Source organism: Elgaria multicarinata, chromosome 5 (genome assembly GCF_023053635.1).
Source record: "Elgaria multicarinata webbii isolate HBS135686 ecotype San Diego chromosome 5, rElgMul1.1.pri, whole genome shotgun sequence".
Classification (NCBI taxonomy): Eukaryota; Metazoa; Chordata; class Lepidosauria; order Squamata; family Anguidae; genus Elgaria; species Elgaria multicarinata.
In genome coordinates, this window is record NC_086175.1 from 121,908,092 (window position 1) to 121,980,180 (window position 72,089).

The window sequence follows — 72,089 nt, forward strand, 5'->3', positions numbered from 1 at the left end:
AAGCTCTCTGGGCTGTTTACAAAAGTTAAAAACAGTGAACAATAAAAAGTATACAAACTTTAAAACCATCAGAAATATAAAAACAACAGTATCTATTTAAAAACAACAGTTCTGGGGTCCGTTAAAAACATATGAACTTAGCGTTGTTAAATGCTGTTAAATGCCTGGGAGAAGAGAAAAGTCTTGACCTGGCGCTGAAAAGATAACAATGTTGGCGCCAGGCGAACCTCATCAGGGAGATCATTCCATCATTGGGGGGCCACCACTGAAAAGGCCCTCTGCCTTGTTGCCACCCCCTGAGCTTCCCTCAAAGTAGGCACACGGAGGAGGAGTGAGCACTTGCCATGATAGTTAATAGAACTTGTATATTTGGAGGCAGTATTTCTCTGGATAACAATTGCTGGGGAAGAGGGCAAAAAACAGAGGAGGACTATTTGCCCTCTTCATGTCTCATATCTTGCTGTGGCCTTTCCAGAAGCATCAGGACAGCCACTGTGTGAAACAGGATACTGGAATAGTCAGACAGCTGCCATTTTCAGCACCACCCGATGTCCACTGCTGCCCATGGATCTTAAAGTCTAGTTCAGCCCAAAGTTGTTGTATTGAATTCTGGATATTTTGTTGCGTGTTTATTTTTTATTGTATCGAGGGTTTTATATTGTAAACCACCTTGTTATAGAATCATAGAATAGTAGAGTTGGAAGGGGCCTATAGGGCCATCGAGTCCAACCCCCTGCTCAATGCAGGAATCCACCCTAAAGCATCCCCGACAGATGCTTGTCCAGCTGCCTCTTGAAGGCCTCTAGTGTGGGAGAGCCCACAACCTCCCTAGGTAACTGGTTCCATTGTCGTACTGCTCTAACAGACAGGAAGTTTTTCCTGATGTCCAGCCAGAATCTGGCTTCCTGTAACTTGAGCCCATTATTCCATGTCCTGCACTCTGGGATGATCGAGAAGAGATCCTGGCCCTCCTCTGTGTGACAGCCTTTCAAGTATTGATCATCAATTCAGAGTAGTAAGTCGCACTAAGCTAAATGGGAAGAGGGGGAAATTAGCCACTGATATCACCTGTGCATGATTTACTTAAGCCTGAAAAAGTCTAGGAGAAAAGTAAAGCTTATAAGCATGGGGTAGTCAAAGGCATGTTTCCTATCTCGCTCTACCATTATTTTTTAATAAAAACCGAAATGCTGCTTCAGGGCATTTAAAATATCAAGACAGACAGTAGCGTTATTGTTGTTTTCGGTTGAGTCAGAGGGCAGAACAGCCCATTGCCACGGTTATAAAACCAGAGCTTTGAACTGCCAATGAAAGTGTAACAGGTTGGGGAGAGAACGGCAGCCATAAATGATCTAGGCTAGGGAGTACCTGCAAAAGGGTAACAAAGGCACCTCCACCTGTTTGCAATTTTTCGATATCCATGTGCCTTCCACCCCCAAGACCAACAGTTCCACACTGAGCAGAATATCAACAAGAGGAGAGACTTTTATGAGTACAACCATTGAATTCTCTACGGCGCTTGGAACCCTGCCTAATTTTTCTTGTCCTCCAATGAAGCGCCTGGCTTCTTCTTGACTAATTGCCTAGCTTTTTATTGTCCTCCAATGAAGCACTTCAACGCTCATAATGCTGTGGGAATCAAACATATTTATGGGCCGCCTTTAAAGGTTTTAAAAAAACCCTTCTCAATGTGGCTTCTAGAATAAAAGGCAAATAATAAACGTCAAAAATTAATAAGAACCAGCAAGGACTGATTATAATGATAACAACAACAGAAGAATCCTAAAATCCAATAAATAATTACAGCTAAAACCACCAGTAAAATGTATCTTGTGAGAAAGCCACAGAAGAAAGGGAGTTTTTAAGGCTATTCTAAAAGCCTGTAATAATGAAGTTTGGCTTACCCCAGTTGGTAGTGTGTTCCACAGAGGTTGGGCCACTGCTAAAAAGTCCCTGTCTCTCATTCCGGCCAGCCTAGGTGCTCTCACAGGCAGGTATGTGAGAAAAGCCTCGCTGCTAATTTTAGAGTGTGGGCAGGTTGATAGGTGTGATGGTGGTCTCTCGAATAACTTTGCCCCAAATTGTTGAAGGCTTTTAAGGTGAAAGCCAGCACTTTAATTTATTTATTTACTACTCTGCTTATATCCTGCTTTTCTTACAGGAAGCCAGATTCCAGCTAGACATCAGAAAAAAACATCCTGACTGTTAGAGCAGTATGACAATGGAACTAGCGAGGTAGTAGGCTCTCCCAGAAGAGAGGCATTCAAGAAGCAGCTTGACAGCCATCTGTCAGGTATGCTTTGAGGTGTGTTCCTACATTGATCAGGAGGGTGGATTTGACGGCCTTATAGGCCCCTTCCAACTCTACTATTCTATGAGAGAGGCAGCTGGACAACCATCTGTCAGGTATGCTTTAGGGTGGATTCCTGCATCGGGCGGGCGTTGGACTCATGGCCTTGAAGGCCCCTTTCAACTGTACTATTCTGATTCTTCCCCCCCCCCCCGCCCATTTTATCCTCACAATGTCCTTGTGAGGTAGGTTAGAATGAGAGTGCATGATATGCCCCAGAGTCACCCAGTGTGCTGACTGGGACTTGAGTCTAGTCCTAGGCCAACACCCTAACCACTATGCCATCCTGGCTCAGAAAGTCATAGCAAACAGTGCAACTCATATAGTGCATGGGTCACATAATCTAAACCTTATTAAACACAGTCAGACTTACTTCTGAGTAAACTTGTTTAGGATTACATGAATGGACTGCAATTCTACACTGCCTTACCTTTGAGTAAGGCCTGTTGAACTTAATGGGGCTTACTTCCAAGTAGGCTTGTATAGGACTATTATTATTATACTGTAAAGAAACCATAAGACTAAACTGTAAGATTCATAACATAAAAGCAGCCATGTTGGATCAGACCAAGGGTCCATCTAGTCCAGCATTCTGTTCACACAGTGGTGAACCAGCTGTCGACAAGGAACCCACAAGCAGGACACAAGTGCAAGAGCACCTTCCCACCCATGTTCCCCAGCAGCTGGTGCACATAATCTTACTACCTCTGTCAGGTTTTTTTTAGTGTGCAGTTGGTCACAAAATGTGCAGTTGGGGGTAAATGTGCAGTTGGAAATCTGATAATGTGTAGTTGAAAAAGGTGAAAAAAATAAACGTGTTATGTGTATGTGTTTATTAAGAACTTAACAATAGACAAAGTCAGGGATGGCATGTAACACAAATTATATAAGGCTGCAGGTGAAAGAGCCCTTGATGGTGTCATTGATGTTGTTGGGTCCTGTGACAGTGTTGCCTGAATAGATGTGGGGGCAGAGTTGGCATTCGGGTCTATTGCATGGTCTGGTCCCTCTGTGTCTCCGTCCTGTGCACTACTGCTGGTTAGCATCTGCTTCAGGCTGGGAGGTTGTCTGTAGGCCAGGACTGGTCTGATTCCCAAGGCTTGTGAGTGCCAAGTGCCTGTGTTGATGATGGATTGGAGTTCACTGATGATCTGTTGCAGTGGTTTCAATTGGGGGCTGTAGGTGACAACCAGTGGTGTACTTCTCTTGGTCTGTTGGCCTTCCTGGGTATCCGTGTGGCCCTGTCAATCTGTCTTTAAGTTTAAGGTGCTTCTAGTGTTGGTGATAATCTGTCCAGTCATGAAAGAGAAATAATGTTTTTGGCTTGGGGGGGTGATGTCTGACAAGGCACTTGTGCAGTTTGAAATTTTGCTTTAAAAAACTCTGAGTCCTCTGTTACTGGAGATAGCACATAGCTATCAGTACTAGTAGCCATTGAAGGCCTTTATCCAATTTATATTTGGATAAATTTCCAGGAATTTATCCAAACTGGTGGCCCTCACTACATCTTGTGGTAGAGAATTCCATAGTTTAACTATGTGCTGTGTGAAGAAGTCCTTCCTTTTATCTGTCCACCCATCAGCTTCATGGGATGACCCTGGGGTCTAGTATTTTGGGAGAGGGAGAAAAATGCCTCCTGCCCACATTCTCCACACCATGCATCATTTTGTACACCGCTACCATGTCTCCCCTTAGCCTCCTTTTCTCCAGGCTAAACAATCATAGGGAAGATGCTCCAGTCCCTGGGTTACTTTAGTTGCCCCTTTCATTGAGTGCCAAGAGTCCTATTTCCAGACAAGTAGGTGGTGGGATGTTGCAAACCCCCCATCCCCACTGCCCCACCCACCCCCGCAGTCTGAGGTGGCACAGTCCCTCTCTAGCACTCCCACCTGCCCGGAACGTGCCAAGACTTGGCTCGTGGGCGGCGCCACCCACCGCGAGCCTGTTTACCTATGGAGATCTCTTGGGCGAACGCCAGCGAGATGAGCAGCAGCGGCAGCCCGACGGCGATGCAGGTGACCAGCTTGTCCACGGCCAGCTCCAGCCGCAGCCCCTTGTACTTGGTCTCCGACGGCTCCTTCAGCAGGAAGTCCGAGAAGACGTACTCGGTGGCGATGTGAGCGATAGCCATGGTGGCTGCAGAGGCGGCGGCGGCGGCTGAACAAAAGGCGCCCGGCGGCTCGCTCCCTCACACGTCCCGCCGCCTCGCCTCCATTCAGCCGTGTCGCCGCTGTGGCTCTTGGTGCAGCGAGCAAGAGGGCCGCCTCGGCGTCCCGAAAGAGGCTAGAGGGGGAGCGAAGCGAAAGAGGGAGAGAGAGAGCGAGCGAGCGGGGCCCCGGTGCAGGCGCGCACAGCCCGGCTTTGTTTGGCGCCTGCCCAGGGCCCCTCCGGAGGAGGCGGGGTGCGCGTTGGCGAGACGGAGCAGAGGAGGGAGCCGCTCGCGCCTCCTATCTATCTACCGCCCCTCCCTGCCTGCCTGCCTGCGCGCCTTTGTTCAGAAGCGGGAACTCGCTATGAAAGGAACCCAGGGCGAGGGAAGGGCGCTCGGCCTCCCCATTGGCTCGTGCGCCTTGCAGTTTAGATTGTAAGCTCTTCGAGGCAGCGGCCTTGCGTACTTCTAGGGAGGCCTGGTATCCTGAATTACAGACGAGAAGACGGCCCTCGGTTGGAAGAGCTGTCGGAGGGCAGAAGGACAAAAGAAGTGTCGCGCTGGATCAGACCAAGGGTCCATCCAGTCCAGAATTCTGTTCACACAGGGTAACACAAACAGGACAGGTGTGCAACAGCATCCTCCTGCCCATGTTCCCCAGCAACTGGAGTGCGTACTGCCCCTGATGCAGGAGGTAGCATATAGCCATCAGGACTAGTAGCCACTGATAGGGAATTGATCCAGGATTCAACTGATCCAGGAATTGCCTACCCCCTTTTAAAGCCATCCAAATTGGTGGCCATCACTATGTAGCTAATTCCATATTTAACTATGTGCTAGGAAGTCCTTCCTTTTATCTGTCCTGAACCTACCGCCAATTAGCCTCATGGGATAACCCTGGATTCTAGTATTATGGGAGAGGGAGAAAAATGTCTCCATACCATGCATCATTTTGTACACCTCTATTATGCCTTCTCTTGGAGTTTGTCCTCTCTTTGGTGGGCTGGCAAGTCAAAATCTGGTTTAAAATCAAAGAATGATCAGGGAGGGACCTTGGAGTTGCCCATCCACAGTTAGCAGCAGGGAATGTGTTTGGTTTTGCTTGGTACTGGTCACTCCTGGTATGGTTGGATATTACATCACAACAGTATTGTATTCCCCTCTGTTGTCTTTTAATGCATGCTTTAAGCCTGCATAGATAAAATAATATCAGACATTTCTGTGTTTGTTTATTTTTATCTTCACCAGTTTTTCAATCCCAACTGTTTTATCACCATCCAAAGTTAGCACCTGGATGTCAAACTGAGCAGCTACACTTGTCACTTGGTCACAGTCTACCCCGCCAGCCCTCAACGGTGAGATGTATTGTATTTAGTTATTATTTCTATGTTTGCATTTGTACATAGGCATTAGCATTTGCTTATATAGCTCCACTGCACAAATGACTGGAAGTACGATTTGCACACACAATTTGGCCAGTATCTTTGATCCTAACATCCCTCTTTCAAAAGGGGAAGCATGTGGATATCAGGTGAGAAGCACGGATGTTCGCATGCATGGACACCGTAGCAAATTGAACACAGTTGTTCATTCTCTTCCATGCTGCATGCGTAGGGCCTAAAAGTCTGGGCATAGTCCATGTGTGCAGTTGCAGTGATCACAGTGACTGCAGTAATTAAAAAAAACTCCAGACACTTCCACCACAAAAGCTAAAACTAGATTGTTCAGACTTTCTGTGGTTGGAACTTAGACCCAAAGTTCCTCTTCTTCTGTGAACTGCATATGCCCACCTCTGGCCTTTTGTGCAGTCCACATCCAAATTTGCTGGGGTTTTGCTGTCATCACGCCTCTAAATTTCAGAAGCAACTTGGGGGGGGGGCAGAGCATGGCCCTGGTGGAATCTGGGGTGCATGTGCAATGCAGCCCCCTAACCCTTGGAGGTTGTCCACCCCTGTGTAGAAGCGAAGAAGCCTTTGGATCCAACTTACTGACTCCCCCGCCTCCACATTCATTATTTTACTGAATTGTAAGAAAACACAAAGAAAAACCCAAGAAAATAAATAAAACCACATAGAGCGTGATTTCTTGTTGAATTTGATACTACTATAAATGTTATGCATTTATGATTCAGATCTTGAAACAAATCACACATGGAAGGCCAAGGAATACTTCTTATGAAACTTTATTGATGCTGTTTAGTGGTTACTAGCTGTATTTACAGCATACAGGCAATATATACACACACCAATAATTTCGTACAGACCTAGGGGCTCATTTATACCTGTAGCCCTTTGGGGAGTGGCGGGGGGACGATCATAGAGTTTTCCACTTCTGCGATTGTCCCTCAGAGGGCCACACGCCAGTGAGTTGTCCCGGAAGTAAAGAGGGACATTTCGGATTGACATTTTTAAAATTAATTTTTTAAAAGACATTTGCACAATTGCGCAAGTGCAATCCTGCGCAAAGGAACAACTTCGTTAAAAAAAAACCAAATAAACTCTGTGCTGGAAGACATGGAGCGCCATGACAAAGGTGGCAAAAATGCTCTCCCCCCACCCTGCACAGCTCTGTGCCCGTTTCCTGAGCCCTGCTGCTCGTAGGGAAATGGGAGAGCCACACTGCCCGCAGTCCTGAGACGGCAGAAAAAAACAGGACAAAAGCAGTCCTAGCTATCCCAGGAGAACTTAGTACTCATCCCCGGTTCACCCTGGGATCAGCTGTATGTCATTTGGACATGCAGGGACGACCTCGTGACCACCTCGGGGTAAATGGGAGGTGTAGACAAGCCCCTAGTGATTAACAAAAGGGAGAAAAACTGTTTGCAACTCCCACACTGCTTTGAATGTTGCCGGATTGTGAAACCAGTCTTATAAGTAATAATTGTGATTTAAAGTGTTTATGGTTACAATTGCTATTACTTTCACTTCAGGCCTGCAGCCATACCATACACATATTGGTGATTGTGGGTTGGATCCAGACTTTGTCATATTTAGAGTTGACCCACTAAAATTAATAGAATAGACCCATTGATTTCAAGTATGACTGAATTTGATTCCAACCCATTGTGTTTAATCAATTTGTTACTGAAAAAGTATGCAAGTTTCCCCCCCACCCTCCCATTATGGGTAATCAGGTGGAATGGAAATGTAAGCTAATGTTTAGGTATATGCAGAGCTTGGCTATGTATTTAAATAATTATAAACAATGTCCTAAATATCATGGCCATAATTCACTGGAAAGTCTGGCACCCTTGGCTGGAATTGTACATGCACTTACCGGGGAATAAGTCCTGTTGAATCAAGGTGGCTTACTTCTGAGTAGACATGTGTAGGATTGCACTCTTAAAGCTCCTTGTGTTCAGACAGTGGATTTTATGGTGCAATCCTATTTAGACAGAAAATTGGCCTACAACTCCCAGCATGCCCCAGCCAGCCATTTTTTTCTATCTAAATATGCACTTTTAAACAATTAATTCTGTCTTAGGTTTTGGCAATACATTTAGCTCTTTAAAATGGTCAGCATCCAAAGGGTCAAAATGATTCAAATTAGGTTTCCTATACAAATTAGGGGGCTGCCTTGACGTCGTCTTTGCCCCAGGGTAACTCCGAATCCACGCTGCATCAATTAGATGATGCAGCCGCAGATTCGAAGCCACCTTGGGACAAAAAGATGAAGATGTGCAGCTGAAAAGTCGGGGACTTAACCCAGACAGAGTGAGGGCAGCTCGGCTGTTCCGTTGGTCTGTCTTTGCTCGGAGCCACTCTCGGGGTGTTCCTGGGCAGAAGGTGACTTCCTATTGGTCACCGGAAGCCGCAGGATGGGGAGGAGGCAGTACGACGACCCTAACGGCCGCCGGAAAGCCCGCACTGCCTCCCTTTGTTAAGCCAAGTTGCTGCCGCCACGCACCAGCAAGAGCGTGGGGTTTTGGCTGCAGAGCGCCGCCAACCCGGCACTGTGAAGACAGCCTCCAGTTTCCCCCTTCCTATCTTTTCCCCTTCACATATCCTCCAAAATCTACTTCCGAAAGTTGGAAGTGGCATTTGATGTCATACGAAGGATTATGAGTAAAGTAATTAATCAGCAAGCATCTACAGACACATGAACATGGGAGTATTTGGATCTTTTTTTAAAACCAAAATAACGTTCTTCAGCCAGTAAGCCCTGGTGTTTTAATTTGTGATTCATGTGTCTAATGTGCCAAACGTTTTGTGATTAAGCAACTGCGTACCAAATAGAATGATGAAAAGTTAGTAGTGTAAGAAAGTAACCCTCCTCGGCTTATGCAGAGGAATTGGGTTCCTCTCCATGCTGTCTGATAAAGAATTCATTGTAAAGAGAAAACTTGCATACTCCCAAACCAACAAAAGTTGACTGATTTTTTGGGATCAATAAGTGAGGAAACTACAGATGCAGTCACAGCAAGTGAGGGCAAGTGATGCAAAGGAAGCATGGATTTCAACAGAGAAAGTTAAACACATACTTAAACCTTCCTCCGAAATCCACAAGACTTAAAGGTCTGGAGTATATCAGCAGATGTAACCAAAACCCTAGGAATAATGTATACATTTTGATATACAATGTTATGAAAATGTGTTGCACATTTCAGCAGCCCTATAGGTTAATACAATATCATGTAGAAATTAACAATAAACCATAATTCTATACAATGTATATATTTTTAACAGTGAAGCAGCTCTCTTGATTTACAACACACTGAAAGAAAATGTACAAATTTGGATAACATAGTTCATAGAGTAATATTCAAAAACAGTTTTCAGGTCTAAAGGACTGATCCTCTTGAAAAACGCTTTCCCAACAGGTTTCCAAGAGAACCAAGACAGAATTGAACAATTTTGCCGCCTCTTGTAATGCTAAAGCATGCAGAGTGTAGCAGCTGAAGTGATTCTTTCAGATTTTAAACCAGCTGAGAGACAATAATTTGTAAAACAGGCAAAAAAGCATGGCTGCCCTAGTATCATCTCTGGTCAAACAGGGTTTTGGAGCACTACCCCAAACCTTCAAAAATTGTTTACCACAGGTAATATAGGGCTGTGTGCATACACCAAAGACACTCTTATTATTCGAAGTACTAATGCCTGTCTCCGGTAGCCATAATAACACTGTTCATGATCTTCCTGTTACTCTTATACCTTCTTCTACAAAAGCCAAGGCAACATTGGCCAAATTCAGATGTAATATCCACAAAAGTTCCATAATGTGTTAATATTTTGGAGGCAACCCATTGCTTTAGCCAGGAGTGGGCAACTTGTGACCTTCCAGATATTTTGGCCTACAACTCCCAGTATAGCATTGGCTATACTGATGTCAGGATCAGGCCTGTTCTCCCTAGTGTGGGGAAAAGGGCTGCAGCAGGGGTGGGTGGGTGTCAATTAGACTCAGAATCCAAAGAAGAAGGGCCAGAAATTTACCAGCCAACACAGGAAGTGGGGAGGGAGATTCAGGACTCAAGGATGAATCTTCATAGCAGCTTACCTGAAGGAATGCAGATGGCCCAGGGACCATCCATCCCCCGGACTCCTGGGAACTGATCCTCTCTTTGAGGTGAGGGGACATTGGAGTTGACAGAACCCAGAGTCCGCCGCAGAGTCAAGAGGGCGGAGTTGAGAGGAGGTGGGAGGCGGTCTCTTCAGGTAGCAGCTCACAAGAAGCTCCTCAGGAAAAAAACGTCCCTGATGAAAAGGGTCTGTTGGAATCCTGGGAACAGCCCTGCTTGAGTTGAAGGCAACTGCCTAGCTTTGTAATTCAGATTAAACTTCGAGTATAGCTCCTAGCATTTACACATCCTTCAGGTGAGAAGAGATGTTTGCTTGTTGAATAAAGCTTTGTGGAGTACACAGCAGTCTTCTTTATTGTCTTGTAATGGTAGGGGGGCTCGGAATCACAACAGCTGACTAGGGGTGATGGGAGTTGTAGGCCAAAAAAAAATCTGGAGGGCCACAAGTTGCCCACTGCTGATATAGCAGACCAAATTAGAATAAAAGGGTTGATAAAGGCAAGAAGATATATTAAGAAGTAACAGTTGAGAAAATCAGTTTTTCCTTTGGTAAGCCACCACGCAATTCCTTCATTTGTCATTTTTATCCTGCCCTTCTGGACATCGGGGCATTATATATGAGGTTATTCCATTTTATTCCCACAACAGTGCTGTGATGGAAAAGTCTGGAAAAGTAACTTGCCTATGCCCACTCGGTGAGTTTTATGACAGAACAGGGACAGAACTACCACACACTAACATCTACCTTTCACATCATACAATAAATAAATGAGAGGAGGAACAGAAATGTCTATCAATCTATTCTTTTTTAGTTTGAAGTAAATATGGAGGTCAGTACATCCATATTTAATACCTGAGGAAAACTTGTAATGATTCTATTGAGGTGAGAGAAGTCTGGATCCTTCTCGTGATATTATAATTTCAAATGCTTCTACCCTTTCTCCAAGGAATTCATTTCTCATATGGCCTCTCATTGCTCCCAAAACAAAATTGGCTTCTGGATAGAGAATGGATCTTCACAGGGCCCAATTCAGATCCATCTTCACCCCTAGATTTTCCGAGGCCTGGTTTAAAACATGCATTGGGGGTGAATGCTTCCTAAGTTGGAATCAATTAAAAACCAATATCTCTGGTTTTATCCCAGTAATATTTCTCCTCAGAAGTACTTCATTGTAGCAGAAGTTGGAGCCTCTCTGTGAATATTGTTTGCTTTTGGTCTTACCTCAAGATATACCAACAGTCTTTTGTGCAGTCAGCTTAGAGGGGCTCCATTGGAAGATCGTACTTGTGACTGATGGAGCTATAATAGCCTCTTTTCTTCTGGCATACAATAACAAACATAAGGATCAAGATGGCCGCTAAAAGCACAAGTCCAGTGAGAAAAAGAGCTTTGAGGACTGAGCTTGCTTCTCCCAGGCCCAGAGTTTTCCCCAAGAATTCTACTCCCGCTCTACTATTACCTATTGAAAGAGAAATGCATTTGTGAGAAATGGATATCATCCCAAATTGTTTGGGATCTACGGCCTAATCTACACCAAGCAGTATATTGCACTATGAAAGTGGTATATAAAAGGCAGGAGCCACACCAGGCAGGATATAGCGGTATGAAAGTGGTATATGGTGTGTGTCAATGGGCTCCAACAGTTCTCAGTGCACTTCAATACCGCTATAAAGCAGTAGTGTGGCTCCTGCCTTTTACATACCACTTTCATAGTGCAATATCCTGCTTGGTGTAGATTAGGCCTACATCAGAAACACTGAGGGACAAGTCACACTTTTTTTAAAAAAAGTTGTCCACCTAATAAGTTTTAAATCTCAAATTAGATACAGAAAGTATGAACGAGAAGTGGGGACAAACTTGTGATTGCAAATGTGTGTCATACACATTCACTCATTAGGGAGTGCTGTTGAATGCAGTTTCAGTGGCAAACCTGGGTTTGCTCCATGTAATGTGTGAATGGCCCTGAAGTCATACCTTTTATATCTTTTCCAGTAGTCTTGACATTGCCAGTAACTGCATCATCTACTGTGGTTGTGGTTACATGTCCTACACCATCTGAGTAAAAAGAAAAGAAAAACTGGGTCTTATTAATTAGTACAATTTTAGCACTTTGCTATGCAAAGAATGTTGTTGCTTTCTAACAATTACGATTTTCCACAGAGCTTACTTCTGGTTTGTATACTTACTTGCCAGGGGCAGAAAGCTCCATTGAAAAGCATAAGACTTACTTCTGAGTAGACATGTACAAGATTGCAGTGTTGGTGTCTTTAGTAGAAATCCATATTCAGGGTACAATTGTATATGTTTAGACAGAAAAAAAAAGTCATACAACTCCCAGCATGCCGCAGCCAGTATGGCTTATGTCTAAACATGCATATGAATTACCCTCTCAATCAGTCTAGCTCTCTGAACAACATCCCTCTCAAGAGTAGCTTTAAACAAAGCCTTTTTCTACCTTGATTTAAAACAATTTAGCTTGTGGCTAAACGTGCTTTTCATCATTTCATGGAATGAACAAAAGCCACATTATACCAAAAATATAAATCCAAGCTTATGAAAAGGAGGACAAGGCTCCTGTATCTTTAACAGTTGTATAGAAAAAGGAATTTCAGTAGGTGTCATTTGTATGCATGCAGCACCTGGTGAAATTCCCTTTTCATCATAAGAGCGAAAGCTGCAGGAGCCTTGTTCTCTTTTGTATCTGGTCAAGAGGGCAGAGTGCCTGCAGCTTTAACTGTGGTGATGAAGATGGAATTTCAACAGGAGCTGCATGCATACAAATGACACCTGCTGAAATTCCCGTTTCTCTACAATTATTTAAGATAAAGGAGCCCTGTCCTCCTTTCCATATGGTCACCCTAGTGTTGATACAACCATGAAATTTACAGACTTGTACTTTAATTTAAAGATAGATTTGCATGAGGAAATGAGAATCTGAACTATCTGATTCTGGCTTCCAGGTCATGTTCTGTGACTTGCAGTATGATGGTTTAACTCTGTGGTCTTCAACTGGTATAGACCTGAGATCAACTTTGGACTCCAACCAGCAATATGGGTCCCACTTCATCATTGCCCAACAAGGCAGCAACAGCTTTGCCCCAACCCATTTGGGCTGATCCCGTGAACCAGTTTTGGGTTGCGACCCTCCAGTTGAAGACCACTGGTCTAAATTAAGATTTCTTAACCCTCTGGCAACATATACTGACTCATGGTTTTTCATCTGTGCGATCTTAATTATTCACTTAGGCTTCAATTCTTCTCTTTTCCTACTATGAAGTAGATTATGCCATAAAAAATCCTAGTGAATGGGCAAGGAACTCTTGAAACTAATTTATACTAGGAGTGTTAAGTCAAGTCCTGTTGTTGGACCCAAGGCATGATGGGGGAAATATGAGTCTGAAAGTTTTGAGTTTCTCCAGTGTAAACATGCTTATGGACTTTGGCTCACAATGTAGACCATGGCCTGGTTCAGACAACACGCTAAACCATGCTGCTTAACTACAAAATAGTAAATGGAATGCATTCCCTTAACCATTTTGTGGTTAAGCAGCATGGTTTAGTGTGTTGTCTCAACCAGGCCCATGATTGTATCTTTCAATCTGAAAAATTGAGAGCAATTAAACTCTTTTCATCTTTTGGCATGAGATGAAAGCTTGAACAGATTTATGAGATCTGAGGCCTTAGCTAGACCTAAGGTTTATCCCGGGATCATCCCGGGGTCATCCCTGTTCATGTAAATGACACACAGGATATCCCGGGAGCAGGCAGGGACGACCCCAGGATAAACCTTAGGTCTAGCTAAGGACTTACTCAGCCAGGAAGCCTAGCTAAGACCCTAACCCTAACCCTAACCCTAGACAAAGAAGAACCTGCATTAAAACTACCATGAGCTCATAACTTTTGCTGGTAATGGGCACCTGCTTCGTTGGCATTTCTTTGGAATGTGTTGGTGCGTTGTGCAATGGGGCCTATTTTCCCAATCTATTTATTTGCAGCATGAAACTATAAAGAAAGTTATAAAGTACCTTGGCTTGGTCATCAATCAAGTACAAAGAGCTGATAGGAATACTGGCTACATTAAAATTATATGAAGTGGAAAAATAATACTAGAAGAATAAATATATGCAATTTTGAACAAAGGCATTTTAACCAAAAGCATTTTAACACTGCTTATTTTAAGGCAGGGAGATAGAATTTTGGATCTATTCTTCTGCTGAGCGAAGAACAATGACTCATTTGGAAACACAGAGGATGGGGCTCTGAACTCATGTCCCCCTCCAGCAACCCCAGAGCAGCCAGGACAATTTCATTTCATTTATTACATCTCTAGCTGAAGCTCTTTGGGCAGTTTGCAAAGATAAAAACCTTTTTTTAAAAAAATACGTTATAAAAACCACTTACATACAGACATACAAACAGGCAGCACACACAGAAACACACGTATATCTAAAACAATTTTAAACAATCAATGATAAGAAAAATCCAGGACCTGATTAAAAACTCATGCTGCCAAAAGCCGGAGACAAGAGGAAGGTATTAACCTGGCACCAAAAAGATAATAATATTGGGGCTAGGCATGTCTCGTTGGGAGATTATTCCATAAATGGGGTCCTACCACCAAGAAGGTCTTCTCCGTTGTTGTCGCCTTCCAAGCCTCCCTTGGAGGAGGCATCTGGAGGAGGGCCTTAGCTGATAAACACAGCGTACAGGTAGGTTCATGCCAGGAGATGCACTCCATCAGTTATTGCAGTCCTGAGCTGGGTATCACTGCTTTAACTGTTGTTAGTAGTGGTAAGAAAGCAATCCCGAAGCAGTCCATCACTTCTGTATCTGTGTGTACGTCTGCATATGTTTCGTGCCTGCCTGCTAGCCAATACCAGATACCCTCAAGATTGAAAAGGTTGTGCACCTAGTTATAATTACCTAATCTGATGATCGTATAGGTTGTCTCCATCCCAGCGTGAATGTGATCGTGGACATGACAATGTAGAAGCCATGTCCCGGGATTAAACGCTACAAGTTCTACTGTCTGAAAGGTGCCGGGGAAGAGGTCATACACATCTCCTCTGTGTTCATGATCCATCTGTGGCAAGATGGGAGAGCACTGTCAGAGTTTTCCACTGCTAGAAAGTCAAGCTTTATCTCAAGATGGCAAAAGTAATACTTTCAAGAGGCTCTGGAATTCTGTGCTGCAGAAATCCCAAACTTCTGTCACCTCTCCACTCTCAAACGAGACTGTGCTGACCAAATAGGCAGGTCTTTGGGTGCAGTAGCATGTTTCAAATCCATGTCTGCACACAAGAATTTTTGGATCAGACCAGGATGGGAACAATGAACACCAGAGCATATCACACCACAAAAGCGAGTCTGGATGACTGTTTCATGATAGGATGCTGAGTGCTCCTCAGGCTCACATGCTTCGTGGCAATTCTGGCTGCCCAGATATAAGTTCTTCACACAGCGCATAGTTAAACTATGGAACTCACTCCCACAAGATGCAGTCATGGCCACCAATTTGGATGTCTTTAAAAGGGGGTTGGTTAAATTCCTGGAGGAGAAGGCTCTCAATGGCTACGGCTATGTGCTACCTCCAGTATCAGAGACAGTAAGCCTGTATCCATTAATTGATGGAGAACATGGGTGGGGGAGTGCTGTTGCCCCCGTGTCCTGCTTGTGGGTTCCTGGTTGTCAGCTGGTTGGCCACTGTGTGAACAGAGCGCTGAACTAGATGGAGCCTTGGTCTGATCGAGCATGGCTCTTCTTATGTTCTTATGTAATGCAGAATCAATGTCTGCATTATATGGGGATATCCTCTGAGGTTACTACAAACAATTATTTTTGGTATAATCCAGGTTAAGTTAAAATACTTTGAAGTCTCATTGATTTCAATTGGAGAGAGAACATCAGTATCCCTTGGAAAGCTAGTGCTTTGTTCAGAAATTACTTCTCATAACGCAAATGGTACTCTTTATACCAACCTTGAAGAGAAAGCTCTCTCCATGGAAATGGACAGTATGGAGGTCAATTTCATTTCCCATTCCTATCAGGTACCAATTGGTGTTTTCCCCTTCATTCATTGTTAAACCATGGAGATTGCCATAGATCTTTCCATTGATTGCTGAAAGAAATTAGGAAGATATTTGCATGGAACAAATTTATCAACGTGTTCCACTGCAGACTGAAAGCAGGGTTGAGGAACTGGTGGCCCTCAAGATGTTGTTGCAGTACAACTCCTAGGATCTCTAAACGTTGCCCATATTGGCTGGGGCTAATGGGAGTTGTAGTCCAAAAACATCTGGAGGGCCACAGGTCTCCAAGCCCAGAGGTACACACTATTCAAAATTATCTTCTCCTTCTAGAATGATTAGCTTGGAGCCAGAGGTTGCATGAGTGGAAGGCATTTCCGCTGGTATAAAGGGGGAGTCTCTGATTTCAGCCTCCTCCCAGTTACAGAGCTTTTCTACATGAAACTTTTATTGTGTGGTCATCATGATTGCTCACTCACAGTAATTTGAGGTCTTTTACATGAGCATCATGCTCTAAGGCCTCTCCCTTTCTTTGCAACCATTATCCCCCCTTTTTATCTACTAAGGAAAGACTGAAGTGGTGAAATGAGAGTCTCATGTAATTGTGCAATGCTGCTATACCACAGCACCACCTAGTGGTTGTATATGAAACCTATAGAAAGACACACACACATACACACCCTGAAAGAACATGTGTAAAGGAGCCGATCTTAATCCCACAAAGAATCCGAAAGCAGAAGCCTCATGTAGGAAAGCTTGTAGTCCCCTGTGTCGCCCACACAAATACCATTCTAGAGGATCCCTTGACCCACAGGAGCAGTTTTTCAGTGCACACAAGGTGCTGTAGCTCCAGAAAAAAGACAGCAAGCAAGTCCTTTTACATACAAGTAGAACTCTATTCACATGTCTTTGGATCTATTTCCAATATCTTCTGTAAAGTCCTTTGGTCTTTTTTACAAAGATATTTATGAAATAAAGTATAAATAGGGTGACCATATGAAAAGGAGGACAGGTCTCCATTTTACAAGAAGGCAGGGCACCTGCAGCTTTAACTATTGTGATGAAGAGGAAATTTCACCAGGTTCCCCATATATACAAATGACACCTGCAGAAATTCCCTTTTCAATACAACTGTTAAAGATACAGGTGCCCTGTCCTCCTTTTCATATGGTCACCCTAATACAAAATACAGTAAGCTCAGATATTCCTTGTTTGAAAGTTTTCCCATATGAAAGCTTCTTGTACATAGAAAACTAGGGTGAAGGCTAGGCCAAAATCTCTCTTCTTAGTTTTTAATTGCACTTAGTATGTTTATTTATCCCTAATGCAATCTGAAGTGTTACAGTACAGTCCCAACAGAACTGCTTCACATTATTGTGAATGTCCAGATTTGCTTTTGCTTTGTGAACGGTGCATTGTGAGTCTCTATGATGGTCAACATGAATGTTTCACAAAACAATATTTTTAAGAGGAATGTTCTAATTCCATACTCTATACAACGTACCATGCATATTGTTCCCTTCCACAAAGTCATCGGTGCCATTAAATGCTTCAGGATTCTTCTGTAGATATTTCTCAACGTTTCCATTCAAATACCAGGACTCATTTTCATCAAAGACCAGGAACAGAAGAGCAAATTCACGGTCAACGTCTGTCCTTAAACCCTTTTCATTTAACACTCCTTCTCTGCAAATTATGAGTGGTCCGATCAAACCGCTGTACATGTCCTGGAATTAAAGAAGAGAAAAAAGAAAACAGGAGAGAACTTTTTTAAAAAAAAGGAGAGATCATATTCTTCTACTGAAATTATTTTTAAAAAACATTTTTTTAAACTAAAGTCCACTAAAATAATCATGATAATAAGAGGCAGGCTAGGAAAAAAAATGTGGCAATGCTTTAGAAGAATATTTATTATATTTGTTTCTTAATGGCACAATCCTAATCCTTTTGGACAGCTTCCAAAGTGGGATTAGGGTGGGGTGAAGGTGGGAATGTCCTCCTCAGAAGCCTCTGGGGGACTGCAGAAAGTTACACAGGCATCACCAGTAGTGTTCTTGCTGGTGGTAAGCCCTAAACCAGGGCATGCCAGGGCCAGCTTGGGATCTGCTATAGAGGTCCCAGGATTCAGTGTCACTAATTCCCCACGACTACCATTGATTTCAATTGGAGAAAAAATTCCCAAAATGGAGATTTGCCGGGCTGAAAAAGGCTTTGGAAACAGTCAGCGATCAGCCACTTCACTCCTCGCTCTTCATTTAAGATTGTCCTATAAATCTTCAATCCTTCATACACGTCCATGGGAGTAAATGCCACCAAACACAGTGAGACTTACTTCCAATTAAAGGTGTATAGCATCCTTCTCCAATCTGGTGCCCTCTGGATGTGTTGGACTATACTGTATATCTTCAATTCTAAGACGCACTTTCCCCCCCATATAAACATCTCTAAAAACGGGGTGCGTCTTAGAATCGTGGGTGTGATTATTATTCTTAAAATCAAAGCTTTTTTTCCTGTTGGTGGTACTGAAATTAGTGTGTGTCTTACAATCAATGGCGTCTTACAATGGAAGAAATACGGTAATTCCCAACATAGCTTTTGGGGGGCATGCTGAGAGTTATAGCCAGATCTGGAGGACACTAGGAGTGAATCTATATGGCCGATTTAATGCAGAGCGGGAGCAGTTTGGGATTGTTTGTCACACATGACGTTGTTGCTAATCTGCAGCAACCCTGCAGATTCCCTCGGGAAAAGGCACATTTTTTGCATAGTACTTTTAGTCTATTTCTCCCCTTAATTCAGCTCTCATGCTGTTCAGTGGTTGCGTGCCTCATTCCTCCGGATTAAATCCGGCATAATGGGCGCACCCAGGAATGGGGTGTCTTTCAGCTGGCTGTGACTTCAGGCCGTTTTCCTCCACTGTTGTAATTTCCCACTATTTCATGGTAGCCTTCGCAGACACAGTTCAGATTTCTTCACTGTAATTTATTCTTCCTTCCTTCTCCACCCCTCCCATATAAATGATCTGGGTTTAGCTGCCTCGTTTTCTAGAATCACTAATTTTCTAAGGCCCTTTTTACACTGTTGGTTTTTCCTGGGTTGGCCCTGTGCGTCCAAATGGGGATCCCGGGGTCAACCAGGGACAACCCCAGGAAAATGGAAAATGGGTATTTTCCAGTTTTTCTGCGGGAGATGTGTGGCCGCCTGCCCCTGCTTCATCCCACTTCCTCACGAGTAAACACAAGGAGGCAGGAAATGGGCACAGAGCTCTTTGGGCACCCCATGCCTATCAGGGGTTGGGGGGAGCGGGGTTATTTATTTATTTATTTTAAAAAAAACCACTTACATTTTTGTTGGAGTGCAACTGTGTTCGTCTCCTCTTAAAAAAAAAGGCTGGGTGCGACATCCCTCCTTCCTCCTGGGATGTTGCACGCTATGTGCGAATCCAGGGGACAATTTCACGAGCAAAATATTGCAAGATCCTCCCCCCTCCCCCCCGGAAGGCCGGGAGGTGTATAAAGGGCCTGAGTCTCTAGATCACTAAACCTCCGAAATCCCCAAATCATTAAATTGTGAAACCTCCAAATTGTGAAACCTCCAAACTGCTAAATTCCTTTAGTGCTATAGTGCGTTACTGCTTTAGCACTTTGATGATACACCATGGCTCCCTATGTGTAATATTGCTGTATGGTTCCATCTAGCAGTAGGGGACATGGGAGTGTCATTTCTGTGGGGGGAAACTGGTAAGCACACTTGCTGGTGGGATTGTAGGTAAACTTCCAGACAAAAAGCTCTGTTTCTTTTCTCTGGATGCCTGATATCCCACCTGATATCCCTCATGGGGTGTGTGTGGAAAACCATAAGAACATAAGAAGAGCCCTGATGCTGGATCAGGCCAAGGGTCCATCTAGTCCAGCATTCTGTTCACACAGGGGCCAACCAGCTGTCGACCAGGAACCCACAAGCAGGTCACGGTCAGTGCAACAGCACCCTCCTGCCCATGTTCCCCAGCAACTGGTGTATACAGGCTTACTGCCTCTGAGAAACTGGAGGTAACACATAGCCATCAGGACTAGTAGCCACTGATAGCCTTCTCCTCCAGAAATGTATCCAACCCCCTTTTAAAGCCATCCAACCTTCATGAAGTTCATTTCGACTGGCAGGACTCTGCCCAACTCAACCCAAAGTAAAGTGGATTAGAGTGCAGTGTGAGCTGTGAAGGCGGTTGGCTAGGGAGGGGTATAGTCTGCTGTTTTCAGCTTGTGTGCCACTTACGGACCAAAGCTGATGTTATGAAAAAGCGGAGAAAAGGTGAAAGTGATTGTCAATGCGTTGCTGTGAAGATGACCGCCCCCCCCCACCCCAGGTTGGGAAGGGCTGATGTATAGAATTGCACAGCATTTCACTTGTTATTATACAAAATGGAACCACTTATAAAATACGAGAGTTTTTATGCACGTAGTATGAAATGTCGGCATTATCTCTAGAATAGCATTTCTCCTAAAAGAATACAGGGACTTTGTTTACAATATATATTTTTTAAAATCACAATCTCCTTTTATATTTCAAGGCTTCTGTGTATGCCTTCCTTCACCTCTGTGTATTAAAATAAAGGCCGTGACTGAAGAAACATAGAGCTTCCATTACAAGTGCTTTCACAAATTATGCTCTTTTTTTTTTTGTCTCCGACAAACAGGCAGAAATAAATTGGAACAAAGAGCACTTTTCGCAATTCAACCTTGAACAACTCCACTACACATGATATAAACTGTATTGCTTGTAGGTATGATAGAGGATTCTCAATTCTAGGCATGCTTTCACCTCTGATTCCCAGTCCATATGGAAGGAAGGTTTAACCCCTTCCTTCCCAGCTTCAATCCCAAACAAAAATCACTTTTGACAAATGGCAATAAAAAGCTGCTCCCATTGGCATGAATTGGGGTCCCCCCCCATTGCTAATTGCAGTGTGAAAGAGGTGATTTTTCTGGGGACAGAAGAGTTAAACCTCCCCTCCCCAGGGGCTGCAGTCCTGATGCAAATCTGATATACACTTACACACACACTTGGCACCTAGGATTTTTAAATCACCTGACATGCCTCCGAGCCACGCAATTTATCTAAGGTGTAGTTAGGTCCTGTATTTACACATTTGTTTTTGGATCTCATAGAATCATAGAGTAGTAGAGTAGGAAGGGGCCTATGAGGCCATTGAGTCCAACCCCCTGCTCAATGCAGGAATCCACCCTACAGCATCCCTGACAGATGGTTGTCCAGCTGTCTCTTGAAGACCTCTAGTGTGGGAGAGCCCACGACCTCCCCAGGTCAATAGTTCCATTGTCGTACTGCTCTTACTGAATGTTATTTCCCATTCTAATAACATTCTTACTGAATGTTATTTCCCATACCTCCCATTCTAAAATCTGAAATGACACCCCCACTTCACTCCTTTAATACCCTTAATTCTGACTATCCCCCCCAAAAAGCCATTCAAACACACAGTATTCTAAAAAAAGGGATGGGAAACATGCAAGCCTCCAGATTCCGAGCCCAATTCAAGGTGCTGGTTTTGACCTATAAAGCCTTACACGGCTTGGGACCACAATACCTGACGGAACGCCTCTCCCGACGTGAATATACCCGGTCACTACGTTCAACATCAAAGGTCCTCCTCCAGGTGTCTACTCCAAGAGAGGCTCGGAGTGTGGCAACGAGGGATAGGGCCTTTTCGGTGGTGGCCCTCAGACTATGGAATGATCTCCCTGATGAGGCTCGCCTGGCACCAACGCTGCTATCTTTCCGGCGCCAGGTTTCCTCTTTGCCCAGGCATACAGCGGTACATCCTAATTACCCACATGTTTAGTTTTTAATCAGTTTTTAATGCTTTGTGTGTGTATGTACTGTGTTTTAGAGTTTTAAATTTAGTATACTTGTTTTTACCTCAATTTTAGAATTTCTGTAAACCGCCCAGAGAGCCCTGGCTATGGGAGCGGTATAGAAGTGTAATAAATAAATAAATACTGATGGATTGCAATTCTCATCTCCCCTCACCATTGGCTATGGTGGCATAGGCTGATGGGAGTTGCAATACACCAACATTTGCAGGGCCAAATGTTCCCCAACCCTGTTTAGAAATATTGTAAGACCTGCGTGTTTGAACTGTTTTTTTTTTTTTGCAGGAATGCTGGGACTAGTAGTACTTTTTTTCTGTCTAAATATGCATAGGATTGTGCCCTTAGATGCAAACAAACTACCCCCTACAACACCTTTGGCGTAATTTCCCATTTACCTTTACAAAATGCACTGTTGAGTAGTAAACCCAAGTAATACAATTAGGATCGGAGACACCAGGACCTGATCTTTCTGGGACATTCCATCGGTAAGTGCTGATTTCTCCTGGTATACATACAGGTACGACATATACGGAAAGAGAGAGAAAGAGAGAAATAAAGTTGAAACAAAATTTTGTCAACATCTAAGAATTTTAGGAAATGAATGAGTTGGAAATGATTGAACTCGATAATTTGGTATAAAATATTATCTTAAAAACTGCCTTTCTTATGATCCCTGAGCTTATATGGACCTCAGTTGCAGTCTGACTTTGACAACGGAAATTCTCTTAATTGCATGCTGTTTTCATTAGCACTGGAAGCCTCTGGAAGACATTTAACTTCATCACACCAGTGTTATAATGTGCAATCACTGAAATTATTATTATTATTATTATTATTATTATTATTATTATTATTATTATTATTATTATTTCTCTATACTGCCAGAGGCCAAAGTTCTCTGGGTGGTTTACAAAGATTAAACATTAAAAAAAAGTGAAATTTAAAAACACACATCAGACAGTGCACGCAGAGACAACACACATCTAAAAACAACTTTGAGCCATCAGCCAAACCTACAAAACAGCTCTGGGATCGCTTATAAGCACATCACATGCTGCTAAGTGCCTGGGGAAAGAGAAAAGTCTTGATGTGGCTGGCATCAAAAGGACAGCAATGTTGGCCCCAGGTGGGCCTCATCGGGGAGATCATTCCATAATGGAGGAGCTACCACCGAGAAGACCCTCTCCCCTGTTGCCATTTTCCAAGCTTTCCTCAGAGTAGGCACCCGGAAGAAGACTTTAGATGTTGAACGCTGTGTACAGCTATGTTTAATTATGTGTAAATATTTATTATTGCATTTATATCCTGTCTTTTTTCCTCCAAGGAACCCAAGGCAGAATACATAATCCTCCTCCTCTCCATTTTATCCTCACAACAACCACCCTGTGAGGTAGGTTGGGCTGAGAGTCTGTGGCTGGCCCAAAATCACCCAGTGGGCTTCCATGGCTGAGTGGAGGCTAGAACCCGGATCACCCGGAAGAAGACCTTAGATGTTGAACATAGTGTACAGATATGTTTAATTATATGGAAATATGCAGGTTTGCTTCCCCGCCCTCCATACCTGGCATAGTGATGCGTGCTTCACTCCCAGCTCCTTCTTCTTCAACGCCATGTGCTGATACTGAGTAGGGTCTACTCGCTTTGTTCTTAAATACAATTAGTATTGAGTCTCCAACCTCTGCATGGATCAAGGGCCCTAAGTAGAACAACATGAAGTTATGGAGAGTTATGCAGTGTTAAAATGTAGGAAATAAAACCCACACCCACAACCACACACCATAATTTCATTCTAAAGAAAGGGAGGGGGAAGAACTGCTTTCAGCCAGTGGGACAAATTCAATTTTGGAGAAGCTCTTGGAGGTGGCTTGCCAATGGTGGGCGGAACCAAATGCAAAAGACCGGCATATGGTAGCTTAAAGCTCTTACTGCCAGTTACTAAAGCCTTAGGAGATACATTTCAGCCTTTTAGAATGGGGGGAGAAATTGCGCAAAAGCTGGGAATCCAGTAAACCATCAGTGGTGGGTAGAAAGAGGAAGGGGCTAGAGGATGGGTGTGTGGTCCTCTACGGAACCCCAGAGGGCTGGATCGGGACCCCAGGAGGACCAAATTTGAGCCCCGCACCTGACTTTCTGCAAGCCACATCAAGACTTTTTTTTTCCCCCCAGGCATTTAGCAGCCGGCTTTTAAATGATCCCAGATCTGTTTTGTAAGTTTGGCTGATGGCTCAAAGTTGTTTTTAGATGTATGTTGTCTCTGTGTGTACTGTCTGTTGTGTGTTTTTAAATTTCACATGTCCTTTAAAGTTGGCTTTAAAGGAAGGCCATACAAAATGGATCCTTCACTTCAAATCCCAGGCTGAAGTAAAGGTACTGATTTTTAATGAAATATATTAAATAAATATCAATTTCCAGAGGGGCAGCTCTGTTAGTCCCTTGCAAGAAAAACGACAAAAGTCTTCTGACATCTTCAAGACTAACACATCTATTGCGGCATCAGTCCCCTTCATCAAAGTACAGGAAATGTTAACCCTTGACGCATCCGATGAAATGGTCTGTAGTCCACAAAAACGTACGCCGTGATACATGTGTTCATCTTGAAGGAGCCAGAAGGCTACATTGTATTAAATGAATAACTACTTAACAAAACACACATCTTCCACATTCCTAACTCGATTCAAAGATTTGTCAGTGGAGAGAGACCGTAGCGAAGCAATGTTGCTCCATCTCCTGGTGGGAAGCTTGTTTTGCCTGTGGTTAAAAAAACAAAACTCTTGCAAAGAAGATCTGTCCAGCCCCCCCCCCCCCCCCCGGTCTATACAGAGGCACTTTGGCGCCAGGAGGTGCCTTGCACCCACATTTGCCTTCCTTCCCGGCATCTGCACGGGAAGGAAGGCAAGTGCAAATTTTCCTGCCCGTTGCCTCTGAAAAGTTTTTTTAAAAAAAGAAATGTGGGGGGGAGGAAAGGAATGGGGCTGTCCCTCCCCGCCTTTTTTAAAAAATTAAACAGCCCAATCTGCGAAGCTCCGCATATTGAGATTGGGTGTTGTCCTCCCAAACAGATCGGGATTGCTTGGTCCTCCCAAATTTATATTTGTTTCTGTGCAGCTCCGCAGATTTAAAGCATAAAATTTAAAAAGGGGGGGAGGAATGGCACTGTTCCTCCCCCCCCATTTTTTTTTTTTGCTTTTTTAGAGCCATGGAGCGGCCTCCGCTGCCCAAAAAGTCGGGGTAAATGCCCGACTTTTTGGGAGCGAATTTTCCAGGGTTTGCCCCTGGATGGTTTCGCATTTGCGGCTGCGTCATCTGGCCGAAAATTCTAAAGTGCACATTTATGGCGGTGTAAACAGCCGTATGGACAACCCCCAGGTGGCAGTTTTGAAGGGAGGCAGCTGTGCATTTAGTGCAGGGGTGGGGAAACTGTGGCCCTCCAGAGCTCACTGGACAGCAACTCTCATAGCCCCAGATATCATGGCCAATAGTCAGGGATAACGGGAATTGTAGTCCAATATCATCTAGAGGGCCACAGGTCCGTCCCCTCCAGATTTGCAGCTTGGAAGCCTCCGAAGCTGGAGAGAGTCTTATGCCCTGCCAGGCTGAAGCCAGTAGAGCAGGAGGAGTGGCGGAGACAATCTTTGCCTCTACATCCTCCACTCTTGATTTTTTCAGCCCATCCAACAACGACACTTTGGAGGGGAAGTGAAAGAGGCTGAAGGAGGCTCAGGATAAATCATATCCTGGCCTCTTAAGTCTCCTCCCTTACCTGCCCACCAGAATGCTGCCTTCTTCCTCCCCTCTGAGGTTGGCGTCAGGGGTTCAGATCTGACTCCCCCTTCCATGGTCAGAGCACTGTCTGTCTCCAACCTTGGAGGGGGGAAATCCGAGCCATCCTATGATCCCTGTAACACTCTTCCAGGGACCATAGGATTCCTCTCTGAGTGTCTTCATCAAACCCAGCACCTCCATCCCATGCTGCTCCTCTGCTTTTCCCCATACCTCAGCCAGAACTAAAGCTAGTCATTTGGAAGTAACTAGGAAGTGTTAAGACAGGATTTATTTATTTATTTTGTAAAGCAGGGAACCATGAAGTCATCTATGCCTTGGTGAAGCCATCCAGAGCATCTTTAAAACCACCTCTGGTTGTGAGGATTGGGTAAAAAGATCCTGAGACACCCGTGCCTTTGATAATACCTTGCCTTTCTGCCTGACAAGCCTCTCCAAATGGCTGGCATCAATGAAAGTTAACACAAAATAAGATGCTTATATGAGTTTATATATTTGGAATAGTCCATCCCCAAGATGACCATGTCTGACATCCCCTTTCTTTTCACATTGAGGCTGTAATCCCATGCACACTTACCTGGGAGTGGAGTGCATCTCACTGAATTCAATTTATTTCTGAGTAGACATGTATAGAGTTTTGTTGCAAGTGTTTTAGAAGTTATATTCTCAAGGAATAGGCCCTCTGCTGTTTTTTATGGTTCATTTGAGTTTCTCACCTAGAATTTGCAGGTGTTCTTCCTTTGCAGTCCTCTTTTTGTGCTCCGTGAACTCTCCACTTTTGTATTCTCTATAAACCACTTTCTTGTACTTTGAACCAATGAGTTCTTCAGTTTGACGCACAAATACATGCCCATAACTTGAACACCATTTTAAAAGGAAGAAAACAGTTAAATGTCCAAACTTATTTACAAATATTAAACAGAATAATATAAAAGAGATGATGATGATGATGATGATGATGATGAAATAATTTAGACTTGCAAACTGCGTTTTGAATGGTTCGATATATAAGAACATAAGAAGTGTCCTGCTGGATCAGACCAAGGGTCCACCTAGTTCAGCACTCTGTTCACACAGTGGCCAACCAGCCATCGGCCAGGGATGAACAAGCAGGACATGGTGCAACAGCACCCTCCCGCCCATGTTCCCCAGCAACTGGTGCCCACAGGCTTATTGCCTCGAATACTGGAGATATCACACAACCATCAGGGCTAGTAGCCATTGATAGCCTTTTCCTCCAGGAATTTATCCAACCCCCTTTTGAAGCCACCCAGATTGGTGGCCATCACTACATCTTGTGGTAGTGAGTTCCATCATTTAACTATGTGCGGTGTAAAGAAGTACTTCCTTTTATTTGTCCTGAATCTCCCACCAATCAGCTTCATGGGATGACCCCAGGTTCTAGTATTATGGGAGAAGGAGAAAAATGTCTCCTGTCCACATTCTCCACACCATGCATCATTTTGTACACCTCTATCATGTCTCCCCTCAGCCTACTCCAAGCTAAACAATCCCAGCTGATGTAACCTTCCCTCATAGGGGAGATGCTTCAGCCCCTTAATCATTTTAGTTGCCCTTTCCTGCACTTTTTCCAGCTTTATGATATCCTTTTTTAGGTGTGGCAACCAGAACTGGGGGGGATCTACACAGCGTCGTGAAGGCGCTTGTGTGCGCCTCCAGTGCGCCCCGAAACTCATTGTGTAGATCCTGCCCTACCTGGCCAGAAGAGGAGGAGGAGGAGGAGGAGGCGGCCCCGCATCGCCCCTCGCGGGGATGGGGCGAAAAGTTTCCGGGCTCAGTGGCTTCGCTGGGGAGTCCTTGCCGTCGCCGCCCACCTCCCCGCTGGCCTCCTGCTGCCAGCGAAAGAGCCACCCGGGTTGGAGGGCTCGGCGGAAGAAGGCGTGGGGGCGACCCGGGTGGCTCTTTCGCCGGCAGCAGGAGGCCAGCGGGGAGGTGGGCGGCGACGGCAAGGAATCCCCAGCGAAGCCGCTGAGCCCGGAAACTTTTCGCCCCATCCCCGCGAGGGGCGATGCGGGGCCGCCTCCTCCTCCTCCTCCTCCTCCTCTTCTGGCCAGGTAGGGCAGGATCTACACAATGAGTTTCGGGGCGCACTGGAGGCGCACGCATCGCCTTCACGACGCTGTGTAGATCCCCCCTGTACACAGAACCAGCCTCTGCACCAGGCTCTCTGAATTTTGGGAAGTGGCTTCCTATTCTTCTTGAGCAGACAATTGTCTCGCTTAGTTTGCATAGTTTTGCCTAGGGGGAAGTTTCCAAGAGATTAGACTCTCTTCAGGTAGAAGAGATGTTTGTTGCTTAATTAAAGCCTTGTGGATTCCTTAGCAAGCCTCGTCATTTGCCTCCCATCGAAAGCAGAAGTTTTCCGAGAAACACGACACAGACTGAGCACACACACAGGTGTTCATCTTGTCACAGTTTCCCCCAGCGTAGTGAGATGTATTGTATTTCCATTTAAATTATAGTAGTGCTTTCTAAATTTGCATTTATACATATAAATTTGCATATGCAAGTAGGTGCCCGTTTTCATCCTCTTTTTTTGGTGATGCATTTCCTGGGCTTTGGCCACGAGAAGAGAGCAACCCCCAAAGTGCCAATGCTCAAATCTGCCAGAAAGCTATGCCCTTTGACCTGGAAGCACAACATCATTTCTCAGTACCTTTCCTCTTTGTTTGCCTCCACCTTCTTCTCTGCCCAGCTCTTGTCAGGAGCATAATCCCACTCCATTTCTTCCGCAGCAATGTAATACGTCCTCATAACCCCATAGTGCTTCCCATCCCGTGTCTTATTGCCACAGGCCTTAACTTTGTACAGTTGCTTCATCCCACCGGAAAAGTGGTCGAACGTTCTGCAAACCACGGGGAAAGTTCCTGAAAGGAAATCGTGACATTTAATCACAATGCTAGCTGATGAAAGAGATTGCCTCAAATCACCAATCACTGCCACCGGACAAAAACAACAAAACAAGCCCACCCACAGGCTTACAATCTAAAGTTAAAGACAAGAGAAGTTGAGAAGGAGTAAAAGGAAGAGAGGTTCAGTTGGGAAAATCCAGGGTTAATTGATGCATGTTAAGGAGCACTTGAATGTAAAACTAGGTGGGAATCTCAGGTGGAAGGGCATTGCAATGGTGTGCAGCTGCAAGAGAAAAGGAAGGTAGGAAACAGAGAAGGTAATCTTAGAGCGTCATCAGACAGGGTGGGTGGGGGTGGAATCACGTTTCCCTACCGTCACTTTTCTGCCCCACAATAGGGACGAGCAGCTTCCTCTTTCTTCACACGGGGGAAGAAAGAGGAAGCAGCAACGACCACGTGGCCCATCAGTGGGCGTTTTTATCGCGCTGCTTTTCCTGCACCCAGCAGGAAATGGCGGCAAGTTCCGCCTCAAAGAATAAATAAATCGAGTTTACCAGGTCTTATCTTGTTGTGGAAAATAGAGCAGGAGTGGGAGACTTGAAAGGAGGCAGACAGCTTCGACAAAGGACCTGCAAAAAAACTATGAGTGGCCAGTAACAAGCACGCAATAAAACCCTCGTCTGATGACGCTCTTCGATTTAGCAAGGAGATTGAAACCCACAGAGCGAAGGGTCCAAGGAGGAGCATATAGCATATGCAAGGCATTTGACAAAGTGCTCATGACATCCTGATTAGCAAGCTAGTTAATTGTGGGCTGGATGGCACTACTACTAGGTGATTCCACAGCTGGCTGGAGAACCGTACTCAAAGAGTGCTCATCAATGGGTCCTCATCAGACTGCAGGGAGATACTAAGTGGGGTGCCACAGAGTTTGGTCCTGGGCCCTGTACTGTTCAACGTTTTTATTAAGGTCTAGGAGGAAGAGGTGAGGGGGAATGCATATCAAATTTACAGAAGACACAAACTTGGGTGGGATAGCAAATACCTCAGAAGACAGAAACAAAATCAAAAATGATCTGGGAAGGTTAGAAAACTGGGCAGAAAAATAACAGAATGGAATTTCTGGAGGAGGGCCTAGTGGAGTGAACTCCCTACTAGGGTGACCATATGGAAAGGAGGACAGGGCTCCTGTATCTTTAACTGTTGCATAGAAAAGGGAATTTCAGCAGGTGTCATTTGTATATATGGGGAACCTGGGGAAATTTCCTCTTCATCACAACAGTTAAAGCTGCAGGTGCCCTGCCCTCTTTTAAATCTGGTCACTCTAGTATAGCTCCTGCAGCTTTAACTGGTGTGATGAAGAGGGAATTTCAGCAGGTTCTCCACATATACAAATGACACCTGCTGAAATTCCCTTTTCTATGCAACTGTTAAAGATACAGGAGCCCTTTCCTCCTTTTCATATGCTCCTTACGCTATATTCTTTCAGTCGCCAGGGAAAGACCTTTTTATTCTCTAAGCATTTTAACAGTCTATAAATTTAATTTGAACTTCGCTGTTTTAAATTTGTATTTCAAATTTGTATTTCTGCACCGCTGCTGATTTTATCCTGGTTATGCTTTTATATTGTATTTTATATTATGTTTTTATACTGTTTGTTTTATACTTTGAATGGCTTTAATTTTTGAGAACCACCCAGGGAGCTTCAGCTATTGGGCTGTATAAAAATGCAATAAATCAATAAATCAATAAATAAAATAATTTAATAGAGACAAGTGCGCAGTTCTTCATTTCAGAAAGAGAAATAAAACGCAGAAGTATAAGATGGGGGATACTAGGCTTGACAGTACTAAGTGTGAAAAGGATCATAAGATGATCAGAAGTCTGGAAACAAAGCCCTATGAGGAGAGACTGAAAGAACTGGGACCCACAAATTTTTGGGAGCGTCCAATCATGAACACAGGATAAAAGCCTCATGTAGAGAAGCACATAGTGGTGGCCAATTTGGGCGCCTTTAAAAGAAAAATTCCTGAAGAAGGCTATCAATAGCTACTAGTCCTGATGACTATATGCTACCTCCAGTGTCAAAGGCACTATGCTTATGTACACCTGTTGCTGGGGAACATGGGTGGGAGGGTGCTTTTGCACTCATGTCCTGCTTGTGGGTTTGCCATAGTCAGCTCGTTGGCCACTGTATGAACAACGTGGTGAACTAGGGCCGTTTCTACACCTGCCTTTTTTTCCAGGGATCGTCCCAGGATCATCCCTGTGCATGCAAATGACACACAGGGGATCCCAGGAGCAGGCAGGGACGATCCCTCCATTTTCCTGGGATAATCCTTAGGCGTAGAAAGGGCCTAGGACCCTCTTCACACAAGTCTTTTATTGTGCACTCGTGGTCAGCCACTCACGAAAAATTGGCAGGTCCTTTTAACGAAGTCGTCAACCTCTGGTGCCTCTCCCGTCATTTTTAAGCTTTATTCCACCATTTTTTAACTCACGAAAAATGAAGCAATGTTTCCAGAAGCGCACAACATCGCAGCGCCAACTACTGGCTGTATAAATGGAACACATAGAACTTGCCCAACAACCAAACAGCCCCCCCCCCCCCAAAAAAAGGGGGGAGCACTTGTGTTGATCATATTTCCACAAAGACTCTGGAAGAAGGAGCCCCCTAAGGATACAAGATTTTTACTTTAATGGAGTGAATCCCTACCTGGACGCTTGGTCTGATCCAGCACAGCTCTTCTTTTGTCCTTATGTTGTTTTCTTATGCCTGCATTCTGTACCAGCTGAAGTTTCTGAGTCTTCCTCAAAAACAGCCTCACACAGAGTGCATTAGAGTAGTTCAATCTGGATATAACTAGGGCATGCATAAGTGATTGATTGAGCGATAGCTACTTAAAAGTGGATGTTCGAAGGATGGCCTCTCTCAATCAATATCAGTGCTATGGTGTTTTAAAAAGGTTGTCACACAGAGGAGGGCCAGGATCTCTTCTCGATCCTCTCAGAGTGCAGGACACGGAATAATGGGCTCAAGTTAAAGGAAGCCAGATTCCAGCTGGACATCAGGAAAAACTTCTTGACTGTTAGAGCAGTGCGACAATGGAATCAGTTACCTAGGGAGGTTGTGGGCTCTCCCACACTAGAGGCCTTCAAGAGGCAGCTGGACAAGCATCTGTCGGGGATGCTTTAGGGTGGATTCCTGCATTGAGCAGGGGGTTGGACTCGATGGCCTTGTAGGCCCCTTCCAACTCTGCTATTCTATGATTCCATGATTTCATAACGAGTCAAAATGCATTTTAAGATGCATTTTAAATGAACACAAAGGGACCGGTTTGGTGCCATGTGGGAAAGGGACGTTGACGGTTCCGCTCCTACAACCTACCTACACGGTCTGGCTGCATCAGCGCCGTTGCTGATGTGTGAGGGAACAAGGCGAGGGTATCCCTCGTTGTGCCGCTCAAGTGGATGGTATTCCCTTGGAAATGAACACCGTGCATGTCCGTCTCGGTGCCTAATCCCGCCATATGCCAAGATACTTGGTCACCCTCACACATGGTGAGGCCTGGCAAGTTACCAAACAGGTAGCCATTGACAGCTGAAAAGAGAAAGGGAAAACCGATTAGGAAAGATATATTCTGCATTTGCTCACCATCATCTACTTGCCTGTGCTGAAGTGAGTTGTAGTTCACGGAAGCTGTCATAACTAATGTGGTCGTACTCTTTAAGATGCCACAAGACTCTTTGTTGCTTTTTGTGGCAACAGGCTGACAGGGCTACCTATCTGGAAACCATTTACTTAAGCCTTCCCAAAGTTGGTGCCCTTCACATATGCTGGACTGCAAAGCCCATCATTCCCAGCCAGCATGGCCAATGTGTGGGGCTAGGGCCAAAGTGCACGGGGCCATTCCTTTTCTGTCTCTTTCTGCACTCCCTCCTCTCTTTTGACACCCCCTCTCCTTTCTCCCCTCTTTCCTAATAGGCGATGGGCAAGGGGGTGGGCGGAGAAGAAGACAGATCACTCTTGTCCGAGGCCTGAACTGATCACTTACAGAGCTTTAGAAATTGGGAGCTTCTCTAGACACAAGAAAAATGCCACAGCCTTACTGGGGTTTTTGTCACCACCGACCATGTGATTTAGAATGGAAAACTTCCCTTCTTGAAAAGGCCTCATTGTGTTTTAATGAGACAGCACCATCTAGTGGTGGAGAGTTCACACAATATTCCAGATAATATCACATTATCTCTGGGGTGTTTTTTTTTAAATGAGTGATTTCCACAGGATAGCGTGGGAGACGTCCTGTCTGTTGACAACACCGTGCAATGGACCCGCAAACTTCTGTGAGTGTACAATCACAAGCGTGCAATAAATCACTCATTTAAAGAAGCTCAAGGTCAAGCTATAAGCCCACAAATTGCCCACCCCTGAAATAGAGGGATGAAGTGTGAAACCCTTTGCAAAGTAGTGCTTTCTTTTTCCCAATCCCCTCCTACACACACACGCACACACACACACACACACTCCAGGAGTGCATCCCCCTACTTCAAGTTTGCTGCTAAAGTTCTATTAGCTGTGAGCACTTCAGTTTCAGAGGATGCCATCTATTGAAGCTTTTTTCACCTGCTGGTGCTGATGGGAACGGAACTCCAACAATCAGAGGTTGCTCTCTAATAGGTAATCAACACTGACCTCTGACGGTGCTGGTCATGTTTTAGGAGGCTCTAAAAGAACAGCAATTAATGCCCATCCTTCTGTGACCATCACAGTTCCCTGGATGAGATGCAATCCACCTCCCACTGTGATCAAGGGTAGAGCTGCCATTATTAAGATTACACTGGATTACTGTCATGAACCTTAACTCACTTACATTTATTTAGGGAACCATCCTGTGCAGGTTTTGGCAGAAAGAAGGTTAGCTGGGGAATGCTGGGGTAGTAGGACTTTTTTCTGTCTAAACATACATAGGATTGTGCCCTTTGAGCATATTATTTATGATGAAATTTTATTTTATTTCAAAATAAAGTTAGCAAAATAAAGGCAAGAAGAAGATCATTCATAATAATAAATCAAGATCACTAAAGAAACAAAGGAATTCACTAATTATAGTTCCTAGTCTATAACCCAGCCTTCCTCAACCTGGGGCGCTCCAGATGTGTTGGACTGCATCTCCCAGAATGCCCCAGCCAGAGCTGGCTGGGGCATTCTGGGAGTTGTAGTCCAACACATCTGGAGCGCCCCAGGTTGAGGAAGGCTGCATAACCAATAAGCTTATGGAACATATACAGTAAAACGACCTAATGAGGAGTTCAATACAGAGTAAAATACATAGTAAAAATTTCTGGCTACCAGAAAAAGGGCCTTTTCTGTTGTGGCGCTCCAGTTACAGAACGAGTTTTCTAGAGAGGTTCGCCTGGCACTTACGTTGTGCTCTTTCCAGCGCCAGGTAAAGACCTTTTTTATTTCCCCTAACATTTTAGCATTCCAGTTTTTGGCTCTGCTGTTTTAAATAGCTCTCCTATTGCATTTTAAATCTCTGCACTGCTGCTAGGTTTTACTCTGGTTGCACTTTAGCACTGCTGTTTTAAGCCATTATATTATAGTACAAATTTCTAATTAATGTCGTGTAAAGGACACATCAGCGCGTAACCAACCCTAACTGCACGATATAAACGCCGTATATAAACTACCTAATCACAATGCCTTATTTTGCCTTCATACGCATTTAAATTCGAGTCCTCCTGAACTAAGGGACTCACAGTGAGTAGAAGAATGTGTTATTCAGGCAATTATTTTTAATATAATTGAGCAGGAAGGTACTTATTTTCTAGTGGCGTGGAAGAGCTTTTAGAAAACACAGACACGGTGTTCAGGGAATGGTTTAGAAGCATTTGAGGCTGCGCAGTTGCTGAAGAGAAGATGATTTGAACTTCTTCTAAACTGGCTGTAGCCTGCATTTATTGCCTCCAATATGGAATGCTGGATTGCCACTCTTTCTCTATATAAGACAACTCTGTTGAGAGCCACATCAGATTTTCCAAAAGGGATAAACTTAACTTTTGGGGAAACCATGGGCTCATCTACACCTAGAGCCCTTTCAAGAGAGGGGAGGGATGGTCGTGGGGTTTCCAGCTTCCGCGTTCGTCCTGCACGGGGAACAGGCGAGGGAAGTTTCCTGGGATTAAAGGACAGCCATTGTGGGAGGACGTGCGCTCCGTGATGGCACTTTCAAAGGTGTATTGGGAGAAGTGGGCATAACTGGACAGATTGGTATGGGGCACGGATTTTTTTAAAAAATACCTCTTCCAAGATGCGCACCAGTGCATACATAGAAACACAGGGGGCCAGATAGGTAGTGTCGAAGGTGCACTCCTGCACATCAATATGTTTGTGTTACAAAACAACAACCATGGTTGGGGCCAAAACATGCTGATAACCAATCAAACAATGTGCCAAAAATGGCAGCTAGTCCCCATGGCCATGTGGGGACTAGAACCTGGATCTCCCAACTCCCGATCCAACACTCTAGCCACTACACCACACTGGCTCTCATCTTATGATTTCTTGTTTGGTTGCTTTTTAATCTTTAAACCTGCCTTGGACTGGACAGCCCTTCAAATAGAGGACACCTTTGACTAGAGGACTCTCCTATGCAAAGCTGGAGACCTGAGGTAGACCTCTTCTCTGACACGAATTATGTCTATATATACTTCCCAAAACCACTTGCCAGGGAAAATTCCTGAGATTGCAAATGCTTGAAATTCACTTTTAATTCCCACACTCCTTTTGCCGTTGGAATGTTGGATAATAAGAACTCTGCATGCTTCCAGACACTAGAGGGCGAAAAAGAACACGTTGTACCACCCGTCGCTTGTCTAGTTCATCCCTTGTTGTCCTGTAACTTCCAATTCCTTTTTCCTGCTCCCTCCCTTTCCTCTTCTTTCCTTGTACTTCCTCTGCCCTTGCAAGTTATCATATAACTACATCTCATGCCTTTCCTTGCTTACATTCACACACCTAGCGTTAGGGGGCGGTTGTAGTTAAACAGGGTTAGATAGACTTCTCTGATGATGTGTATAAAAACACTAATTGTCAGCCCTCTTCTGTATGACACCTCTTCAGATACTGAAAAGAGCTATCATACCCACACTCTTAGCCTTCTCTTCTCCCTAATTCCTCCTTCTTAATGGGAACCTTTGCTATGTAACATCCAAGGATCCCTTCCCTGCTGCCATACCATGCATTTTGTTGGATTCTTGGAAATCTTCATCTTCCTTATTGACCTTGGAGGGGTCGCCAGTAAACGCATTTATGTTTGTGTCAAGATAGAAACTTAGATTCTCATCGAAGACTGTAAAGAGCAGATAGAATTCTTTGTTTACTCCTTTCTGCAGTCAAAACAAAAACAACATGCATTAAAATGAAAACATTTCTGGCTTATACTTTAAATAGGAGAACACACAAAGCATCATTGCATAGATACTGTCCATCAATAAAACGACAGCGGTGGGTCATATTTTTGTACTGAAAAACAAAATGGGAGTGTGCACCGATCTTTGTTGTGCTTTTCGTGACCTTCCAAGGGACATTTGGTTGGCCACTGTTGGAGACCTAAAGAGTCTCCCATATACACCTAGTTGACTCATGAGATCTTCTCAGGAGGCCCTGTTGGTCATTCTCTGGCCTTCTTGATAGGGGCACCCACCCTCTGGAACCTCCTTCTACGCATTGTTTAAAAGGCATTTAAAGGTCCTCTTGAAGACATATTTATTCACACAGGCTTTTCCTGACGTGTAATGGACTGTTTATTTATTTCATTTCTATACCGCCCAATAGCCAAACTCTCTAGGGGTTTACAAAAAATATGGGCGGTTCACAAAAAACACGCTCCATTTTATGACTGTCTTGCTGTAACGTTTTTTTTTATTTATTGTTTTATATTGTTCTAACACTGTTTTTACATTGGTTTTATACCATATTATAGTACATGGATTGTGAATGACTTAAGAGATTTTAGGATATTAAGCTGTATAAATAAATAATAATCAATAATAAAGTGGAACTAGATCGGACTTGTTCCAATCCAACTGTGCAATTCTTAAAACCTTACAGTTTTAGGGGGCTCAATCAATACAATTCAGTTCAGAACTGGATTTACATAACATCCAACCTTTTGGTTCAGCATATTCTCTCATTCATTCAGAATGCATGGATCCATTAGGATTTCTACCTGTGTCCCGTCAGCTCCCAGAGTATCCTTCTTACAGATTATTAGAGGCCCCACGAGACCAGTTTGGGTGTCCATCACTGGATCAGATGCTGAATAATATAGGTAGGTGAGGCACGGTGGATCATTGTCTGTTGGACTGACAGTTTCAGGAACCCTCCATTTGTACATAAAGGTCTCACCAGGTTGAACATGAGCTCCAGGCTTCTGATGCCCTTAAAATAAAAGGGAAGTAAAAAAGCACTCTCCAAATTTAAACTGCTACGAAAAGTAAAACCCTAAAATTAACACTAAAACATACAGATAGAAGAATAAGAGATAATCTGAGTATGTCTTCAGATAAAACTCAATGGGAAATGCAATAGTTTAGCTGGAATATGTGAATGATATTTTTTTACAGTATTTTGCTGCTGGATTTTAGACTGTTCTTCAAGCTGGTTTTTTTTTAAAAAAAGAAATTGTATATTACTTTCAGCATAGTTTTCCAAGAAAAAGAAGTCTTAAAATATCAGCTCATCTAGAAAGATTTCAGGTGTTAAGTGAGCTAGGGAAGGCAAAGTGAATGGCTTCATCATATCAATATTGTATTAAAAATTGGTAATATGGATTGGGCTTCAACTAAATCATAGAGAGCTTTTCTGCACAGTGTATTCATTGTGTCTGTGTGATTCTTTATTTATGGGTGATTATGGGTCCTGCAGACCATGTCATGTTCCTCCAGTTTTGCTTCTGTTTTTTAAGAGCACTTTCCTTTTGTTGTTTTTTAGAGTGGGGAAAATGGGGTATTACTTCTAAATGCAAAAGAACTACTTGTGTATTTGTGCTATTCTGCTATATCACAGCGCCACCTAGAGGTTATGTAACTGAAAAGCAGGAAAGAAAAAGCTCTTTCTGTAGAGCTTGGATCTCAATTCTGCGATGAAACCAAAAGCAGATACAGTGATTAACAGCCTTGTGTAGAAAAGCTCACAGCACAAAAGATGATGATGAAATGCTTGTGTGCCAAAAAAAAGAATGAAAAGTTCATCACAGAAAACCAGGCAATGACTTAATAATGCTGCTTCTATCGGTGTGATGTAAGCAGTGAAAAGTGTTGGGCTTTCACCAGGGAGACCCAATCATGAAACTCGCTCTGTGACTTTGGGCCAGCCACTATCTCTAACTATAACCTTCTTTACAAAGCTGTTCTGAGAACAAAAAGGTCTGGAACCAAAATACTACATATGGGAGTTTGCCATTCAAAAGGAAAAATACTGTGTAGGGGAGTTTGCCATTCAGATAGCTCTTTGGAACCCATTTTATGTATGTGATTTGAGCCCCTGGGGTATGGGTGGAATACAAATATGATATAGATACTAGATAGATCTTAGATAAAATGGTGTAGCCTTACAGCTGCAACTCACCATCTGCATAAGGGGCTCCTTCTGACGATTTGCTGAAAGCTACTCCATGGGGCATCATGCTGTAGTTTTTGTCAGCTTTATTGGCAAAAGTAACCAAAATGGTATCTCCAACTTCAGCTTTGATAACAGGGCCTTAATCATGGGATGAGAGAACTCAGTCGTTTTGTGGGAAAAGCCAAGTGAAAAGATAAACAAAACCTCTCCCTGCTTCCCCACCAGAGATTACATTTATTTATGTATTTGTTATATCTCGTTTTAGAAAAGGCAAAAAGGCTCTTAGTAAGCTCCCATTAATGTTTTTTTAATGGGCCCTGGGTTTCTAACAGTTGCCCATTCCTGTTTTAGACTATAAGCTTGTAGGTAGTGGGTACCTAGTTCCTTTTTAGGCACGCACACACACACACACACACACACGAGAGAGAGAGAGAGAGAGAGAGAGAGAGAGAAGGCTGAGCACAGAGAAAGTATTCACCTCGGAATCCTCATTGGAGGCTTGAGGCACCAAACTGCTTCAGTTGAGATGGGGTGTTAACTTGTGGCCCTCCAAGTATTTTTGCCTACATCTCCCATCATCATTCGCTATGCTGGTAAAGGCTGCTGGGAGTTGTAGGCCAAAACCTCTGGAGGGCTATAAGTTGCCCACCCCCATGTTTCACTGTTGACTACAATGGGGATATCAGCAATAAGGGTTTTTTCATTCTTGGCGCAATGGCATGAAACTCGCAGGCAGAGTGTGTAGGGTGCTTTTTTTCTGAGGGGATGAAGCTTGCCACATTTCATCCACGCCACCTTGAGGGTGGCACCAGAAGCACCTGGCTCACCTCCCTCCCCACCACGCAGCCACTGCTGTGGAAAGCACTATATGTTGTTCTAATTTCCCCACCCAAGTCTACAGGAAATGCACCTGTTTAACAGATTCTGAGCTATTTCTCACTGGTAAAACTGTGTCTGGTGGTATCACTTCAGACTGCAAATGGTGGTGTTAGTTTCCATGATTTAAAGTTCCCTGTGTATAAAAAAACCAGATGTCAGGGGGACACATGCAAGCAGGTGAGCCCTCACCTGTAGTGTAGTGTAACCAAGATTCAGGTTTAGTTTACTGTCTCCATGAACTAGGCTAGACTTTCACCATAGGCTCATCTACACCAAGCAGGATATTCCACTATGAAAGCGATACGAAAGCAGTATATAAAAGGCAGGAGCCACACTACTGCTTTATAGCAGTATTGAAGTTCACTGCAGGATCTACAGTACTGCTTTATAGGCCGTTTCTACACCTGCCTCTTTTCAAGGGATCATCCTGGTGCATGCAAATGACACACAGGGGATCCCGGGAACAGGCAGGGACGATCCCTCCATTTTCCTAGGATAATCCTTAGGTGTAGAAAGGGCCATAGTGGTAATGAAGTGCACTGACAACTGTTTGAGCCCATGACACATCTACACCAAGCAGGATATAGCACTATGAAAGTGGTATGTAAGCGGTATATGGTACGTGTCAACAGGCCCCAACAGTTGTCAGTGCACTTCAATACTGCTAGTATTGAATTCGGCCAGATTGATTTCGGGAACCAGAAGGTTTGACCATATAACACCTGCTCTGGTCCGCTTGCACTGGCTGCCGGTATGTTTCCGAGCCCAATTCAAGGTGCTGGTTTTGACCTATAAAGCCTTACACAGCTTGGGACCACAATACTTGACGGAACGCCTCTCCCATCGTGAAAATACCCGGTCACTACCCACCTGTTTAGTTTTTTAACAGTTTTTAATGCTTTATGTGTGTAGAGTTTTAAATTTTGTATACTTGTTTTTATCTCAATTTTAGAATTTCTGTAAACCGCCCAGAGAGCCCTGGCTATGGGAGCGCTATATAAGTGTAATAAATAAATAAATAAATAAATAAATAAATAAATAAATAAAGCAGTACTGTGGCTCCTGCCTTTTCTATACCACTTTCCTAGTGGAATATCCTGGTTGGTGTAGATGAGCCCCATGACTATCCGTTGCTCAGGTGGAGAAGCGCTCTCGGAATGCCTGCCCACAACACCCATTGTGGGGATGGTGTGGCTGGAGAAGATTCAAAATTTGAAACCATCAAGCGTACCAAGTATGCCGAGATGAGCAGCAGCTTCAGGTCGCGCCTTCCTTCTGGCAAACGTTCCGTCGGTGTAGGACACGTAGTGAGCTTTCCAATAGCGGCCTCCGATTCGTTCATCGCCTTGTGTAAAGAAAGGTGCTGAATCGCTGTGAGAGCGCAAAGCATTGATGCGGATTACAAAGCTGGCCATGGATTTCTATTGCACAATTTAAAGCAAAACATCAAAATCCTCTGTTTGGAACAGGAAAAAAAAGTCAAATACTCTATTTCTTTTACATCTTTCCTCTCAGGAGCTCCAGGCTGCAGTTTTAAACTCACAACAACCCCATGACGAAGTTTTGCCCAAGGGAGAGATGATATGAGGAAGGACAAGGAGCCGCTGTTAAAAGCAACAACCCTATGTCTCTTCCTTTTCTCTCTTTTGGTAATGCGCGGAGGAATAAAATGCATCATTGGACCACAACAGCATATTTTATTTCTCTTCTAGATATCCGGGGAGCAAGAAGGAGAAGGCAGCAGGCCTCTGTTTTCAGCCATGTGTCTCTCGTATCATCAAGTTCCACCCCAATAAGCTTTGGAGTTGAGTGGAGTTTTTAAACTTTTCTTATATTCAAGCCAAACTCTATCCATTACCGCACATGACTGTAAAAACAACGTCAGGAACAAAACCTGATGCATATACTTGCATAGATCACAGGTGGAGAACATTTTCCAGCCTGAGGACCACATTCCCTTTCGGGGAACTGTTCGGAGGCCGCATATCAGAGGCAGGCACCTCACCTGCCAAAAGCTGGCAGGGCCAACCCACACTCTTTTCTTCATAAACACACACACACACACACACTCACACATAACACACAGGCTGCATTCAGCCAACATGATAGTCAATGGTGGGTAATAATCAACTCAACAGTTGATTATCTCTTATCTCTCCTCTCCTCTCTTATCTCTCCTCTCCTCTCTTATCTCTCCTCTCCTCTCTTATCTCTCCTCTCTTCTCTTATCTCTCCTCTCTCATTTCACTCTACCATCCCCCTCGTATCCTCCGTTCTTCAAATGCTATGTTGCTCTCCTGCCCAAGAGTTTCTATCTCTCTTGCCCGGCTTCGCCCGTTTTCTTTGGCTGCCCCGTTTCCTTGGAATGCTCTTCCAGAGAATCTACGAACTACGAGTTCCATCTTAGATTTTAAAACGCATTTGAAAACTCATCTGTTTTCCATAGCTTTTGGTATTTTAGCCTGATTTACTGTTCTCATTGCTATGATTATTCCTTTATTTCTGTTTTGGGCAATCCCTTCCCCCCCTTCATATGTTTTAATGTGATTTTAGACTGTAAGCCTCCAGGCAGGGTATTGCTGCTTTATTTGTATATTCTGTACAGCACCAAGTACATTGTTGGTGCTATATAAATAAATAATAGTAATAATAATAATTATCTAGGGGGTACTCCGCACACAACATGATAATAATCAACCATGGTGTGGATTAGGATCAATGTTGAGTTGACTATTAGTCCATACTGAGTTGACTCACTCATCCCATGCCCTCTCTCCCCTCTTCAGTCCTCCCGCTAGTATCCCATCACCCATTGCTGCTGAAAATATATACTGCCGGCTTGACTAGAACGACAGCCTCTGGTTTGACCACTCTTGCCTTGTGACTCTGTGGCTGATGAAATAACCAACTGTGGCTGAGGAAATAACCAATGGTGCCCTCCACACAACATGATAACCAACAGTGGTGCAGATACCCAACTCTGCACAGCATTGATTATTTGTGTTGGTTATTGTGGCCAAAAAACCAACCATTGGTTAAAAAACACAACACAATAACCCATGGTGGGTTAAATAACCAACCGTCGACTATTTAAACCACCATTGGTTACTGTGTTGTCTGAACCCAGTCACACATTCATAGATGTGCCTTCATCCATACACACACACACACACATCACTTCTCAGAAAATCCTCCTGTGCTGCAATTAAGCTTTTAAAAAGCTTCCATTGGGAAGGATTATCTGTCGCCTCCCCTGCAGTCATCATCCCTGAAAATGCCCAGTTGCTGCACAGGTGAGAGGGGCAGAGGAGAGGCCGTGAGCTTGATGGGGAGGCCCCGCAGGCCGCATCCGGCCAACAGCCTGAACCTTCCCCACCACTACTATAGCTTATATGTTTATGGTGGGTCAGCTCCTATACTTCTGATTGGGGTCTGAGGCTATGAAAAAGTGGCTTGCCCAGTGAGTTTATGTCTGAGCTGTGATTTGAACCTGGAACTTTAAACATCACATGGGAATCCTTGTTCAGAGGATAAAATCAAATAGCCCTATGCAGGAAGGAAGGCGTGCAGATATGACAAATAAATAATAAATATCGTAAACTTTCCACCTCACAGCTTATGCTCCTAACTGCATCCATGACATTAGACCTGCGCTCATGAATATTTCAGTTTTCAGATCAAAGAAAACACAGGGAAAAGTGGAATAAACATATCAGGACACTTACCTGCCAGTAGCATTTAGAGCCTGCCCAGTGAATTTATCGATGCCACCAGGTCCATAATCCCAAAGAATTCTTTCAGCGGCAATAAAATATCTTCTTTCTTGACCACTCTGTTCAGGCTCAGTAATATTTTGACCGCAAGCCTTGATGTTGTATAATCCCATCATACCAGCTGCAGCGCAAAAAGCACACATGAGAAGCATTTAATCTATGTTGGCCTCCCCACACAGCCAATTTCCCCAATGCTGTAGTTTCTAAAATGGCTCGTTGGGGCATGTTAGTGTGCCGAAAGAGAAATGATTGTGCAGCGGTTCCCAACTCCGCCCGTGGGCATCTCCAATGAGGCCTGTGAAGGGGTCCCTAATGTGGCACCCACAAAACTTCTTATGTTTTTATTTTTAAGAACAGACTGGGCAGCCACCTCTCATAGATGGTTCAATTGGCACACTGCAAAGAGTTGGACTAGATCAGCCTTCCTCAACCTGGGGCGCTCCAGATGTGTTGGACTACAACTCCCAGAATGCCCCAGCCAGCTGGCTGGGGCATTCTGGGAGATGCAGTCCAACACATCTGGAGCGCCCCAGGTTGAGGAAGGCTGGACTAGTTGATCCTTGTGGTCCCTTCCAACTCCACAATCCTATGCTTTTATGATTCTATTTATTTTCATATCCATAGCAATGAATACATATGAAATGCATACAAATTTCTAGCAATTACACATAGGGCCTGTTTAGAAGACACCTTAAACCCTGCTGTTTAAAGCTTTTGGTTAAGCAGCAGGGTTTAAGGTGTTTTGCGCGATGCATTTTGCTAAACCCTGCTCACTCACTAACCACAGTCGGACCGTCTGCAGCAGGGTTTGCAGCTCTAACTGTGGCTTAAAGTGTTGTGTGCAGCAGCAAGGCTTGTGGTTAGTGCTAATCCCAGAAAACCACAGTTTTGCTAACCACAGAGCCTGAAGCGTTGTCTGAACAGGGCCATAGGCTTCAACAAAAGCAGCCCAAATATCTCAATAAGAATCCATTTGAAGTTGGGTTTTTTATTCCTCCTGTTCAAATATTGAAAGTGTTGTGAGGTCCTCAATCTATTGCATTATAGTACGTGAGTGTTTATCCTTCCAGTCTTTTAGCAATCAAAAGGACATGGAGAATCCATTTATGCTGACCATTTGCTATTTCAAAAATGGTACATAAATCTCATTTATAGCATCATGTACCTTTTATGTGTTGATTGACATGACAGGTCAAAAGCCACTCTCCGACATTCTTAGCGATCATTTCTGCTGTGATGAAGGTGGCTGGAAAGAGGCTGACGACATCGGCCCGGTGTCCTCGATTAATGAAGGTGTGATCAAAGAAATGCACAGAATGAATATCGCTCTCAGTTCCCATTCCAAACAAATACCAGGACACCAGTTCACTGGCACACATCTCCAGGCCAGGGAGGTTTCCGAAAACATAGCCATTAATTGCTATAAACATATAATGTAGTTAGAAGAGATGACATACCATGAGTTACAGAAGCTTTCCCCAAACTGGTGCCCTCCAGATTTGTTGGACTACAATTCCAGCTATTCAGGAGTCATAGAATCATAGAATAGTAGAGTTGGAAGGGGCCAATAAGGCCATCGAGTCCAATGCCCTGCTCAATGCAGGAATCCACCCTAAAGCATACCTGACAGATGGTTGTCCAGCTGCCTCTTGAATGACTCTAGTATGGGAGAGCCCACAACCTCCCTAGGTAACTGGTTCCATTGTCATACTGCTCTAACAGTCAGGAAAGTTTTCCTGATGTTCAGCTGGAATCTGGCTTCCTGTCACTTGAGCCCATTATTCCATGTCCTGCACTCTGGGATGATTGAGAAGAGATCCTGGCCCTCCTCTGTGTGACAACCTTTTAAGTATGTGCTATCATGTCTCCCCTCAATCTTCTCTTCTCCAGGCTAAACATGCCCAGTTGTTTCAGTCTCTCTTCATAGGGCTTTGTTTCCAGACCCCCTGATCATCCTGGTTGCCCTCCTCTGAACAAGGGGCCTATAAGGCCATCGAGTCCAACCGCCTGCTCAATGCAGGAATCCACCCTAAAGCATACCTGACAGATGGTTGTCCAGCTGCCTCTTGAATGACTCTAGTATGGGAGAGCCCACAACCTCCCTAGGTAACTGGTTCCATTGTCGTACTGCTCTAACAGTCAGGAAGGTTTTCCTGATGTTCAGCTGGAATCCGGCTTCCTGTAACTTGAGCCCATTATTCCATGTCCTGCACTCTGGGATGACTGAGAAGAGATCCTGGCCCTCCTCTGTGTGACAACCTTTTAAGTATGTGCTATCATGTCTCCCCTCAATCTTCTCTTCTCCAGGCTAAACATGCCCAGTTCTTTCAGTCTCTCTTCATAGGGCTTTGTTTCCAGACCCCTGATCATCCTGGTTGCCCTCCTCTGAACACGCTTCAGCTTGTCTGCATCCTTCTTGAATTGTGGAGCCCAGAACTGGATGCAATACTCAAGATGAGGCCTAACCAGGGCCTAATAGAGAGGAACCAGTACCTGACGCGATTTGGAAGCTATACTTCTATTAATGCAGCCCAAAATAGCATTTGCCTTTCTTGCAGCCACATCGCACTGTTGGCTCATATTCAGCTTGTGATCTACAACAATTCCAAGATCCTTCTCGTTTGTAGTATTGCTGAGCCATGTATCCCCCATCTTGTAACTGTGCATTTAGTTTCTATTTCCTAGATGAAGAACTTGGCTAGGAAATATAAACCAAATGCACAGTTACAAGATGGGGTGTTATTGCTCAGGGGACCAGGAAATCCTCTTTAATCCTTCCTGTCCAGGAGGATCTACAGTGTTTCTACATGAGCCTTTTACTTGCGCTCATGATTGCTCACTCACAGTAGTTTGTGGGTCCTTTACACGATGTCCTCCTCCTCTTGGGTCTCTCCCATGCTTATGGTTTTTTTCCTAGAGAGGAAAGTGTGGCATTTTCCCCCCTGAATGGCATTATAAAGCCCAGTGGAATTGCACAATTCCGCTATACCACAGTACCTCCTAGTGGTTGTGTCATGGAACATATAAAAAGGTAGAGAAAGAAAAACCCTGGAAAAAAACACGAGTAAAGGAACCGATCTTAATCCCAAAAGAATCTGGAAGCAAAAACCCCAGAAGAGTTTGGGATAAAAGCTTCATATAGAAATGCCCCCAGGGGGTTGGACTCGATGGCCTTGTAGGCCCCTTCCAACTCTGCTATTCTATGATTCTATGAAACAGCCTGGGTGGCTGGGGTCTGTTCAGGGCCTCCGGATTCTAAAATATCCAGGCAGATGCTGCAACATGCAGTTCAGTGGCTCAATGCACAGAGCAGGTGCACAGAGAACCCAAGCTTCCCAGTTCAGGCCCCAGTAGGGTGACCATATGGAAAGGAGGACAGGGCTCCTGTATCTTTAACATTTGTCTAGAAAAGGGAATTTCAGCAGGTGTCATTTGTATGCATGCAGCACCTAGTGAAATTCCCACTTCATCACAACAGTTAAAGCTGCAGGAGCCCTGCCCTCTTTTGTATCTGGTCACTCTAGTATAGCTCCTGCACCTTTAACTGTAATGACAATGAGGGAATTTCACCAGATGCTGCATGTATACAAATGACTCCTGCTGAAATTCCCTTTTCTAGACAACTGTTAAAGATACAGGAGCCCTGTCCTCCTTTCCATATGGTCACCCTAGACCTCAGCATGTGGTGCAGCTAGGTAATTTTAGATCCTAGCTTTACAAGGGACCCTTTTAGATAACCACCATTCTAAGGTTTGCAACTGCTTCTATGTTCCTGATATGTTAGAGCAACAACAACAAAACTGTTAGCAAAGCATGGTTTTAATACTCTGCGTATGTGCAGTTTTGCATTTAAAACTCACTTAAATCATAGCACCAGCAGGTCGACAGGAATAAAACAGAGTTTGTTTCTGATGCCCTCATCACCTGCCACTTTCTAGGTGGTCATTCCCCCACCCACCCCGGCAGGACTGCAGGGTCCTAGGTACACTACTGCCCCTCTGTGGCTCCTGACAACCACAGATGAAAGTCATTTCACAGTGAGTTGGTTCTAACATTATCTCTCTTGCACCGGATGAGAAGCTGAGACAGCACAGGGTTAAGCAATTCGCCTCTGGGTCAAATGTCAAATGAGAGGCACCACTACCTTGTCCTGTGCGGCCTGCATTTCAAGCTGCAAGTAGACCAAATGGAAAGCATTAATACTCTGACTCAAATCTTGACTCAACCCAGATTATATTTTCGAGGTTTTTGAATTAAGAGATGTATAGCAACTAGAAGTCACACCCAAAAATCTCCTTACAGTGCAAAACGAGTTTTGCATCCAATTGCATCAACTCACCGTGCATCTTATTGCTGAGCTGGAAATCTTCGTCCTCTTTATCAACAGTGCTGGGATCTAAGCAGAAGGTGTTTATATTCTCATCCAAGTACCAGCTGAGATTTTCATCTACAATGCTGAACATCAGGGCAAAGCCTTTTGGGTCGTCAGCCACTGATGCTGAAGTATTGCCTAAAGATCCTAAAAAAAAGCAAATTTTGCAGTTCAGTAAAAATATAGTAATAAATCTTCAAGCGGGTAGGCCTAAATCCTGGTGGGAGAGAAAAGTCAGCAGAAGGCCCTCAAAGAGGGGCCAAAACAAGATTCCCACAGCCTAGGAGGTGTCTTGATGACAATGCTTTGCCACTCAGTCCCTCGAAACCCCGCAGCAAGAGCGCACCCCCTGCCCAGCTTTCTCGTGACCTACCCTGGACCTCAATCCACCCCTGGAATGCCCCCAGCCTCAATCCGAAACAAGGTCGCCACCAAGTCACTCCAAGCAGATGGAGCAAAGAAGGTGGTGACCTTGGAGCAAAAGGAAAAGTCACGGTAAGTCAGTGACTTTTAAAAATTACAGTTTCGGGGGGAAAGCCTGTGGTGGCTGCAAGATGGCGGCTGTGTCATATAAACAACACAGTACCGACTCGCAGCAACCACGAGCTAAACAGGGCATATAAACAAGCCTTAGATGTGGCTGCTGAGAAGGATCTCTCTCGCATGCCCATCAGCATCTGACAGGACAGATTTAATGAACCAGCAAGCTCATACGGTCCTTAAGTATCTTCATTCTACATCATTTCCAGCTTTACATACCAGTACTTTGAATTGTGCCTAGTGATCTAGCTAGGGTGCTGGTGATGGCTTTAGACAGGGTGACCATATGGAAAAGAAGACAGGGTTCCTGTAACTTTAACAGTCATATGGAAAAGGCAGTTTCAGCAGGTGCCATCTGTATGCATGCAGCACCTGTGGAATTCTCTCATCAACACAACGGTTAAAGCTGTAGGAGCCCTGCCCTCTTTTGTATCTGGTCACTCTAGCTAAAGAGGGCAGGGAATTTCACCAGGTGCTTCATGCATACAAATGACACCTGAAGAAATTCCCTTTTCTATACAACTGTTAAAGATACAGGAGCCCTGTCCTCCTTTTCATATGGTCACCCTACTTTCAATAACCATTTGCATTACTTCAGCTCTGAAGCGCAGAACTAAGATTTCTCTTCTCCAGCCTTCAACCACCATCCCGTGCTTTACAATTGCTTCTTTGATCCTGATATGTTAGAGCAAAACCAAAACAAACACACTTTGCTAATCCTGATAAAAAGAAATACTCTGAGAATGTGCAGTTTTGCATTTTAAGCTCATGAAAATCATAGCAAATAATGCCTTGTGTGGCGCAGAGCAGTAAAGCAGCAGTTTCTGCAGCTGAAACTCTCCCCACGGCCTGAGTTCAATCCCAGCGGAAGCTGGTTTCAGGCAGCCGGCTCGGGTCAACTCAGTCTTCCATCCTCCCGAGGTCGGTAAAATGAGCACCCAGTTAGCTGGGGGAAAGGTAATAACGGTCAGGGAAGGCAACGACAAACCACCCCGCTATAAGGCCTGCCAAGAAAATGTCAGCGAAAGCTGGCGTCCCTCCAAGAGTCAGTAATGACTCAGTGCTTGCAAGAGAGGTTTCTTTCCTTTCCAAATCATAGCATCGTCATGATGGCAGGAATAAAATGGAGTTTGCTTCTCTTGCCCTGATGCTAAATACATTGACTTGGGAATAGAGACCATTTTCTTGTAGAAAAGGACAACATATACATATAATAAAAATTAGCATCTCTTGCCATGGATGGACCATCCTGGCCGCTCCCTGTCTATAAAGTGTTAAAAATAGGAAGAAAGCGGGGTCAGTCCTGGTGGGTCCCAGCATACCTTTGCTGGCCCAGGTGCTGACAGTGGGCCTATTTGCTCCTGCTCCAATCACCAGACACATTTGGAGAGGCCCGGGCTTTGGTCCTGAAGTCCAGGCCTAGCTGTACCATTGATTGTGCCCAGAAATGGACCAGACTGCTCAACCATCCTCCCTACCATTGTTTGCCTCTGCTGGATATCGCCATGCATCAGAATTCTTTAAAGTAGACCTGCATAACTTGTAACCCAAGAAACCAAACCTCACCGCCCGTGGGGCTTTCAGGATTCTAAGCTCCGTACCTTTCTTACAAACCAGCAGTGGTCCGATTAACCCAGTGTTGATATCTTTTGGCGTGTCGATGTGTGAATGGTAAATCCAAGTTAGGCACCGTGGATCAGTCGAAGTAGGTGCAAATTCGTCTGTAACTGGCCAAGTATATGTATAATTGGTTCCAGGAAGAACAAAATCGTCTTCTTTGCTTTTGCCACTTGTTCCATCACGGTAGAGGGCTCCTGGTGTAGAAAAAGTAAGAAGTCAGTTATAAGACTAAAATCTACAGTATTTCTCTTCAAAACCATAATATCATTCCCTCTATTTCTGAATTTCAGAGGTGAGTGTGGATCCTTCTGTAGCCCAAAAACATCACCCATGTGAAAGAGGAATGTTTCAGCAGGGAGAACCCCCAAGTCTGCAGAAGTAAAAAGCTCATGGAATGTGGAACTCAACAGTAGCACACTCTGGACTCACCTTGTTGGAAATATTGCAATCTCACCTGCAAGTTATAGGAAGGGAGCAGCATTGCAGTTAGTCAATTAATGCATGGGAAATTTGGACATAGTTAGCCTTAGGATCTCTATAGGTTACAATGTGGTTTTCTTCTCCTCCACCCCTCTCTCTCTCTCTGACCTTTCTCCATTGCTGGGAGCACATGCTTGCTCCCTAGCACCTGCCTGTATTATAGAACCCAAAGAAATAGACTAACAAACTCCTTTTGAAACCCTATGCTGTACCTGCATTTGTATGTGCAAGAATACTTGTTCTGAAGCTCAGTGGGGTCCAATCTACACCAGTGATTTAATGCAGAGGGAAAGCCCTTCAGGGTCGTTTGGGACACATGACATTGCGGGCCAATCTGCAGCAATACTGCAGCTTCCCTTGGGAAAAGCTGCATTTTTGGAAAGTCCTTTTAGTGCATCTTTTTTCCTTAAAGGGGCTCCCAAGCAGTTCTGCTACAGTGTGCCCCATCCCTCCACATTAAATCCTGGGCATGCCTATTTCTGTGACCTGGCTGTGATCTGGAAGTAACCTGGTCAAGAGATGGGGCCTCCCTCTTTTTCCTCTCCATTCCCTCTTTTTGAACAATGGTTTCTTCCCACTTAGCACTATTTCACATTTACAAACATTTACCTATTGAGAACTCCAGGGTATCTGAAAGTCCGCATTCTCCCTTTCAAGCCTGTCCGTGCTTTGAGATCTTCAGGAGAGGCCCCTCTCTTGGTCCTACCACCATCACACGCATGCCTGGTGGGAATGCAGGAGAGGGCCTTCTCGGTGGCTGCTCCAGGGCTCTGGAACTCCCTTCCCGGGGAAGCTAGACTGGCTCCCTCCTTGGTGTGCTTCCAGAGGCAGGCAAAAACTTTTTCGTTCCGGCAAGCCTTTGGCGAATAGTCTGGACCTCTGTTTATGCACTGGACTTCTTAAAAAATTGTTATTTGTATTTTAAATGTTTTAATATTGAACTACATTTAATTATATTTTTAACTTTTGTATATTTCTATATAAATGTTTTAATTGTATATGTTTTAATTTTGTAAAGCCACCTTGAGGCCCAGTATTGGGGAAAAGGTGGGATATTATAATAATAATAATAATAATAATAATAATAATAATAATAATAATAATAATAGTGACTTTTTCCCACTGAGAAAATCAGTGCCAGGCTGTTTCCCCACAGTAGGGCTGCTTTCCCTTTCAGAATGCAGCTCCCTCCAATCAGGCAGGATTTTGCACTAGGGGTTTGACCATTCACAGAACGCGGCCTGTTTTCTCCCTGCTTAAAGGCACAGTTTTGCTATTCTGATCTGTCAGGATAGCAGCATGACTCATTCATAGAATGCATCTTGTTTTCTCCATTCATAAAAAGTTTTAATCTTTCACAATGTTGCAATGGTGGATGAGAGGGGAGAGGTGTGGGGTTAAACCAGTGGGGCTTAATTCATGGCTTCCGGTGAACTTCGCTAAGCAAGAGAGCAGGGACAGGGGCAGGGAACAAGCCTCTCCACCCACCCAACTCTGAGGTATGGGGCTTTCAAGCGCTGTGTGACCCATGCAAAGTGGGTTTTAGATACAGTATACTCCACTTTTCTTGCTTCACGTGTCCCTGACGGACCGAAGCCAATTTCATGAAAATCCGGATAATACCTGAACATGCTTCTCATTCTGTTTTCACGTTGATGACCAGTGGCTGACTTTGGGCTAGTCACTGACTTTCAGCCTAACCTACCTTGCACGGTTGTTGTGGAGATAAAATGGAAAAGAGAGGGTTCCATCCAAGGGCGGGGGGAATGTAGGATATAAATGTAATAAAGAAATAAAATGATGGCTATCTGGAACCTCCACGTTCAGAGGCAATATGCCATAGAATCCCAGCTGATGTAGAGTGGCAACAAGAGACTTTTTTTTTTTGCCTTTTATCCCATTTGGGGGCTTCCTGAAAATGTTGGGCTGGATACTGTGAGAAGCAGGATGCTGGATTAAATAGACTTTTGGTCTGATCCAGCCATGGCCTTCTTATGTTGCTCAGCAGTCTAATCGATGTGTGGTGCAGATTTGAACCCAGGTCCCTTTAGTCTAACTCCAGCAGACTATTGCAGGGGTAGGCAACCTGATGCCCTCCAGATGTTTGGGACAGCAACTCCCATAATCCCTCACCACAGTGGCTATGCTAGTTAGGGCTTCTGGGAGTTGTAGGCCAAAACATCTGGCGAACAGCAGGTTTGCCTAACCCTGCTCTATCCTTATCACCACACTGGTTCTCAAGGGTAACGGAGGGGGGGGATCTAAAATAGTAAGAGAGAAAAGGAGCTCTTTATTTTACCTTCAGAGTCTTTTTTATAGAAGACTCCATGTGGATGGACAGAATAAGGCCGAGAAGCAAAGTTCTTCAAATGAATAATAAAAGTATCTCTTTCTTCAGCTCTCAGCACCGGACCAAGAAAACCCAGCCAAGATGGTTTGGCAATTTCTTCAGAGTATGTTTCATCTGTGAACTGTCTGAAAATTGCCTTCTTGTAAACGCGGCCTACCCTGTCGTCTCCTCTTCTAACATACACAATTGCTTCTCTGAAATGCAGAAAGGGGAAGTGTTAATACTGATTTTCAATGAATGAGGCCTAATCTACACAAAGCAGGATATTGCACTATGAAAGTGGTATGAAAGCAGTATATAAAAGTCAAGAGCCACACCAAGCAGGATATAGCGGTACGAAAGCGGTATATGGTCTGTGTCAATGGGCCCCAACAGTTGTCAGTGCACTTCAATACTGCTATGAAGCAGTAGTATGGCTCCTGTCTTTTATATACCGCTTTCATAGTGCAGTATCCTGCTTGGTGTAGATTAGGGCAGGGTCAAAACTGGAAGAATAGATTGGACTTCAGATACTGCTGCACCTCTGGAAAGAAACCCATGCAGGACCTCACAACAGAACAGATGTGAACTGGAAAGTCAACATTTAATTGTATGCATTTAGCATAAATGAACCCCTATAAATGTCTAACTCTTGGGAATCTGAAAATTCGAAGAAGGGCCATAGATCTTAAACAAGGAGTTCTCAGCACGGATACAAGAGGCGGTGAACAGTTGGTAGGAGAAGATGTGAAGAAGACAGAAGGCAGCATCTTCAGGGATGGAATGCTGCTAAAGTGTATTTAAGAGGTGTTTTTATTTCTACGTCTAATTATATCCATAAAGAGAGATTTAAATACAGTAAAATGAATTCTTATTCATCCCTAGTGTAGAGGGAAACTGTACACATAAGAGAACCTCCTTTATCAATGGAAGCGCTCTGATTTTCCCTGATTTTCCAGGATTCTAAATTGCTGGGAGCTCTCTGTTACAGAGAGTCACATCTACATATAAAAAGTGAAGATAACAGTGATGGGGTGGAGGTGAGTTAGTGCACTCATCTCCAGCACCCCTCCTTGCGAGTAGAGCCTTTCCAAGCTTAGAACACATGAACAAGGCTATAATATTTTGACTTCAGTAGCTTAGTTTGCTTAACTCTGACGTCCAAAGAAGTAGAATTGGCAGGTCTACATTTGATCAATAAATGCCTACAAAGGACTGTCTTTGCACACCAGAGCTTTGGAATTCTAAGAATTTGCTCTGCCCAACACCGCATACCTCTTCAAGCAGCAAAAAAGATGAAAAGAAGCAAACACGATGCAACAACATTTAAAAACTGAATGAAGAGTAAGAAGACAACTCACTATTTCAACATTAGATGTTTATTCAACTAAAGGACAATTAAACTATTGAATTAGGTCATACATACGTGACGTGATTAAAGAATAATGCCTTGTACCATAAAAAGCCACCTCTTAAGAGATCAAAAGCTATGCTTGGCAATGATTTCCTCCCCAAGGTTATTTGCAAATACTCAAAGATATGTAGAAAACGAGACTTCTCCTCAAATTGAAACGCCTCAACAAATACAATGTAGGAAAGATATTGTTTGAGAGCTCCTGCTCCTGACATTTGACAAATGTTTCATAAAGCATCTCACTTCTTCATGGCCTTCATAAACAGGGGATTTAAGAGTGCAAACCTATGCATGTTTAGGCAGAAAAAAAGGGCTACAACTCTCAGCATGCTGGGAACTGTAAAACTTTTTGGGTCTAAACATGCCCAGGATTGCACTTTTAATCTCTTAAAAATGGCTTACCCTCAAGGTCTTTTTCCACATTATTTCCCCCCATTCTGCCTACATGGGATAATTCCAAAAATGAGCGTGAATAGCCATGCAAGCGCTCCTTTCCTTTGTCTACACAAAAGACCTTTTCAGAAAGCTATTTGTTCAGAACCAGTCATGAAGTGGTAAATTTTGAAGTGCAGACTCTCATCGTGATAGTCCCCAATGCCACGCCTCCAAGGAGAGTAAAAAATGCAGCCTTATACAAGCCTTTGTAGGACTTTTGTAAAGCCAATGGGTCATGATTCCCCAATCAGGACCAAGCCGCCCCAAAATACTTTGTATACTGCTATTGGGAAAATCCATTATTCCATCAGCTGCTTGAGGATTAAAAAGGCCACAGTTTTTGGGCCCTGCTTCACTATGGCACCATGTAGAATAAATGTGCATTGGAAGGAATGGAATCACAATGGAAGGCTCTGCCCCCAATTTACATAAGTTTAAATGTATGATAAGGATTTCTTCTATAGGGTAGTATCCAATGTTAGTCCTTCATAGAATAGACTCATTGAAATTAATGAGCTAATGTTAGTGACAGCTGACTTAAATCCCATTCATAATGGCACTATGGAGGATTAACGTTGGATACTACCCAGTATCTTTGTATTACAACGCAAGGAACATGAAATGGGATAGGACTCCCGTCCAAATCAATGAGAAGCCTCCAGTCAGTAAGCTTGGAAATTTTTAGCACTGTGCCTTGAATATACAGTCAAAACCAATGAGAAGCAGCTAAAATAAATTTAATCAACCAACACATTACTTTTAAAAACAACAACCCTACATAGTCATACATTTAGGTTGCATTTTCAAGTCGCTTAAAGGGAATTTTTCATTGCCCAGACATGCTTTGGGGAGGGGGGGAAACCAACCAACCAACTTGGAAACCCCAGAGCTAAACATGCATCTGGGAACAGAGATGTGAAGAGTGAAGAAAACAACCTTAAAAACAACATTCACAACTCGGTGCCAATAAGGAGCCCTACTTTGACTTACTCATCCTCTGTGAGGTTTTGTCCTGTGATCAAATTCTTCCCAGTTGGTGCATAGTCCCAGTTCTCCTCCACAATTCCGATATAGTATGTTCTGATAGCTCCTTGTGCTAAGAGTAAACGCCAGAAGATTGTACAGGTTAGAATGCAGGGAGCACGCTTCGCAGAAGGCATTTGTGTGTGTTTGTGTGTCTCAAAACTAGAGGCGGCAAACGTGTGCTCACCTCTCCAGCCCACGAAAATTCCAACTAGTCAAACAGGAAGAACGGACAAAGCCATGCTCCTCCCATTCAGCAATTTGGGGCTGATGAAGGGACAGGCCAGAAAAACTTTGAGCAAGCAGAGAAAGGGCCTGTGGTGTGGGGTTGCCATGCCGACGGGCCTGCTGCCAGGCTTTGAAGGCCTCCAGGATGAAACTAGTGTTGTTTGTCCCTCAAGCTAAATGAAGAGAGGGACTTATTTGTGCATTCGGATGCTTTCCTCAGCCCTCTGCACCTCACGAAAAGGACAGTGCCACAGGGTTATAATTACTCGTTCTTTGGCCGTGCATTTGTCGAAACAGTTGCACACCTTTCATGTTCTGGCACGCATGGACTCACCCTGTTTCCGCTTGCATGAACACATGCCAATGTATCGTCCCATGAACCCTGGGGCACAACCCCTTTAGGCCTCATCCCCCATCGAAACCAAGCCTGGAAATATATGTTCCATATATTTCCATTATGGGATCCCCAAATTTTCTCCTCATAATTCGAGCATTGATTCTAGCTGCCTCCCATCACCCCTAATTTTAGATTTAAATACTCAGGGCAGGGTGTGTGTCTTTTTGTTGTTATTTTGTAAAGCACCATGCACGTGGATGGCACTACATATGTGTGTGCATATTGATGGAAATCATATGAGCGCACACACAAACACACATACACTATACCTGTACACAGGGCATTTGGTATCTCAGACAACTTGTGTCCCTAAATTTTATATGAAATCCCAACAAGGTTCAATTCAATCTTACATTGATATACGGATAGAGGTACAATCATATCAATTATATAGCATAATTTCATCTGACTCCAGGGAAGGGCTCTTATCGAATGGCAGTATATTGTAATTTCTTATCTCACACTATAATTTTTGTGGGTATGGTCAGTGCTTCATCAGCAATAAGTATCTGCTAATTTAGCCCAGTGCCTCCGGCCTTACCTTCGCTTTATCCAAGGTAATTGGTACATTGAGTCAAAAAAATGTTTTCATATGTTAATTAGTGTTAATTGCCCAGATGCATAATTCAAATGATGCATGTTGCACATTTCTGAGCAGAGAGATTCAGAAGGTAAAACAACCCAGCAAAAGGTCTGCACTTTCTTTCAAAATACTAAGAAATTCTTGAGATTTTATTTCCCACAGTCACTTTCCATTTCTGCCCTATGAACTAAAATGAGTCGTAATAGCAACTTACAACAGTCATCAGAGTAAATATAAATTCAAGTTGTCAAAATACTGAAGCTAGTTCCTTTCACCGAGGTTATTCTCAGGCAAGTCCCATATTTAGTAATTTTCCACCAAAACAAAACACCCCCACATGCACAGCCTTGACTTCCTGAAAGACATCTTCATATGTTCCAGTATTAGGTTTTAACTTGACTTATTGGACAACTATGACTTTCCCCCACTTCTAGTTATTTTCATTAGGGCTAAACAAATGATCTTGAAGTCATAACATATACTACCCTTCTCTCATTGTGGCACCCTCCAGATGTGTTGGACTACAAGCCTCATTATCCACAGCCAGCATGGTCATTGGGAGGGCTGGTATGTACTGCCTGGAATAGCAGCTCTTCCATCACCAATTTGAAATTAAAGGCATTGAAGAACTGTTGAGGAGAATGGAGTGAACAAGGTGGAGTATGATTAAAATGGCTAATATGTTCATGCAAGTCAGCTCTTCTCCTCCCAACACAACCCTAGCCATGTACTGTACTTAGAAAGAAGCCAGGGGGCAGGAGGAGATGTAACTGTGATAACAAGGAAGAATCTCCAGGGCTGTGTCTATATGACTCTGCTTTGCCTCCTGATTCCCCCAAAACCCCATAACGTCACTGCTGAGAAGCAAAATCAAAAGAGTTACACTGCAGGAGTGAATGCAGGCTATCCACCCTGGGGGAAATCGCAGCACCGTTGACAGACGGTGGGAATGAGGAGCAGATATCGAGGGACCAAGGAAACTGCGAAAACTTCTTTTTTATGGCAGTTCTGTGCAATTTGAAAGCCCGTAGCATTGCTGCTGCAGTTCATTCAATTTATGCATTACGTATCTTAACTTCCCTTACATTCGTTCTCTGACTTTTATATCACCACAGCGGCCCTTCCAAGGCCTGTCAAGACCGCCCGTGCCACCTGCCCCTCATTCCCACACCGTCCCTGCACTGGGATACCTACACTCTAGGTACCCCGACTTTCTAAACCTGAACTGAAGCCACCATTGACAGCCAAAGGCTGTAGCTAGACCTAAGGTTTATCCCAGGATTGTCCTGGGGTCAAACCTGTTCATCTAAGTGCCACACAGGGCATCCAGCGCTCAGGCAGAGACGAACCCGGGATGATCCTGGGATAAACCTTAGGTCTAGCTACGGCTGAAGAAACAACTATGATTACATCAGAGCAATGGAAAAGCTCACGGTAAATCAACACTTAGAAAAAGCACAGTTTTGAAGGGAAAAGCCCAATGTGGCTATGAGTTGGTGACTGTGTCATATACACAATGGGGCCCAACTGCAAAGCCACAATGGGGTATTCAGAGTGTAGAGACACGCACCAGTACAGATAGTTCCAATGGGATTTTCTAGATACTGATCCTGCTATTCCTAATGGAACAGATAATTACATATGCACTGATCCACCCAATGTGGCCCAAGCAAGCCCTTTCAGAATCAGTGTTTCTCAGCACACAAGTTGCTAAATACAATAGCAGGGGAAACAGTGATTCTCACATCTAACAGTGTGAGTGTGGGAATGGGGTTCTCTCCCAGGCCGTGTCTATATGATACCACTTTGCCTCCTGATTTCTCCCAAACCCTGCAGCTTCGCTACTACAAAGCAGCAGCAACAGAGTAACACGCAGGAGTGATGTGGGCTAACCAGCCCAGGAAAAAAATCGCAGCACCCGGGGGCCATTTGGTTTGTCAACTCCACCCTCTGCCTTCTGCCCTGTGTTCCCATGCTTTTTATTCTCCCAGCATTTTAACAGTCTATAAATAAATTTTAACTTGGTGTTTTAAACTTGTAATTTTGCATTGCTGCTGTTTTTATCTGGTTGAGCTTTTATATTGTATTTTACACTATGGTTTTATACTGTTGTTTTATACTTTGAATGTTTTTAATTTTTGTGAACCGCCCAGAGAGCTCCGGCTATTGGGTGGTATAGAAATGTAATAAATAAATAAATAAATAAATAAATTACTCTGTACTTCGACCCACCCCTAGCAACGCTGACTTTCTGAACCCGAACCGAGGCCACCACTCACAGACTTGGGCCATAGCTAGATCTACGGTTTATTCCTGGATCGTCCAGGGGTCAAACCTGTTCATCTAGGTGACACAAAGGGGATCCAGTGCTCAGGCAGGGGTGAACCCTGGATGATCCCAGGATAAACCTTAGGTCTAGCTGTGGCCAAAAAAAATATGTGGTGACGTTGAAGCAACTGAAAAAGTTGTGGTAAAGTGACACTGTGAAAAAGCGCCATTTCGGCGGGAAAAGCCCAATGTGGCTGCAAGTTGGTGGCTGTGTCATATAAACAACGCAGCGCCACTGCGCAGCCATGATGGGGTATTCAGGGCATATCTGTACGCCGCCCTGAGATCCTGGTGCTATAGGGCGGGATACAAATGTTTTAAATAAATAATAGTAGACAGGCCCCTAGCTAAAACAAAAACTTTCAATACGCACAAAAAATGAGTATGTTAGGAGAAACGTCATTATTCCAGGAAGCCTTTCCTTAATGACCAGCTATGGTTCACTGTACAATTTGCTTCTTTTAAAATCCATGTTAAAGTGTCTTTTTCTGTTTTTATTTTATTTTATCTTGTACACCGCTCTGAAATTTTGAACGGGGAGCAGTATATAAATATTGTAAATAAGTAAATGAATAAAATGTTAGGGCATTGTAAGAAATTTAAATGGCTGCCGACTGCTGCTACCATCAGGTGGAAGGCTCCCAAGCAAGCATCATCATCAGTGGGTCCATCCAGAGCGCTGGGGCCTGCAGCTGCCTGAGGTTCCCAAGTGTTTGCACCAGGCCTGCCAGCATCCTGCACAAACTAAATGTGCACTTTAAGCCATACCCATAATCCTTTGCAGTACAGACTCAGATGTTCAAGTCAGATGTTCAGGTGGTTTTCAGCAGACATGTCAATGGAGAAAGTGATCCCTGAAGGTGGAAAGCTGGTCTTCAAAGCATAACTGATGAAAACATTTTAGCTAACATGAAGATATAAACCGCCAGACTTGGTTTTATTTCCTGTCCAAATGAAGTGTGTTTGTTATTGTTTTCTGAGTAAATAAGGCACCAGAAAGCTACACTTAAAAAGAGGAACGAGCTAGCCTGCACGTACAAACCAGTTTCTACTTTAACTTTCCAGAATTACCTTTTCCTTCTTGTTAGATAGTTCAGGCTCCCTCTCCTGGCCAGAACTGTCATAATAATTGCCACGTGCTTGTCCTTTTCAAATTGCATTCCTAGGAGCCCTGAGGGCTGTCTATTTGGGCTAAAAGCCCCATGGAAGCTGCGTGGCAACTCTGTGTCAGTTATGTGATGCAACAGTCACCTCGCAGCCACCATGGGGCTTTCCTGCGAAGCTGCACGCTGGAAAAGTCAGGGACTTAGTCTGACTTTCTTGCCAGACCGAGTTGATTATGGCTCTTCCAGTGTCTGTCCTCGGACCAGCATCGTGCTAGGAGCATTCCTGGGTGGAAGGCGACCTGAAATTGGTCTCCAGAAGCTGGGCAAGAGGCAGGGGACGGGCCCGGTGACCCTAATGGCTGCTGGATAGCCTGTGCTACCTCCTACATCGGGATTACTCGATGCCATCCTGCAGCAGCAAAAGCACAGAGTTTTTCTTAAAATGAGGGCAACCCAGTGCCATCAAGGTAGCCTCCTGGAATTCCCCCAGAAGTGTATTAGAGAGTTCCTTGAACAGAAGCAAACTTCACTAGGAATAGATGCATCTGTCCATTTCGGTTTCTTTCAATTTCTCATTTTTCCAATCTCACTTTAGGATTGTCCTGAACTTTGGGGATTTTTCCAGTCTTAAACTGGTTTCATCCCAAACTTTGAGAATTTTTATTTAAGTTTGCATGAAAATTCATGGGCATTTTTGTGTGCAATTTTGCCTAATATACCATTTCCCCCCACAAGAAATTTTCCAATTTCTCCCTAATCTACACATTGTATGTATGTAACAGTGCCTCAATGCCTTTTAAAAAATTATTAAATAATGACACTTCCAGAGTGGTGAGGTAGGACTTAGAGCCAAAAAGACAGTCCTCAGAGATTCTATCCCTTTTCTAGACCCAGTGTTTCTTGTTCTGGAAATCCTAAGAACTCTTCCTGGGACCATCTTCATGCAAAGCATGTGCCCCTTCCTTTCTGTAATTGTGCATTTGTTAATAAACAGGTATTATAAGGACACCATCAAATTTCCAGAGCTCTCTTGCCCAAAGGGGAAAAAAAACCCTGTAGCATTGGCCTTGGACTTCTTATCGCCTGGGGAACCTGGGCATGGTTAAGAATAATCAGTACAAGTGAGATCTCCAACAATATGTTTCAGTGTCCAGTGCTCTCATTCAGTATTCCCTTTTCCAGGAAATTCCATCCATTCACTCCCCAGGATTTTGTTCTCCTCCTCCCTCCCCCACAACAGATAGCATTCCTTGACCACTGAAATACTTCAGTCCTCACTGGGCTGTTTTGCAGCTCCTCCTTAGGACTTTTAAAAAATACTTCTGCAAACCTTGGTAATTCCCCAAACCTACTGATACCTGGTGTGTTTGTGGATGGTGCTTTTTGCTGCATAACGATCGCCTGTCGGAGAATAATTTTACAGGATGAAAAGCTCCAATATATAGGGTGACCATATGGAAAGGAGGACTGGGCTCCTGTATCTTTTACAGTTGCATAGAAAAGGGAATTTCAGCAGGTGTTCTCCAAAACATCTGCAAGAAAGACAAATGCTATGTTGGGCTGCATTAATAGAAGTATAGCTTCCAAATAGCGTGAGGTACTGGTTCCTCTTTATTCGGCCCTGGTTAGGCCTCATCTTGAGTATTGCATCCAGTTCTGGGCTCCACAGTTCAAGAAGGATGCAGACAAGTTGGAGTGTGTTCAAATGAGGGCAACCAGGATGATCAGGGGTCTGGAAACAAAGCCGTATGAAGACAGACTGAAAGAAGTGGGCATGTTTAGCCTGGAGAAGAGAAGATTGAGGGGAGACATGATAGCACTTTTCAAATACTTAAAGGCTGTCACACAGAGGAGGGCCAGGATCTCTTCTTGATCCTCCCAGAGTGCAGGACACAGAATAATGGGCTCAAGTTACAGGAAGCTAGATTCCGGCTGGACATCAGAAAAACCTTCCTGACTGTTAGAGCAGTGTGATAATGGAACCAATTGCCTAGAGAGGTTGTGGGCTCTCCCACACTAGAGGCATTCAAGAGGCAGATGGACAACCATCTGCCAGGTATGCTTTAGGGTGGATTCCTGCATTGAGCAGGGGGTTGGACTTGATGGCCTTATAGGCCCCTTCCAACTCTACTATTCTATGATTCTATGAACATCAGGTTGCCTAATGCTACACTATCCTTTATCACCACACTGGCTCTGAGTGTGGTGATACTCTATTCTATGATTCTATGATTCTATGATTCTATGAGGGGTAACAGAAGGGGGGGAGGGAAATCTAAAATAGTAAGAGAGACAAAGATATTTTTGTTTTACCTTCATATATATATATAGTTGTGCATCCAAATGACACACAGGGGATGCCAGGAGCAGGCAGGGGCAACCCCTCCATTTGCCTGGGATAATCCTTAGGTCTAGCTAAGGCCATAGACTCCATGTGGATGTATAGAATAAGACTGGGAAGCTAAGTTCTTTAAATGAATAATAAAAATATCTCTTTCTTCAGCTCTGGATCAAGAAAACTCAGCCAAGGTCGTTTAACAATCTCTTGACATTATGTTTCATTTCATCTGTGAATTGCCTGAAAATTACCTTCTTGTAAACACGGCCTGTCCTGTTGTCTGGACTTTTTTCATACACAGTCACTTCTTTACAGTACAAAACAGGGAATCTTTAAGCCAATTTTAAATGAATGAGCCAAAAGAGGAATGGATGTGGGCTTTGGACATAACTTCACCTCTGGAAATAAACTCATGTGGGGCCTCCCAACAGAGCAGAAGTGATCTGTGTGTGTGTGTGTGTGTGTGTGTGTGTCAGTGAGTAAGGGAAACAGAGAGAAAATGGAACCTCATATCAGTGGAGATATGAATGTGAAGAAAAGGACAACTGAAATGATCAAGGGGCTGGAGCAACTCCCCTATGTGGTTTGCACTGAGCTGTGGCTTCTCTCACAATGGTGCTATCTGAGGCAGTAAGCCTGCGTGCACCAGTTGCTGGGGGACATGGGTGGGAGGGTACTGTTGCACCATGTCCTGCTTTGTTGGTCCCTGGTCCACAGCTGGTTGGCCAGTGTGTGAACAGAGTGCTGGACTAGATGGACCCTCAGTCTGATCCAGCAGGGCTCTTCTGATGTTCTTATGCAGGGTGCCACATTCCAGTGGTGGTCAGAACTGAAGGCAAAGGGGATGTGGCTATCTGGCAAAATTACCAAAAACAGGTTAAAGCCCTTATTGCCAGTAACATTGCAGGCTGAGGAATCCTGGGAGTTGTAGGACTTTTTTTCTGTCAGTGGCTCCTAGTTCTGATGGCTATGTGCTACATTAAGTATCAGAGGCAGTATACCTATGTTCACCATTCTGTTCACACAGTGGCCAACCAGCTGTTGACCAGTCCATCCATGCATATCATTCAATGTCTGTTCCTAGACACTCATGCTTCCCATACACGGCTACATAAGAACATAAGAAGAGCCATGTTGGATTAGACCAAGGCCCTTTCTACACCTAAGGATTATCCCAGGAAAATGGAGGGGTCATCCCTGCCTGCTCCCGGGATCCCCTGTGCGTCATTTGGATGCACAGGGATGATCCCGGGATGATCCCAGGGGGAAAAGGCAGTTGTAGAAACGGCCCAAGGGTCCATCTAGTCCAGCACTATCTTCACACCATGGCCAACCAGCTACCCACAGGAAACCCACAAGCAGGACATGAGTGCAACAACATCCTCCTGTCTATGTTCCCCACTATCTGGTGTACATAGATATACTGCCTCTGATACTGGATGTAGCACATACCCTTCAGGGCTAGTAGCCATTGATAGCCTTCTCCTCCAGGAATTTTTTTAACCCCCCTTTAAAGCCATCCAAATTGGTGGTCATCACTACATTTTGTGGTAGCACACTGTGTGAAGAAGTCCTTCCTTTTATCTGTTCTGAATCTCCCACCAATGAGCTTCATGAGATGACCCCTGGTTCTAGTATTATGGGAGAGGGAGAAAAATGTCCCCCTCTCTACACCAGCATAATCTTGTTTCAATGTGCTTTTTCTCATCTAACTCTGAGCTAAACAGTAGCCCTTGTGTACACAATGAATTGGTGGATTAGGGAAAAGCAATTTTGGGTGGTTGAATGTGATGCAACTTATAAACAACAACAACAACACCTTAATGGCCACTGTTATTAGAAGTGCATGGACCAGAATTTTTTCTGTTTTTTTTAAGTGCCCAGTGACCTCAATGAAGCTGACATAATTTGTAATTGCTTCTTTCCAACATGTTTTTGCCCTGTCATTAAACATCCATAACCTTCTCCATGCCTACCCATGAAAATTATATGATTCTTGCAAGTTACCTAATAAACATTTCAGTCAATTCCCTCTTGAAGATGGGCAAGAAACATGTCATTACCCTTACTGTAGAGCGGGTGTGGGCAGCCTGCGGCCATCTAGATGTTGGTCAACAGCTAGGGATGTGCAACTCAGCAAAATCTGAGCTTGCTGATGTTTTCCTAATTTCATCTTGAGCAGCTGCTGCTGCTGCTGCTTCTTCTTCTTCTTCTTCTTCTTCTTCTTCTTCTTCTTCTTCTTCTTCTTCTTCTTCTTCTTCTTCTTCTTCTATGAAAATCTGTGTGTATTTTTCCCAAGTGGACATGTCAATTGTGCACATCTTTGGAATATATGCATTCTCGTCCCATTGATCAAAGTGTATTTGTGTGCGTTTTTCAAAACAATGCATTTTTCATGCCTATTTTTCAATTGCATGCACTCTGTCGAATACATTAATTTTTGTTCCGGGTATCACATTCCAAGTTCGTAAATGTATGGACTTTGACCGCAGATTGTGTTTGATTCCATACTCGGTCTGGGAGGTGTGAACTGGGTAAATCCTGATAAAAAATGAACTGAAACATATTTCTTTCTTTTTTTGAATGAATAATTTTTTATTGTTTCACAAACATACATAATATAAAAGCATTACATCAAAACATTACATGGAATACAGACATCCAGGAAAGAAAAGGAAAAAGGAAAAAGAACACATAGGTTGAGGTGTATTTTTGGCTTTCTACACATCATGAATGTGAATTATATTCTCTCATAACTTAATTACATTTAACACAATAATCAAATTCTTTTCTTTCTTCTAGCTTAACTATATCTCATACACTGAATCCACAGACAAATACATTGTTCATTTCGCTCTGTTTCTTGCAAAAATTCTATCAGAGGTTTCCATTCTGATATACAGTAAATGTGGCTGTTGATTTTTCTCTCATTATTGCTGTCAGTTTTGCCATCTCTGCAAACTCCAATATCTTCAATAACCATTCACTCATTGTTGGCGTTTCTTCATTTTAACTGAAAACGTATTTCTCATACATCTCTGAGTATAGTTCCTGATAGACATTGGAGTCTAACAACATCTGGGAAGCTGCCGCATACCCACCTCAGTTTTTGATATCGATAAACAGAAGGGAATCCTGAAATGTGGCCATTAATTGAGAGATGTCTACATTATGGAACATTCAGATTTAAGTGCTCAGCCTGGTGCCCTCCAGATGTGTTGAACTACAAAATCTATCATGCAGGCTGTGGATGATGGGAATTATAGTCCAACACATCTCAAAGGTGTTGGGGCTAATATCCAAAGTTGTGTCAACACTAGTACTCATGACGTTGCGGTCGTGCAAACCAGCACTTGAGCACAACAGGAAAAAGCAGTGATTTGCTGCCAAAATTCACTACCATGGCCACAAAAAGTGGGCGATTTTCCTTCAAAATAAAGTGCTGGGCCTAATGCCACATTCTGAGTTTTTCGGCACTCCCGTGGTGTGCATGAAGTCCTGGCTATGACCATGCTTGGACTAGATCACTGTGGTTGCTACAATAGTGTAGTTATGCACATGTTGTCATTCCCTTGCCTGTGATTTGTGCTGGGCATTTGAACTAGACAACTAACAGAGTGTACACTATTTAAAAAAAAACAGTAAAGAGAAAAGGCACAAAAGTAAGGCAATGTTGATCAATATAACTGGGAGTCATTGATCAGTGGAACAGAGCCGTGCTGCACTGCCTTAAAAATCAATGTTGACACACGCAAACACATAGTACTGACACTTCACAGTCCAATTTTAGGGTATTTTTGTTCCTATATACTGTGAGAGAAAGAAACCAGCGTTTGCATCTTTGCTTGCTTGGAATAATAACTCTTAACTCCAGAAAGGCTTAACAAAAGGCTAACATTTGCATTGATTTTTGCGACATACTTTTCCATTTGAAGGTCACCCCCACAAGTCCGCAGTTCATGGTTGTTTCATTTTGATTGTTGCATAAAGGTAAGTGAATCTCTGTCAAACTTGATATTTTAGATAAGTAGTAGGTAGCAGTGTGTAATCTTAAAGGAACCAACAATGAAACTGTATATTTTATTGTATCATTGTTCTAAAGCTCAACCATCACCTTCCTTTAACGGGCTCAAGTTAAAGGAAGCCAGATTCCGGCTGGACATCAGGAAAAACTTCCTGACTGTTAGAGCAGTGCGACGGTGGAATCAGTTACCTAGGGAGGTTGTGGGCTCTCCCACACTAGAGGCCTTCAAGAGGCAGCTGGACAAGCATCTGTCAGGGATGCTTTAGGGTGGATTCCTGCATTGAGCAGGGGGTTGGACTCGATGGCCTTGTAGGCCCCTTCCAACTCTGCTATTCTATGATTCTGTGATGTTCTTCTGTGCACGAGCATGAATGGGAATGAATGGCGAGAATGCAGTCCTACTCCTCTGCTACTCCAATTCATTTTCCACGGGGTTGGCTTTCATTAGATGTGTCAAATCCAGAGCATAAGAATGAATAGAGCAAGTGAAGCAATAACCTCTACCAAACCAATGTTTGATCTGTGATGACTTATTGACACCGCTCAGTCACCTTTTCTGCTCCTAATTGATATGGGGATCTACAACAGCCAGGTATCCTCTTTTACAGAGGACCATCCTCTATTTGAAGGGCTGTCCAGTCTAAATCCACTTTAAAGATAAAGAACCATAAGCACTGTTGCCCATCAACAGGGAACATCTGAACACCAGGCAGGCATCCAGATCACCTGGTCACATTGTTCTACGCTATGGTGAAATGTACTGATGGGTTTCCCATGAGCAACTGGGTGGCCATGGTGTGAGCAGAAAGCTGGACTAGATGAACCCTTAGTCTGATCCAGCATGGGTCTTCTCATGTTCTTATGTTCTACTTAAATTATAATAATTATTTATATATTTGCATATAAATGTATAAATTAGCATAGGCAAATTTTATGCAAATCAATACCTTCTTTTTATGACTAGTCTAATAGGGCCTCTATGGCAGGCTGTGTAAGGCAGACTGGACCTTAGTTGTATAGGGCTTTAAAGATCAAAAATAAATCCCTAGATTGGGCCAGGAAGCCAAAAGGGAGACAATAGGGCTGTGCACATATTTCATTCCACCCAGTCATGCATAGACTGAATGTGTGCTAGGGAAGTGGGATCACACGCACTGGCCAAACTTCCCAACATCCGTGTGTTCAGCCTTATTGTGAAAGGGGCCTATGCATGTACAGCCTCAACATGATCGGGAGCCCCAATTGCCTCAGGGTTTCTGGTCAGGTGGTAGAGCTCTCCACATGTGCCATTGTACATACATAGATTATTATTATTATTATTATTATTATTATTATTATTATTATTTATTTATTTATTTATTTATTTATATAGCACCATCAATGTACATGGTGCTGTACAGTGTAAAACAGTAAATAGCAAGACCCTGCCGCATAGGCTTACATTCTAATAAAATCATAATAAAACAATAAAGAGGGGAAGAGAATGCACCAAACAGGCACAGGGTAGGGTAAAACTAGCAGTATAAAGTCAGAACAAAATCAAGTTTTAAAAGCTTTAGGAAAAAGAAAAGTTTTTAGCTGAGCTTTAAAAGCTGCGATTGAACTTGTAGTTCTCAAATGTTCTGGAAGAGTGTTCCAGGCATAAGGGGCAGCAGAAGAAAATGGACGAAGCCGAGCAAGGGAAGTAGAGACCCTTGGGCAGGTGAGAAACATGGCATCAGAGGAGCGAAGAGCACGAGCGGGCAATAGTGTGAGATGAGAGAGGAAAGACAATACAGACGTTGGGGATGGGGCCAGTGTTCACGGTCCTGTTCTTCCCTATTTGTGTCCAGTGAACCTGGGGGTGGGGATATCTGAAGACCCCATAAAGTAGTTTTAATTATACTGATGTAATATGGTTCATTCTGCATCAGCCATAGCTTTAGAACACCCTTTAAGAGCTTTCTTATTCACCATTTATTTGGGGTTGCTTCCCTCACCCCTTCTAAGTTCACCCCTTCCCTTGCTCCTCATTTATTTTGAGTTCCTATATTTTGGGTTCCTTCCCTCACCACTTCTTCCTTCACCACATCCCTCACCCCTCAACCATTTTGAGTTCCTATATACCATTTATTTTGGCTTCCTTCCCTTACGCCAATTTCCCTTCACCTCTTCCTTCACCGCTCACTTATTTTGAGTTCCTATATACTATTTATTTTGGGTTACTTCCCTCGCCCCTTCTAACTTCACCCCTTCCCTTGCCCTTATTTATGCCGAGTTCCTATACACCATTTATTTTAGCTTCCTTCCCTCACCCTTTCTTTCGTAGGCATACAAAGTAATATATACAATTTATTTCAGGTTTCTTCCCTCAACCCTTCTTTTGTAAGAGCTTTCTTATACAGCATTTATTTTGGGTTCCTTCCCCCACCCTTTCTTTTATAAGTATACAAAATAATCTGGAGCCCTTATTTTGGGTTCCCTCCATTGCCTCTTCTTTTGTACATGTCTTTCTTGCTTCCCCAAACTGTGATGGTGCAAATCCTTTAAAAAGTAATGGTGGTGGAATGGGGAGGTGAACGTTTTTTACTGAGCTACAGAAAGTCAATGTGATCTCAAGGTGGCCATTGACCAGTGGAACAGTCCCTGGGAAAAAAAGAAATCAATACTGCACAGAGTGACACATGGCCTTGGTGCCTGCCAATTGGGAGTCTGTTTGTGGTATTTCCTCTTTCTTTTATGAGAATTTCACTCAATTGTTTAATGGAAATCCTACCTCCAGAAGCTTTCTGTGCCTTTCTGAGGCTGATACAGAGAAGTCACAAGGAAGAGAATTTTTTCTTCCCAATTGGAGATCTTACAGTTTGGGGAGTCGCTTGCCACTCCATACAATAAATAAGGTAAATATTGATACTATCCTCAGCCTTACGTATCAGGAATCCAAATTATCCCTTTGAGTAGAGGCACTTCCTAGTGTCAATTTTGGTTTATGGATTGTCTGCTTCCTAATTAGGCTTATCAATCTGTTATTAGAATGGGTTTTATTAAATAGGATGTATAGTGAATATCTATTAACTGCATTATTTTTTGGACTGCCTATCTTTGCTTTTTAGCTCGAAATGGTATAAAATATTACATTTCGTAGTGAAGTTGCTTCAATTTCTTTGATATGTATTGAATGGAACTCATAATATTGAACCTGATCTAGGACCTGATGGACCATGAAGAATAAAGCTATCAATGGCTACTAGCCATGATGACTATATATTAACTCCAGCACTGGAGACTGTATGCCTCCGTATAGCAGTTGCTGGGGAATATGAACAAGAAGGTGCTGTTGTGCTCATGTGTTTCTTGTGGGCTTCCCATAGGCATCTGTCTGGCCATGATGCAAGCAGAATTCCTGGAGGAGAAAGCTGTCAATAGCTACTAGTCCTGATGGCACTGTGCTACCTCTAGGATCAGAGGCAGTAAGCCTATGCACACCAGTTTCTGGAGAACATGGTTGGGAGGGTGTTGTTGCACCCGTGCCCTGCTTGTGGGTTCCTGATCAATAGCTGGTTGACCAGAATGCTGGAGTAGATGAACCCTTAGTCAGATCCAACATGGTTCTTTTTATGTTTTAAAGTTCTTAATGCTGGATTCCATAGACCTGTGCTCTGATCCAGCAGGGCTCTTATGTTCTTATGACCTGTATTGAGTAGCGGCGTGAGATGAGAGCTTGCTTTAATGTCGTCATGCAGATTGATCAGGTAGACAATTGAAGCTAACTTGTCTCAGACCTGGCCCGGTCATGAGGCAGGCTAAAGATAGGGTGAATATATGGGTAGTTGAGCAACGGAAGATTGCACACTGCAGATGTATAACCCCAAGCCAGGGATGTAGCTCCATGTGGATGAGGAGGGTTCCCCCATTTCCCACAATGTCGGGGGAAAGATCTTAAAGCATGTGTGTTGGTAGGGTGTTTGTATGGGTTCAGTTACATGGTAGCTACTCCACGCATTTGTGTCCAATGACGTACCATGTGGATCGGTAGCCACCATGTGGGTCTCTGCACTCCACCATAGACTTATTACAGCAGTCATTCCTAATCCAGTGCCCTCCATCTGTCTTGTATTGTAACACCCATCATCCCCAGTCAGCTTGTTGGATGGAGATCATGGAGGCTGGTGGCTCTAATTTCAGTGTGGTTACGAAGTCATTCTGGGTGTCAGTCAAAACCATCCAAAGCGCTACAGGAGCTATCCTTGGTGCTGAACCCTAGCTCCAAAACAGATTCAGCACCTTGGATAGCTGCGGGAGATAATGGGAGTTCATAGTGCAACACATCTGCAGGATGTGAGGCTGGAGAAGGCTGAATTACATGAATGGTTCATAGTGGCTCTGATGCTTTCAAAATGCATCCACGGAACATGTGGAGGGTAGGAGTAGGATTGTGCATTTTGGCCCCATCCCCAACTTTCATGCAGAAAGTGTGAATGAACTTCTGTGGACATTCAATTATACCCACGGCGGATTTTCCATACAACTAAGATCTAAAGTGGCTACTTAATCATCACCAAAAAAAGAGAGTAAATGCACCACCAGAAAAGAGGACCAAAGAGGGTGCTATTTTGAATTAAATTCGAATATGCTAATTTAAATGTATACACTCAAATTTAGAAATCATCTCCTTTATTGCTCTGACTGGTTCTGACTGAAACCTGGAGCAGATTCACCGCCCCACTGACATCAGAACCACCAGTCTCCACTGGGCCACTCTACCCTTGCTTCAGTACTAGTGATAGTTATATTCCCCCAATCTGGAGACACTGAGCGTCATCACACAGGGGGAAAACGCATTTGCTTACCGTTGCTTCTCCGCTCATGCATTTGTCCCTCATTACCTCCACTTTTGAAAGAGGAAGTAAACAATGTGCATGTGGCCCATTCAGTGGGCCGTTTTGATCACGCTGCTTCTCCTGCACACAGCAGGAGATAGTGGGAACTTCAGTCTTTGAAATAAGTCGGATTTACTGGGATTTTTTTGTGGCACGAAGAAGGCTAGAAGGGACAGGAGGCACGCAGGAGGCAGACGACATCATGCGAGGGGCTTGTGAAAATCCGTGAGGGCCCTGCAACAAGCATGGAATTAAATTGCTCATCTGATGGAGCTGATAGATCAAGAATCCCTATATTGTCTTTATGCCACACATTTCCTCAGGGTTTTCTTCTCCTTTTTCTTTCCCACTTCCTTTCCAAGGAGAGAGAGAGAGAGAGATACATGATGTGTACCAGCGGAAAGTGCTCCAAATGCATTGGGATTGCTCTTTTTCCTCTTGCTATCTGTGCTATTATCTCTAATCTCCTCCTCTACTTCCCCAATGGAGAAGTGTTGGAACCCCGCAAGATCACTGACCTGGTCTGGTTTTTCCATGGCATTCTGGGAGCTGGAATACTGGTAAGAAAAAATATTCATTGTTGCAATGCGTATTCCAATGAGTTGTAGAAAGTTAGATCTACTTAAATATCTTTATCTGTTTTAGACTGTTTTAATTCTCATAGCTCCCGTCACTCCTCTGTCAAAGTTTGCTGAGAATTCTGGTCCAAATATCCTTTGTCCTACTCACAGAACTACAGTTCCCAGCATTCCCTGGGGGAGAGAGAGGGAATAACTATTAATCCAGTATGTGACTCAGATGCACCAAAGTTTATTTATTTCGCCTTTTTTAAAAACAACAACAGTTAGATATTGACTTGATTTAAGGTTTGCAGAAGCCAATATGTTTATATGTTTTTAGGGCATTCAGTTTAATAGCGGGGCACTTTTAAATGGGATGCACTAATAGAAGTATAGCTTCCAAATCGCATGAGGTACTGGTTCCCCTCGATTCGGCACTGGTTAGGCCTCATCTTGAGTATTGTGTGTCCAGTTCTGGGCTCCACAATTCAAGAAGGATGCAGATAAGCTGGAGGTGGTTCAGAGGATGATCAGGGGTCTGGAAATAAAGCCCTATGAGGGGAGACTGCAAGAAGTGGGCATGTTTAGCCTCAA

General features: G+C 43.8%; 3 protein-coding genes across 4 annotated transcripts in view; 1 reads left to right on the plus strand and 2 right to left on the minus strand.

The window, feature by feature from the left end:
• Nucleotides 1-4,516, minus strand: part of PANX1 (pannexin 1) — a 23,092-nt gene extending 18,576 nt beyond the window's left edge. The window contains exon 1 of one of the 2 annotated variants that reach the window (XM_063127154.1): nt 4,301-4,516. In XM_063127154.1, the coding sequence (XP_062983224.1) occupies nt 4,301-4,481 (181 nt within the window). In that variant the 5' untranslated portion in view covers nt 4,482-4,516. The remainder of the gene's footprint in view (nt 1-4,300) is intronic. The other variant, XM_063127155.1, reaches the window with a different exon arrangement.
• A 6,706-nt stretch (nt 4,517-11,222) lies between these two features.
• On the minus strand, nt 11,223-55,276 carry HEPHL1 (hephaestin like 1). The gene is made up of 20 exons (XM_063127161.1): nt 55,040-55,276; nt 52,171-52,415; nt 49,373-49,585; nt 47,199-47,378; nt 44,025-44,279; nt 42,812-42,980; nt 40,318-40,457; nt 38,214-38,345; nt 36,814-37,025; nt 35,821-35,971; nt 31,971-32,183; nt 28,387-28,597; nt 26,426-26,565; nt 23,491-23,625; nt 22,325-22,431; nt 17,546-17,768; nt 15,994-16,133; nt 14,939-15,098; nt 11,990-12,070; nt 11,223-11,474 (listed from the first exon to the last, which is right to left on the minus strand). Exons 1-20 carry the CDS (start codon nt 55,207-55,209, stop codon nt 11,272-11,274), a joined length of 3,480 nt encoding a protein of 1,159 aa, XP_062983231.1. The 5' UTR covers nt 55,210-55,276; the 3' UTR covers nt 11,223-11,271.
• Nucleotides 55,277-71,318: 16,042 nt separating this feature from the next.
• LOC134399754 (transmembrane 4 L6 family member 1-like) overlaps nt 71,319-72,089 on the plus strand; it is a 12,961-nt gene continuing 12,190 nt past the window's right edge. Inside the window, exon 1 of the mRNA XM_063127850.1 lies at nt 71,319-71,495. Coding sequence (XP_062983920.1) covers nt 71,319-71,495 — 177 coding nt within the window. The remainder of the gene's footprint in view (nt 71,496-72,089) is intronic.

Coding starts and splice junctions, on each gene's coding strand:
- HEPHL1 (XM_063127161.1), bottom strand. CDS start 55,209: ATGCCTTCTGCGAAGCGTGCTCCCTGCATTCTAACCTGTACAATCTTC. Junction 35,972..36,813: donor TGGGAGCTGACGGGACACAG/GTAGAAATCCTA, acceptor TTTTGACTGCAG/AAAGGAGTAAACAAAGAATT. Junction 15,099..15,993: donor GAGAGAGCTTTCTCTTCAAG/GTTGGTATAAAG, acceptor ATCTTGCCACAG/ATGGATCATGAACACAGAGG.